The sequence below is a fragment of the Glycine max genome, chromosome 2 (genome assembly GCF_000004515.6).
Source record: "Glycine max cultivar Williams 82 chromosome 2, Glycine_max_v4.0, whole genome shotgun sequence".
NCBI lineage: Eukaryota > Viridiplantae > Streptophyta > Magnoliopsida > Fabales > Fabaceae > Glycine > Glycine max.
Genome location: NC_016089.4, coordinates 29,071,624 through 29,140,227, shown reverse-complemented (window position 1 = coordinate 29,140,227; position 68,604 = coordinate 29,071,624). Strand labels below are relative to the sequence as shown.

At 31.8% G+C, this 68,604-nt stretch overlaps 2 protein-coding genes, 1 long non-coding RNA gene and 2 pseudogenes across 3 annotated transcripts in view; 1 reads left to right on the top strand and 4 right to left on the bottom strand.

Moving 5' to 3' along the window:
* Positions 1-10,805: 10,805 nt before the first annotated feature.
* On the bottom strand, positions 10,806-13,275 carry LOC100785031 (probable L-type lectin-domain containing receptor kinase S.5). Its single transcript, XM_003518002.5, has one exon. It carries the CDS (start codon positions 13,135-13,137, stop codon positions 11,131-11,133), a length of 2,007 nt encoding a protein of 668 aa, XP_003518050.1. The 5' UTR covers positions 13,138-13,275; the 3' UTR covers positions 10,806-11,130.
* Positions 13,276-26,203: 12,928 nt separating this feature from the next.
* LOC100784505 (purine permease 21-like) lies at positions 26,204-38,552 on the bottom strand (annotated as a pseudogene).
* Positions 38,553-40,012: 1,460 nt separating this feature from the next.
* LOC100783974 (cysteine protease XCP2-like) lies at positions 40,013-40,604 on the top strand (annotated as a pseudogene).
* Positions 40,605-51,803: 11,199 nt separating this feature from the next.
* On the bottom strand, positions 51,804-54,703 carry LOC102659370 (uncharacterized). The gene is made up of 4 exons (XM_006575143.4): positions 54,086-54,703; positions 53,735-53,790; positions 53,120-53,190; positions 51,804-52,643 (listed from the first exon to the last, which is right to left on the bottom strand). Exons 1-4 carry the CDS (start codon positions 54,359-54,361, stop codon positions 51,964-51,966), a joined length of 1,083 nt encoding a protein of 360 aa, XP_006575206.1. The 5' UTR covers positions 54,362-54,703; the 3' UTR covers positions 51,804-51,963.
* A 13,182-nt stretch (positions 54,704-67,885) lies between these two features.
* Positions 67,886-68,604, bottom strand: part of LOC102670483 (uncharacterized) — a 4,524-nt gene continuing 3,805 nt past the window's right edge. The window contains exon 2 of the long non-coding RNA XR_413179.3: positions 67,886-68,186. This is a non-coding gene — a long non-coding RNA (uncharacterized lncRNA). The remainder of the gene's footprint in view (positions 68,187-68,604) is intronic.

Here is a 68,604-nt window from a genome sequence, read left to right as displayed (position 1 = left end):
TTATTGATGATTACAAGTAAAAATTAGGGCGTCGCGCTAAGCCTCGAGTCTCCACACTTTGTTGTAGTATATTAAACTGTTGATGTTCAAATTGTGGCTGAGAAGGGGGAGCATCTTCATGTGCCTCAAGTATCTTATCCTCTTCGTCAGACAAAAGAGTGATCTTCTCGATACATGGTAGTAAATCATCAAAAGTACAAATCTTTCTCCCAACAGGCGACACCATAAAATGTAGTGTTTCGGCGATTTCACCCTGCATAAAAAATAAAGGAATAATTATTAAAATAATCTTCAATAAGCGCAACATTCTTTTCTAAATTATAATGAACAATGTATATCAATAGTCCTCTTCTTGCATGTTTTGGGTCGACATAAACTTTTGTTTTACGCCTGTACCACCTCATATATTTAGAGTTCAGACTAAGGGTCCCTGTTTGTGGCGGCATTTGCTCTACTCTCCTTTCATAGTGACTATTCCATTCATTAAGCGCGGGTTGCATTAGTCGCATCCAATTTTTTCCTTCCTTTCCCTTTAATGTCAAGTCATGTATGTTGTTGGGTTGCATTACTGGGCCCGGAATAGGTTGTTGCATTCCAAATTGTCTCATGACTCTATCCGGCTGGTGCCATTTCGCTTTTTGAAAACAAATAAGTGGTATGATACATGTCCATAATACAGACCCAAAAAAATAAACTTGACTCAAATTCATTTCCACATGTTCAGAATAAGGGACCCAGAAAAATTGCATATAAAAATTAAATTTAATAAATTATTAAGAATTACAACATTATTTAATAAACAAACGTCAAAATTGTTACCTCGTCGCATTTCATGACATCTAATTTACGACGAAACTCAAGTAAATTATCATTGCCTATGTGATGCAATTCACCTCCTAACCATCTTCACAAAAAATTAAATAACAAAATAAAATGTTACATAGAATAATGATTAACATCAACCAAACACGTTTATTAATTATCAATTCAAAATAGTAAAGGAAAGTATACCTGTAAGCAAGTGGCGCGTTTTGTTGTTGTGGAGGAATAACTGACGGGGCTAACGTTGGGCATCGTTCTCATGCCCATAATTGAATCAAGAGAGTGAAACCGCCTATTGATTTAGCATTATAGTCTGTTGCAATGCACATTTCTCTATAAAGGTTACCCAAAACAGCAGCTCCCCATGCATAACTGCTGCACTCTCTAAGGTCTCTCAAAAATTGCAAATATCTCATTGGCACCCTTTTGCTGCTTTTGTCAACAAACATTACCCCTCCTATGAATCGTAAGATCCAAGCACGAGCAAATCTTTCAAGCCCTTCTTGGTTACCTGTAAAATCATGAATATTTGCAAAATGAGAAGTCAGCCAACTCAATAAAAGTGAGTTCCCATCAACTGCAGCATCGTCAGGCATGACACCCAATAATTCATGACACAACTCAAACCAGTCAATATTTGTATTTCCAATTAAAGGTCTTCCATCCACAGGAATACCAAGTAGCACAGAAACATCTTGAAGTGTAATAGTTGCCTCCCCACACTTCAAATGAAATGTATACGTTTTTGGCCTCCACCTTTCAATAAAAGCATTAACTAATGCTCCATTTACTTTCAACTGCGCCAATTTCATTATCAGGTACAAACTCGAAACTTGTAATAGAGGAATAATTTCGTCGGGCGGTGCTTCTCTACACACACACACACACACACACACACACACACACACACACACACACACACAAGAAAACATATATATATATATATATATATATATATATAATTTCTTCACATTGAGGAATTTTTTTTCTTAATTTTAAATTTTTATTTTAAAAGTTATTAATTATAATTTAGAGTTTGATTTAAATTTTAAACTATTGATATATTGTATCAAACTCAATATGCCTTTCTTTTTTAAATACGCCCAATAACAATATTACAGTAATATTTATTATCAATCTTAATTAAAATTATATTCTAAAAATTAAACAACCGTAAAAAAAATAAACAATTTGTTACATAATTAATAAAAAATAACTAAAATGATAAACAAATTAAACTAACAGCAAAAATATATAAGGATAAAGAAAATAAACTTGTTGTGAGTGAATACAATTTTGTTGTACAGAAAATGACTACCTGCAAAAAAAAAAAACATACAAATAATAAAATATAACAATTTATAAAAAATAAATAAATTTGAAACAATACAAAAAATTAACATTCCAAGTCACAAAGAATACTGCTGGGGGAAGGGGAACAAACAATGGAGTGGCTAGGAGGGGGGGACAAGGCTCAGGGACCAGCTGAGGAACAAGTGGGGAGCAGGTGGGCTTGGGGGAGAAGGAGGGAGTGGGGGCGGACCAGCTGCCCTTTAATGGAGCTGGATGCGCTTAGCTGCCCTGCGCTAGCAGGGGCGCCTGCAACAGGGGCGCTAGCAGTCACACCAGGTCCCTAGGCGCTAGCAGAGACGCCCGTGTCAGGGGCGCGAACCAGGGCGCCCTCGTGTGCAACGCTTCCAGTCATCCAGTGCCACGTGTCGCTGTGTCGCGGGATGCGCCTGTCGGGGTACCACTTTGTAATAAAAAAAACAGACCCCCAAGGTAAATAATTACAAAAGGGACCCTATTTGGTAATAAATTTCTAAAAGGGGCCTTATTTGGTGATTTTGCCTTTGGTTTCGTGGTTTTTTCAATCCATTGATAGTACTCTCAACTTTGACCAACAACAACACCCTGGTCAAAGCCTCATATGCCTCTACTACCGTGACCAGGAACAATGGTTGCGCTAGGCCTCTTCACTTCACTCAAGAAACAACAAGGGTTCTTTCTCATCTCTTTACTATTCATCGTCGTTCCGTCGAGGTAAAAACATCTACACCTCCACATTATCAATATTAAAGCATGTGATGACACCGACTTCACCCATTGACTCCCAAATACAAATCCTCGGAAATGTTATCCTAACTTTGTTAAGTTTTGTTCTTTTGATTGTGGGCAAGCTTGCCGCTGTTAAGGATCCCCTCATTGCAACCTCAAGTGGATTCCAGGAACTAGGTCGACGGGTGCGAAATGTGGCATGCTCCTTGGCCTTGTCCTTATCATTATTAACATCAATCACTTTCTTATCCACGATGTTCACCTCATGTTCTACCTCCCCTTCCTAATCATCTTCTTCTTTGTCCTCGTCCTGGTTGTGTTGGGAGGAAGGATCCGGGTTCGTGCATAGGCACGACGAGCTTCAGATAACATGGACCTATTTGACAACTTCGTGATGGTGGTAATCCTCGTCATCCAAATCGGGACTTTAGGGTTATCTGTGTTTGGAGGTTGTGTTGAAGATGGAGTCATTATCTTTGAGGTTGGTTCGAAGGGTGCAGTAATTGACGAAGTTGTCATTGTGGGCTACATCGACGAAGCCATGCTAGTGATGGATTGGAGGACGTTGTTATGGACCGTCATGATTCTGACGCCTTCTTGGTCGTGGTAGCAGAGGCATGAGGCTTCGACGAGGGTGGTGTTGTTGGTCAACGTTGAGAGTAACTATTAATGGATGGAATAATTTAAATTGTGATATATAACCATTTTGTAATTGTAACTATAATTACAATTTCTTAAGAAAAACTAATGAAATTTAATTTAGGTTTATAGAGAAAAGAGTGAAAGAGATGGACACTTAAAAAATCAAGTATATAAATAAAGATAAAATGAGGATGATTGAAAAGGAAATATTTTAGCTAATTGTAAGAAAAATATATGAAATGCACATTCAAAATAAATAAGAGAGACTATTAATAAAATTTAATTAGAATAATTATAATTATAATTATATACACCATCGTGTCATTGGTTTGAGTGATACCAAACTCATTTTCCTTGAGTGTGTTTGGATGAGAAATTTTAAAATTCTGAGAAATTTTAAGGGGTGTTTGATTTGGCTATTTTATGTTTTCATTTTCACTGGAAATAGAAAATGGTGATGAAAATGCGTTTAGTTGGATTTTTGAAAACATTTTCAGTGAAAATATTTTCTCAAACGAACCAAAATCTGGAAACAATAAAATCCTGTTTTCAGTTGAAATTCTGAACCTCATTTTGGGTAAAATGAAAATGTGATGGCAAGGAATGTAATTTTAAGCAAATATAAAAATACATTTCCTTTTGAAAATACATTTTCAGTGTTTTTATTTCTTGAAAGCAAAAAACAAGAAGTCAAACTAAACATATTTTCAGAATTCTAATATTTTGAAAATGAAAACAATTTTCAGAAAATGAAAACAGGAAATGAAAATGTAAACCAAACACACCCTTAAATTCTAAGAATTTCAAATACTTCAAGTGAAATTCTTTTATTTTCAAAATTTTGTGTTTGGATAAAAATAAATTAAAATTGTGAGGGTAAAAGAAAATAAATGCAAAGAGAAGAGAATATATGGTTGGTGTGCTTCTAAAGAGAAGAGTATTGATACGGCATGGGGAGTCGTAGGGGAACTGGGACATAACGACGTATACCACTATACCCGATCACAACATTCAGTTAACAGCACAAGGCATGGCCCAGACCCTCCGCGCCGTCGAGCACCTCTACGGCGTGATAGGCAACGATGGCTGCTCTCCTGACTGTCGGGTGGCATTCTACGTATCCCCCTGTGTCCACACCCGATCGACGCTTCGTGAGCTCAGACAGTGTTTCTTGAAGTAGAGGATCATCGGTGTGAGGGAAGAGTCACGAGTTCGAGAACGGGATTTTGAGAATTTTTAGGTGAAAGAGAGGATGAAGCTTATAAAGGAAACACACGAACGTTTTGGAAGGTTCTTTTATCAAGAAGAGAATTTTAATTTCTCACCTTTTAGAAGGAAATTAAAATTCCACATTTTTAATTGTTTAAAATTCTGTTTTAAAATTCCAAAATTTTAAATTCTTCATAAAAAAATCCAAACAATAAATTTTAGATTAAAGAAATTTAAATTTTCAGATAAATTACTTTCATCAGTTAAAATTCTCTATCCAGACGCACTCTAGAGGAGTCTTGAATTTGGCTTTGTGATAACCCTAAAAATATATAATTATCAAATTTATCTTTATCATATGGTTATTATTATTGGTTTTAGGGAATTGCTTCCTACATCCCATAAATTACTTCTTGTATCTTCCTAAATTCTAACATTCCAACGCTACCCTTTCCATTTTACAAGTTCTTGTTTGGTTTTTCTTCTCCCTTCATTGTAGATCACAAGTCGTTCTTTTCTACGTGTTTTGAAGTATGGTTTGTTTTTTTTTTTTTTGGTATTTTGTTATTTTTCAAAATGCTGAATTCATTACACATAATCTAGAATTAGTTTTTGTTAATTCCAAAAACTATTTTTGGATTTGCGAATTTTGAAAAGGTTCAGCAATGTTTATGTATTATGGATTTGACATTCCGTGACTTATGTTTTCTGGATTACTTCAATCCAGAATATAAAGAAAATGTTCTGGAATTGCGTTTCCGAAAATCTACATTAATCATATGCATTAGGGGATGATTTATCCATACACATTTCCTTCAATCTGTATAGATCCATCAATAAGGAAAATTGCTAAAGGCGCATTAAAAGTGCAAAACGCCGACAAAGAAAACACTACATATTCATTGTTCAATCAATATTTGAGATTTCTATGTGTTCACTGTTTACCAGACTTTTAATTACAATGATCATTACTTGCTCTTTTCCATAGTAGCAACAAAAATCGTGTGTCTTGGTGGCGGTCGTCACGCTCTTCTCCGTAGTAGGAAGCATCTCAAGGTAGGAATGTTTTATGATACCGTTTGATTTGACTTTTAGAAAAAAAAAATCATTAGATTTGACTTTTAGACAAAAAAATCATCCAAATCAAACATAAAATAAAAATCATTGAGTCAAATATAAAATCAAAGTAGAGATGTTTATATGTGCTATATTAATTTATAAATGAATTTTATTTTTATAAAATTTTGTTTAACATATTTTAGTTAAAAATTATTATTTTCACTTCTATTTAGAATTGAGATAAAATATTATTACCAACTCTTTATGTAACATAATAGTAATTTATACATCACTTGATATTTAATAATATTACTACATTATTTTTTAACACATGAAAGTAAAATATACATTATAAAGCAAAAAGCAAAAGAAAAGTAATAAATTAGTTAGTACTTATTGTTAATTATGACAATGAAAAATAATATACTTATAATATGCGATTTGTTCGTTTTATTCCATTTTTTTTGTAATAAGATACGAAAACCGAACCAAACTCCAAAAATTATGTAATTTTTTAGAACAAAAATCAAAATTAGCCTCATTCAAAGATGATTTTTCATAAAAATCATCTTTAAATACTCAAAAATGACAACGGTTTTTAAGAAAATTGTGATTGTTTTGCGATTTCAACGACGTTTTCGCAGAACCGTTGTTGAAATGTTTTTTATATTTACAAAAATGACACCACTTTAAAATTGACAACGGTTTTGGAAGAACTATTGTTTATCGTGCGTCGTAAAAATCAATTTTTTTTAGTAGAGTATAAATTTGATTTGCCTTTTCACCTTGTTGCAATCTCAACAACAACTTTCTAAATTTTTCAAGGACCTTGGGGGCAAGGTTTAGTTTGAAGGGGATGACAATATTAGGATGGGCCTAAGAAGATCTAAATATACTTTCGAAGTTAAATGACTAAAAAATTATATAAGATGAAGTTGAATATTTGTATTATAATTTTTATTTTAAACAATAAGATGTTGACATCAATTAGTCTATACTAATGTAGTCCTCTTTTTAGGGAAAGAGATCAATGAATGAAATCTGAATTTTATTTTATTCTGTTTAGTTTTTATTTTTAGTTTTATGTTATTTTCTTAGAAGCAGTGATAGAGGAGAATCAACACTCTATTTCCTCCTCTATGTAAATTTTGGTGAAAAAAAAATTCATGTATAGCCTTTTTCTAGAACTTAGTCTCGGAAGCTCTTATTTGCCGTAGTCCAATTTTGCAGCCTTCGTTGTACTCACTTCAATTGTACAAACTCCATCTCATCTGCCACTACGATTTCCATTGTTTACTCACACTTCGTGCTAGAAATTAAGAATGCTCAAGATTTGAGTATTTAGGTGACTATAATCATAATTAATAAATAATTATATTATAAGTAAGTATGACAGCTATAATCATAATTAATTTTATATAATTAGTTATAATTTGATATAACATGTTATTGTTTTTAAAATGAATAAAAATAAAGTATTTAAAATAATGACTTTAAAATTGGTTATAGTTTTATAATTATTTTTATATAATTAGTTATAGTTATTTTTTTAAAACTGATCTTTTTTAACAGTCCTACTAGAAATTTCTTTCTAATCCAACTTCCAAACTCAGACTCAACCATTTGATTAATAACAGGAAAATAAAATCGTTGTCCGTTGAATTGAACACTAACCACCTTTCTCTCTCGGTTCAGCTTGCGGGATACACAAAGCAACAAAATTTCCATTGAAATTTTAGATCAACAATCAATTTAAATGACCTAATAACAACATTAGCGCAAGCAATCTCAACCATTGCCAATCAAATATAAAACAGAAAAATTTCCAGCCAAAACACTAAATTAACTCATCCCACTCAAAAAATAATACCCGAAATTTCCCAGCATCACAACCAAAACGAACGCACACAACAAGGAAAATCTTAAAACAAATCAAATGGATTCAAACAAAATACAATTACGAGATTGAAGTTACCACTTGAAGCCTTAAAACTTCCTTGTTCCTCCCAATTTAACAAATGGAAACAGAATCTTCGTTTCTCCCTTCCAAGATCCTCTTACTCTCAGTCTCTCACCACTGATCAAACTAATCTAACGGCTGGAAAACTTCAACATCCAGGGGCCCACTTAACAGCATTCACATGCTTTGGGCTTCAAACTTTCGTCAGAAGAGAAAAAGAGAAGCACTAATGGAGCTTTGTTTGATCAAATACTAGCCCAGTAGTCAGTAGAGGAGAGTGAGAATGCATTCATTTTTCTTGGACGGCCAAACGTGAACCAAAAGAACAGCCAGACAGAAAGAAAAACATAAAATGGGCATGGACGTTTTTTGTCAATATAGAATTTTTAATACATGATTGATTATTGTAGAGTTGAAATGTATATTTTTTTTACACAAAACAAGATTGGTTGTATCCAAATTTATGATTATAATTTTCTAAATCGGTGATACATAAATCAATGTAAATGTCATTTATTTTTACATCATTTATTTTTACATCATTCATGCATATAATGCATCTAAACAAGTTATATGCGTAGATTACGTAAACAAGTTATATCAAGTTATATTCTTAGGTTTAAATATTTCAACCTTACTTCAAACATAAAAATAACATTTTAATTTTATGAGGATAAAAAAACACATTAAAATTTTTGCTGGGATAAAAAGTTTATATTTCCAATTTTATGAGAATGAAAAACAAGTTTAAGAAAAAAAAAACCACTATAAAATAAAATATTCAAATATTATAAAATATAGTTTAGGAATAAACTAATTCGAAATACATTATTAAAATCGAGAATCATGCCTGGAGTTGAATTAAGGATTTTATTTTCTTTTGACTAATAAAAATGCTATTTATAAAGGATAGTAATTATATATATATATATATAATAAAAATAATTATTGAGATAAGTCTGTTTATTAAAGATTAATCTAACAGGGTAAAGAACGAGGTGCTAGGTAGACCACTTTTATAGTATTTGATTTATCTAAAGTTTGACATGTATAATCATTGAGATAATAATAAAATATTAAAGTTAGATTATAAAAATGAGGAAAAAAGGTTATGCACCAATAGTGTGAAAAGTTTTATATAGTCATTTAATCATAATTGTTATATATGATAATTAAGTTTATTAACTTTTAAAATAATTATCTTAAAGTAATTCAAATAATAATTTGTTTGTAATTGAATAACAATGCAAAATTATGCATAAACATTAAACTCTATAAAAATTTAATATATAAAAAAACCATATTAAAAAATGTAATTTTATACAAAAATGCTCTTAAACTAACTTAATTAATCCTCATCTAATAATTGATTATAGTTTAAAAAGTAATTTTATATATCATGTGAACTAAAAGAATAATATAGCCTTAGAATCTTTCTAAAGTGACTTATAATTATTTGGTTAAGTTTTATTGACTCTAGATCCTACTATTATTGAGGTGGAACAGGACTCATAAATAAATTTGACTTCATAGTTAAAGGAGAAAAAGACATGAAAGAAATATGGTGAATTTGAAATTCTATCACTAATAAAAATTAACATCTAATATTTATCATTAAAAAAATCATTAAGGTTGAACTGCTTCATCTTATTTTCAAGTACAAATCTAGAAAACCATTAAGAAGTCAAAAGTGAATAAATTTTGGAAGCAAAACATCAATTAGTGAGATATAAATATTATCAATTAATTTAATTTTTCATATCATAGCAATTATTAATTTGGTTGGCTACAAATAAAAAAATAATTTGGTTGACTTTATTTAATTTTTAACATTATGGTTTATAAAGTCAATTTCATCTTTGACTTTAGTATGAGCTAAGAATCACATTGACTAACAATTGTCAAAAGTTTGAAAATAGATTTTTTCTATCTGTAATATTTAGAACATTTACCGATTGTTATAAGTTGTTATAAATCAAGTAAGATAACTAATAATTATTTTTTCTCTAAATATTTTAACTCAATCAAGAGAACCTGTGTTCAATTTCTTTTGTGTGCAAAAATTCTCTTGGACCAACAGTAGTCATGCGCTGCAAACGATATTAATCTCTGATCTAGTGGATTGGAAGACGCCCGCAGTCTCTAACCTATGACCAAAAAAATATAGAAGACTCGAACTTGAGATTACTCGTTGAGCTAAAATAACTAATGTCAATTGATCCACTTGACCAATGATACAAATTGTCCTAATTTGAATTACCATGTTAGTTAAGGATTGTCAAGGATAAAGACTAAATTTTCTCCTTTTCTTTTCTTTTTGATGTGAATCTCCTTTTTTCTTTTGTTAATATCAAAGTTGCATTTCACATACTTTTTCCACAATTACGCAAGAAATATCTCCTTCAATCATGTCAAACTACCCTTCATATGTATATATATATATATATATATATATATATATATATATATATATATATATATATATATATATATATATATATATATATATATATGAACTTTTGATAATCGTTAATCAATGGAAATATTAAAAAGGGGGGACATGACATTATCGACATTTGACACTATTCACTTTTAAGAGACATATTCCTACTTTAGTTAATGTCATCCGGCTCCATAGAATAAAAATGTATTTTTAAAATTTGAGGGACTAAAATGATTGATTTTTCAATTTGAGAAACCAAAAACATATTTTTCCCAAACTAAAGTCATATTTAAGCCTACAATATAATATTTAAATTTAAATAATTCATGCATGCATCCCATGAGATTAAACACTACTTTTTTTAACTTAACCCTACAAAGCTCACTTGTAATGTGAGAGTTATCCTCCACTTACATATTTCAATTTAGTCACATCACAAGTCAACGTAGGATCCCAAACACACACCTTTCACATAGAGATCTTGAACATTGTAGAATTTTTTATATCTATGGGTGGTTCGATAATGACATAATCAATTTATAAGATGAAAGTTATTCTCACTTATATACTCTAATTTAATCATAGCACTACTTGACATGAGATATCCACAGCTTTTGAACGATTCAAGGAAATGTTATAATACATCAAGATAATACAAATAATGTAAAAAAAAAAAAGTCTTTCTAATACATGGTAGATATCATTTACATCTAGCTGCAAAAGGATCTATACATGCAAAGATTGAATGACATAAAATTTAAACAATGTTGTGTGCATATATATATCAAGCTACAACACATAATTATCAACTATGCACACGCATTTAAATAGAAAAAGCTAAAATCAATGAATGCAAGAATGATTCGAAATCTCCAACTACAACCAGGACAATCTTGATTAGTTCCTAGCTTTGGTCAACACAACACAAACAATTTCATCATCTGCCAGTGATTTCAGTGAACGGGGCGAGTGTTCCCTGGACGAGGGAAGAATCTTCAGCTTCTTTGAAAGATGGAGGCATAGCAGGCCACATGAAAACTGGTCTTTCCTTAGGCACCTCAGGTGGGGTTGCTTCCCCATTCAGAACCTGAAGAACAGTTCTCATGGATGGTCTATGGTGTGGGTTTGGATGGCAACATGCCAAGCCCAGAACAAGAACACACTCCACTTCTTCCTCCTTAATCTCCTCCTTCTTCAACTTTGCATCCACAGCACCAACTACTTTCCCCTTCCCATATAAGTCCCACACCCAATACACAATGCTGTTCTTGTAGTCATCTTGTGCGTACACACTCCCTGGCCTCCTTCCACACACAACCTCCAAAACAAGAACCCCAAATGCATACACATCTGTTTCCACTGTTGCTCTTCCTGTGAGAAAGGTCTCTGGAGCCATGTACCCTGGTGTGCCTGCAATCTCCTTTGTAGAGTGGTGTGTTTCATTTCTCTGCTGAATGGTTCTGGCCAAGCCAAAGTCTCCCAACTTGGCATTGTAATCTGAGTCCAACATTATGTTGCTGGCCTTGATGTCTCTATGAAGCACCCTCTTTTCACACCCATTGTGGAGATAGTCTAATGCTTGAGCCACACCATGAATCACACTGTGCCTTGTTTCCCAATTCAGTGTTAAAGAATACCCCTCTTCAAGGGTGTTATTACCAAAATTTTTGTCACCAAAGAGGTACTTGTCTAGGCTTCCCTTTGGCATGAACTCATACACAAGGAGAAGCTCTCTTTTCTCATAGCACCAGCCAGTGAGTTTCACCAAATTCCTGTGGTGAAGGCTTCCAATTGTTGTCACTTCTGCCACAAATTCTTGCTTCCCTTGGCGTGAGTTCTTGGAGACTCTCTTCACAGCCACCTCCTTGTTTTCCAATAGGCCCTTATACACAGTTCCAAACCCACCCTCTCCAAGCTTGTTTTGAGGGCTGAATCCACCGGTTGCTTTTGTTATTTCCCTTAGCTTAAACTTCTTTGGAGCCATAGAGGAATACTGAATCTGATCCTCTATCCTTGGATATGCATCTTCTGGCCTCTCCATATGGCGCTTCCTTTGCCAACACAATAAAAAGATCACCATCCCTCCTATGATAACAATAACTATCACTATTGGAACAGTGATGTAAACCCACAAGAGACTTTTATTATCATCATCTGCAATGTCAACACCACTGAATTCCCATGATCTCACACAGTTCAGCTCCGTGTAGTTACTTGTTGAGGCTGAGAAACCAAGGTAAACCACTTCATGGAGATAGGAAGATAGATTAAGAGGTGGAGATACCAAAAGGGTCTCCATAGATTCTTCGAAACCAGTCATCGAACCAAAAACCGTTATTGTGTCATTCAAGTACTGAATTTTGAATGTTACATTTATACCTGATGAAACATTGACCCCTGTGTTGATTAGTGGAACCTGTTGGATGGAGTTGATGCTGTTTATGTTGACGCCAACATGGTTGTCAGGGCCATCTTGTGAGAAACTCTTTCTTGTGTCAAACTCCACTGCTAGAATTCCAGCTTGTGAGGTTCCATTGGAAGTAGCATTTACAATACCAAGCCACTCTCCTGAACTGTTTTGTGGGAGAGTGGTATCTGAAGTTAAGATAAAAGCCAAGCCTTCTCCGCCAGGGGTTGTTTCAGGCTTGATGTTGAGCACAAAAGTGGTGTTGAAGGAAGCAATTTGGTTCTTCTTTTTATTCCAAAGTTTGTATGGCTTTTTGTAGAAAGCGCGTCCAGAATAATCTTGTATAGGACCACGAATATCTGGGGTCACTTGGATGGCATCGAAGTATATTTGTGAATTCTTGCTCAGCAATAACTCAGATTCATTGTCTTTTTGGAAGGTAGGGAAATTGAAATAAAAGCAGGTAACTTTGGTAAGGGTAATGATAATGAAGATGGTTGATGCTAATTGATATTTGACTAACCAAGGGAGGTGCATATTTCTGTTGGTGAAATGACCAAGATTATGGCCCTGATCTAGAGGGTTGGTATGGTGATAATTTCAGACAAGCTCAAGGATCACCAACAAGGGATAAATTGAAGGCCAATTCTGAGCTATGAAATGTTTAGGATGCATCATTAACTCCTATGTTTTTATAACCATATATTATACTGTGGAGTAGGGTCGATTAATTCAAGGTATTTTAATGTCAGTTTAAATTAACTAAAATATCCTTGTCTCTTTAGCTTTATCTTTTCTGGGGGAAAACTCTTGTCTCGTTTTTGAGGAATGAAATTTTTTCTTAACTTACCATTAAAATAATATTAGAACACTTACAAAGCCGGCAAAGTAGATTTCTTAAACGATTCTGACCATTTAGCTAGCTATGCATAAAGTAAGAACGCATTGAAATTGTAAAAGTTTTTATTTATTTATGTGAAAAAGTTTTATTAGGAAAGATAAAGTCTTAGTCTCTAATGGTGGATTACAAAATATTTATTTATGTGATAGGCATTTCTTGTACAGTTTTAACGACTTTTCTAAGTTCTGCTACTAATCGCTTCGGCTGATAGCACCAAGTCAAAATCGATGTGTGCTACCGAACCTACCTAATACTAACATGGCATTATTCTATTAAGAACCAAGCTAATCATTTAAATAATTAAGTCTTAATGGAGGTGAGAAAGAATAACTTAGTACTCCCTAGCCTCACTTTGTGACAAGTTAGTAGTAGTTTCCATAGGGACTCAGGTGGGAATTGGACCTATGAGGCGGCATCTTCTTGATCCAAGTTGCTTGAGTTTCCATAGGGACCACTAGACCTTAGTGTTGATTGATCATTTTTCTGCACCTGTTTCAAGTTAATAGGGCCATAGACATTATCCTGCTTTGACAAAGATAGATAAACACACACCCTATGAGCTTTCTTTGGTTGGTGAGACATGTATCACTCTCAAAATCCCAACCAGGAATATTGTTGTTCATGGTTCAGCTGCACGAGTTGTCTGTTTGAACAAGAGAGGAGAGAACTTTAGACTTGGAGCGGACTTTACAAGCAGAGTAAAATAAAAAAATCTGCATAGTTCAGCTAATTGAGTAATAAAATAAGAATATCAGAATCCTCACTGTACAAGACAAAATAAAAAGACAATTAGAAAAGTAAATAGAACTTGAAAAGCAATAGTTTGTGTAGAGAACTGGTGTGGCAAATTTCCCCAGATGGGGTACTTTTATAAACTAATTCCCTAGATGGGGTAATTTTGAAACAATTTTCGCAAGGGGACTGTTTTTCACGTAGTCTGCATGCATGTACGACGCAAACCGCCAGTGGAACTGGCGAGTTTGGTGTTTGGGAAGGAATCGCCAGTGCCAATGGCGATATCGCCATGCAAGGGGAACCGCCAGTCAAACTAGCGAGTTCCAAGTTGCAGAAGGCAGGCTTGCTTTTTTCAAGTGGTAGGCTTGCTTTTTCAATGGTAGGCTCGCTTTTTCAGAGATGGCAAGCCAAAGGAAAGTTGCAATTGCCATTGGCGAGTTAAGGGCAAGTTGCAACTCCCATTGGCGAGTTAGGGCAGAAGGAATAGCCATTTCGGATGGCGATTTAGGGCCTTTATATACGCGAGAATTGCTTCAATGTTGCTGTGTGTTCACAAGTAGATTTGAGTTTTCAAAACTGTGAGTGTTTAGGGTTTAAATTTATCCGCATAAGGTTTCAAATTTGCTTCTTGAGGCTTAAATATCTGAATCAGGTTCGTAGTTTCCAAATTAATAATTTGTATTATAATTTTTTAAAGTAATTTTTTATAGCAGTTTGAATGTATAATTTTTATTAATTTTTTTAATTAAATTAGTTTTATATTTTATTTCGTAGTTTCCAGCAAAATAATTTGTATTATAATTTTTTTAAGTAATTTTTTGTAGCAGTTTGAATGTATAGTTTTTATGAAATTTTTAATTAAATTAGTTTTATATTATATATGGTTGTTTGTGTGTATAAAATAGAAGAAATTTGTCATCAAATTTTTAATTAAATTACTTCAGTGTTGGTGTGTATTCAAAACTAGATTTCAACCTTTAGTGTTGGTGTGTGTTCAAAACTAGATTTCAACTTTCAAAAACTGTGAGCGTTCTTGAGATTTAAATTTGTCCGCATAAGGTTTGAAGTTTGCTTCTTGAGGCTTAAATTTCTGAATCAGGTTCGTAATTTTCAGTCAAATAATTTGTATTATAAAATATTTTTTAAGTAATTTTTTAGAGCAGTTTGAATTTATAGTTTTTAATAATTTTTTAATTAAATTAGTTTTATATTTTATATGCTTGTTTGTGTGTATAAAATAGAAGAAATTTGTCATGATATTTATTTAAAGAAAATATTTGAGTCCCAAAAAAATTTGGTAAATATGATATTTTTAGTATATTTTTAATTAGATTAGATTGGTGTTGATACTTTGTTAGTGTGTTAAAAATTGATCAAGCGTGTATTGTCAAAAGTGTGTGAAAGTAAAAAAATTTGTAACATCATAATTATTTGAAGTAAGTATTTTGAGTGTGGAAATTTATTTTAGTATAAAGTTATAGTAATTTTTTAATTAGATAAGGTTGATGTTCATGATTTGTTGGTGTGTGTTAAAAATTTATGAGCATTCAACTTGAATAGTATTTAAAATTAATTTTTTTCCATTATATTTATTTGAAGTACGTATGTTGAAGTTATTATTGTGAAAATGAATTATTTATAAATAATACTAACTTTGTTTATGGTTTATTTGGGCTTTAAAATTACTACCTTGGAATCGTTTATTTTTTTAAGTGTTTACCATAAAAAATATTTAAAGTTAATAATTTATTTATAGAATAAAGTTTTAATGTCAAATTGTGTTAAAGAGACTTTTTGTGATTACATTTTACTATTTTTAATTTATTATGATTAATTAATTAAAATATTGTTTTTGTAGGTACACGATGAATTCGGTTATAATAGTGTTGTATTTCAATGGAAGGGTATATGAAGATAATGATGGTGTAATATTAGAAGGCAGTAAAAAAGCGATTCAGATTAAACGTGAAATTAGTTTCAATGCTTTGAAGAAAAAAATTGGAGATAAGGTAAAGTTACAAAATAATGAAATTATTTCTGCTATCAGTTGTAGATTTTTAGTGTCAGGAAAATATATTGCCTTGCAAATTTGTGATGACGAAGACGTTGAAACGATGCTGAAAAGTTTTAAACAACAAGAACAAATGTCAGTTCTAGAATTGTACGTAGAAAAGGATGTGGCTGATGGTTCAATGTTTCATTCTACAAATTCGCTTACATCATGTGAAAATTATTTATCTAATGATGAGACACAACCGCCAACAAATATGAGCAATTTACATGTTGACGAAGATGATGATGATGATTATCTTGTGTCTAACTCATACGTTGAAGAGTCTTTAGACGAAGATGACAGTGTTGACAGTATATCTGATACAGACGATGAAGTCACCGACATGATTCAACCAGTAAAAATTGTTCACCCAGCAAAAGGTATAATTTCCTCTTAAAAAATACGTCAATACATTTATTATTTGACGACAATTGTATTTAATGCTAAATAAGTATGATTTGAATTTTTTTTGGACTATTAGGTGTACAAGGAATTCAAAATCCATTTTGGAATGATGCTTTGCATTATAATAATATCAACTGGAGTCATCCTGATGAGGAGAACATTTGTGGTTTGGAGATGCCATCCAGTTTTAATGTTGGCCAAGAATTATATGTTGGCATGGATTTTGATAGTAAAGATGCGGTCAAGAATGCAGTCAAACAATATGTTATGAAGGTGCATCAAAGTTTCAAAGTGGTTGAAAGCAAATGGAACAAGTATGTCGTTTGTTGCTTGAATAAAAATGCAGATTGTCCTTGCCCTTTCTATATGAGAGCAATTCTATCTAAAAAAACTTATTCATGGAAAGTCACTCAATGGGGTGGACCACACATATGTCTCAATATGACCATGACCCAAGATCACGAGAAGCTTGATTCAGATTTAATTGCCACTTGTGTAGTAGGTACGTATTTTATGTTCATATTATGTTATTGTTTAGCCTTAATTGTCATTTAAATTTTGTTATTCTATTGACAGGCATGATCAAAGAAGATCCATCAATAAAAGTTTCATTGATTCAAGAGAGAATTAACAGTGAATTTGCGTACAAGGTGTCGTACAAAAAAGCTTGGTTGGCGAAACAGAAAGCCATTGCAATTGAATATGGCGATTGGGATGAGTCATATGCGAAACTTTCGTCGTGGCTAACACACATGCAAAATCATTTTCCTGGATCATATTTTCAAATACTACATGACGATTTTATCGTTGGGAATACGGTTAGTTGCAAACACCGTCAGTTTCATAGAGTTTTTTGGACTTTTGGCCAATGTAAAGAGGCTTTCAAGTACTGTAAGCCAATCATACAATTTGACGACACACATTTGTACGACAAATATTGTGGGACCCTCTTAATGGCCACATCACAAGATGGAAATGGTGGTGTCCTTCCTTTAGCATTCGCGGAGGTCGAAGGTGAGACGTTGACAGCGTGGTCATGGTTTTTGGCACACTTGCGTGAACACGTCACAGATAAAAATGATATTTGTCTGATATCTAATTGACACATGAGTATAAAGTCCGCTGTCGCTAACGAAGCACTTGGTTGGCAACCTCCCCACGGTTATCATGTCTACTGCGTGCGACACATAGCAAGCAACTTCAATCGGAAATTCAATAATGCCAAACAAAAAGAAATGTTGAAGAAATTGGGTAAGATTTCATATTTGATGGTCACGTTTATTTAACTTTCATATATAGTTAAAATTGTTATTCATAACTAATTTTATGCAGCCTACATTCCTTGCAAGCACATTTTTTTAATCAAAATTTAGAAAAATTTGGTCAACTGAGTCTAGCCCTAGCAACATGGATTGATTGCATTTCAAAGGAAAAATGGACGATGACTTATGATAGAGAAGGACGTCGATATGTCCACATGACAACCAACCTCTCAGAATGTATCAATAAGGTTTTAAAGGATTATCGCAACATTCCCATAACAACATTGGTCAAATCAACGTACAGTAGGTGTCGAAAGTACTTTGTTGAGCGTGGCCGCCAAGCCTAAAGATAGTTAAATGAAGGACAAGTCTATTGTTCAAAGCTTGTTAAAGAACTTAGGAAAAATCAAGAACAAGCTTGAACACACATTGTTCGCGTGTATGATATCCACTCCACAAGGTTTGAAGTAGAGGAGACCTTCAACCCTATAACGCAACGTGGTGGACAAAAGTGGGCAGTTAACATGAATGGTCATCATTGTCAATGCGGAAGGTATTCTGCGCTTCACTATCCATGTTCACACATTATTGCAGCTTGTGGTTACGTGAGCATGAACTACTACCAATATATAGATGTTGTTTACACAAATGAGCACATCTTAAAAGCTTACTCCGCACAATGGTGGCCTCTTGGGAATGAAGCGGTTATTCCTCCTTCTAATGACGCATGGACACTTATCCCTGACCTAACTACAATTCGTGCGAAAGGTCGGCCAAAATCAATAAGGATAAGGAATGAGATGGATTGGATCAAACCATTTGAGCACCGACAAAAATGTAGTAGATGTGGAGCCGAAGGGCATAACATGCATCGCTGTCCAATGCAATCTGAGCGTGTGAGTTGTTCAAATCATTGATTTATGTATGTTAGTCGAGTGGCTTGTATTTGTTTAAGTTCTCTTCAATGTATTGAATTTGTGGGGTTGAATGAATTCGTTAGTTAATAACATTTTGGTTTGTGTACATTAGTTATTTGTGGGGTTCAATGAATTCGTTAGTTAAAAACATAAACCCTAACCCTAAACCCTAAATCTTAAACCCTAAACCCTAAGCCCTAAACCCTAAACCATAAACCCTAAGCCATAGCCCGTAGTCTTAAACCCTAAACCCTAAACCCTAAACCTTACACCATGAACCCTAAACCATAACCCAAAACCCAAAACCCTAAACCCAAAAGCCTAAGCCTTAAACCCTAAACCATAAACCCTAAGCCCTAAACCTAAAACCAAAGCCTTAAACCCTAAACCATAAACCCTAAGCCCTAAACCTAAAACCAAAGCCTTAAACACTAAACCATAAACCCTAAGCCCTAAACCATAAACCCTAAACCCTAAACCTAAAACATAACCCAAACCCTAAGCCTTAAACCCTAAACCATAAACCATAAGCCTTAAACCCTATACCCTAAGCCCTACACCATAAACCCTAAACCTAAAACCTAACTGAAAACCCTAAGCCCTAAGCCTTAAACCCTAAGCCCTAAACTAAACTATAACCCTAAACCGTCAACCTCAAACCCTAAACCCTAAACTATAACCATAAACCTCAAATCCTAAAACCAAAACACTAAACTCTAAGCCCTAAATCGTTTAAATCTATGCAACTTCTGATGATGAACCTTATAATTTGAGCAAATAGGTTGGTGGAAAAACTCCAGACTGATGCATGTAATGAAATAAAATTACATTTAGAAGTTGAAATTGGTGTTTGTCGTTAGTTAGTACCATTACTTATTTTCATTTGTCTACTTTAATTTTTCTTTATAACTTTATTTATTATTCTAGTTTGATGCGCGACATAAAAATAGTCATTACGGTGTTCGTGATGGTGATTCCATAACAAATAGTCATTGAAAACGAAATTCCATAACAAGTAGTATGAGATACCATAAATTAAGTGTGAAATTCAAATTACAAAGATACAACAAAAATTTTAAATAGAGACATCAAAATCAGCCATTATGGTGTTCGTGATGGTGTGAGGATGTGCCACATGGTCGATCCCACCTTCGGGCTTGACGATCAGGATTTCTTCTTGCGTGCTGTCTCCGCCCTTGTTGCTCAGTCTCAGTAGAAAACTCGTGACGCAAATCAACACCTAATAAGTCACCCATATCAGGTATTGCTCCGGGTACATTCCATTGCGGAGCTAATGGGGAATTAGGTGTTTCCATTGAGGCATCATGTTGCTGCGAAAAGGTCATAGTTGGCCATGAAAAATGAGGATGTGTCTCCGCAACACCACCAAACGAATGTTCACTTGCAGACATATCAGTGTCATGACCTTCGAAAGGATATTGATACATCTGCGAAGGATATTGAGAAAATGTTGGTGACCTTCGAAAGGATATTGATTCATCTTGTTTGCCTTTCAGTGTTAGCCCATGGATATTCTGTGGTTGCGAAGGAAACTCGGGAATAGGTTGTTGCATTCCAAATTGTCGCAACACTCTATCCGGTTGGTACCACTCAACAACATGGAAACAAATGAATGGCACCACTGCGCACCACGCTACACTACCAACCAAACAAATTGGAGGCAACATCGACATAACGGTTGCTGTGTAAGGCTCACACAGAAACTGCATACAATAACACAAATGTTAATTTTGACTTAAACATGACATTTTTTATTTATTATGTAACGAATACATAACGATGTTCTTACCTCATGTCATTTCATGATATCCAATCTGCGACGAGAAACTATGAGATCATCATTGCCAATATGCTGGTTTCCACGTCGCAGCCACCTACAAAAAAAAATATGAAATAATTAGTGGCGACGCGTTACATTATTAATTATTTTCAAATGAAATCTTATTTTTAAAACAACTAAGCTGTGTCCGAGTGGTTTATTTTCTATTACAGGAGGAGTCCTCTTTGGAGCCAAAGTCGTGCAGCGTTCCCATGCCCACATTTGGATTAAGATGCACATACCTCCGATTGATTTAATTTTATAATCGGTGGCCCTGCACATCTCTCTATATAAATAAGCAAGCACGGCAGGTCCCCATGCATACGTGCTGCACTGTTCAAAGTCACGTAAAAATTGGAGGTACCTTAGGGAAACTTTACTACTGCTTTTGTCAACAAATAGAACACCTTCTATGAATCTGAGGATCCATGCACGGGTAAACCTCTGTAGATGTTCTACGTTACCGTCATGAATATTTATTTGTGAAAAATGTTGTACCAACCAACTTAATTTGACTACACTGCCTTGAAGTTCACCTTCCTGTGGTCTGACGCCCAACAATTCTTCACACAATTCAGTCCAATCAAGATTAGTCTAACCAATTAATGGTGCCCCATCAACACGCATGCCTAATAATACAGAGACGTCTTGAAGAGTAATCGTACACTCTCCGCATCTCATGTGAAATGTATGGGTTTCAAGCCTCCATCTTTCAATCAAGGCAGTAATTAATGATGAATTTATTTTGAGGTAGCCCATCTTCATTATCCAATAAAACCCAGATTGTCGAAGCAGAGGAATAATTTCCTTTGGTATTTCTTCTTGACCTTGATAAATCGGGACAGCTCGTCTGATGTGCAATTTTCTGTCTGGTTTCCCATTCCAAACATGTTCTGAAACATGTTTAGGTTGCATCCATAAAACGTCTACATCTATTGGACCAGACTTAATTTGTATACTATGAAGATGACGACGAAGATGTCATTGATATTGTAAAATAAAATATAATACAAAAAATTGACAACAAAAATTTAACATAAAAAAATTAATTTCACTTACAACAAATTAATTAAAATCTCAATAAATAACAAAATACATAAGTTTGAACAACAAAATACTATACAAATAACAAAATTATAAATTAAATTACATAAAAAACATAAAATACTAACTAAAATACTATACAAATAACAAAATTAAAAATTTAAATACATACATAAATTTAAATAAATTACCAATTTTTTTCCGATTAATAAAATTTAAATTAAATTACATATATTACACAAATAAATTAAAATAAATCCAAAAAATAATAAAAATTAAAAATAAGAAAACTAAATAATATTAACATTCTAACAAAATTATAAATTATATTACATAAAAAACATAAAATACTAACTAAAATACTATACAAATAACAAAATTAAAAATTTAAATACGTACAGAAATTTAAATAAATTACCAATTTTTTTCCGATTAATAAAATTTAAATTAAATTACATATATTACACAAATAAATTAAAATAAATCCAAAAAATACTATAGAAACAAAAATTTAAACAATATATATATATATATATATATATAATTAACAACGTATCATATATTCCAATAAAAAAAATAAGTAAACTAAATAATATTAACATTCTAATTAAACCTAATATACCATATATATAACATAAATAATACCATACAAATCTAACAAATCTAAACCAAATAATAATAACATACCAATTTAAAAAACTTCAACAAATTCATATTAACAAATTAACTACAACTAATGTACCGTATAACACAAATAATTAGATACCAACTAAAATTATAACATACACATATAACACAAATAATACCATACTAATTTACAAAATCTAAACAAAATAATATTATCAAAAACTAACCAAAAGCACAATTAATACTAACTTGACATATGTATACTAACCTAACTAATATTCTTAAAATAATATTTATAAGTCAACTAAAACTAACCTAACATATATATATAACACAACTAATAATTTACAACTTACAAAAACCTAACCTAACCTAAATAATATTAATATGTCAACTGAAATTAATTTAACACATATATATATATATATATATATATATATATATATATATATATATATATATATATATAACACAAAAGTATAGGGCAAACAGGATAAAAAAAATTAACTTACCCAAAGCGCGTATTAAGAATAACAACCAAACAGTGTAGGACAGGGCAAATAGGATTAAAAACTTCACCTAAAACACATAAAAAATTTCTCAATTAAAATTAATATATCAATTAAACTTAACTTAACATATATATAACAAAAAAATTTAAATTTTCAGTTAACAAAATACTTACCTAGAACACGTAGTAGCAAGAGAAGAAAGAATGCAATGGAAGCAGGAATCAAGAGAAGAAACGAATGCAGTGAAGGGGATACAAACAGAAGAAAGGAATGCATGCATACGAGAGCCTCGCGTTGCGCTTTATACGCTGAAATTTTTTTGAACTTCAACTCGCCAGTCAAACTGGCGAGTTCTTCCTGCAACCCGCCAGCGCCAATGGCGATTCCTGCGTCCCTGCAACGTTCACCTGCACCCCCCTGCGACGTAGTCCTGCAACGTAGCCTGGCCCTTTGCCCTCTCCTGCCAGGAACTCGCTAGTTTGACTGACGGTTCCCCCATGCATGATGAAATCGCCAATGGGGATGGTGGGTTCTTCACTGCCAGCGAACTTGCCAGTCTGACTGATGGTTTGCTTAGGGCATGCATGCAATTTACGTGCAAAATAGCCCCTTGGCGAAAAATGTTTGCAAATGACCCCATCTGGGGAAAAAGTTTTTGAAAGTGCCCCAAAGGGGGCAATTTGCCGAATTGGTGTCATGTACATTGTTCCTTAAGAAATACCTAGAGCTCAAATATGCACCCCCCCAAGGAAAAGTATAGTCCTTAATAGGACTTGAATTGTTCAAAGAGTTTAATGCATGCATCAACACCCATTTAATATGAAATTGATATATAAATACAAAATAATGTTACATCACAAGTTTGTTTCTAATATAATCTAGCTTTTTTTAAAATCTATATTAAAAATGAATTTCAATAATTTTTTACAAAAATTTATCAATAATTAAAAATAATGTTACATCACAATTTAAGTTTTTTTACATAATTTAAATGAGTGGATTTGTGAAATCACAACTATTATGTTGAAGTTGTTATAATAATATCAGTCAAACAATTAAAAAATGTCTGCTACTAAAAATAGATAAGCAGCCCTCAGCACTATAAACTACTAATTTCATGATTGTTTAATCTTCAGCCCAAATAATTATGTGCCAAAGACCTTTTTAAATAACTTTATTATAAATCCAAGGTTCAACTATCACAAGTTATGATGTGATTAATAGCAGTGAGTTCATCATTGACGTCCTGCATATAACAAATTATGATCAAGATCCAACCTAAAAAAAAATGTGCCCATAATATGACAATAGTTTTGGAAATTGGAACTTGCTTTCACAAAAGAGTTGTTGTTGGATAAAAACTATATCAACTAAAGAATTTAAAAGAAAAAGTCACCATGCACCTGAGATCCAGCTTTCCCCGGAAGAGATTGCAAGGCTTCCTCACCAAATCCTAATGTGCATCTGAGAAATATTATCATGTAAGAAGCTTGGAAACAGACTAGTACTAGACATATCTTTATCTATAATTGGATATCTAAAGAGGCTTTATATGGTGCGAGACCATATACAGACTATCGCATAAAAGTATCGGTAATATTCTTCTTTTTTACATTAAAGCATTTATCATCAATCTAATCTTATTATTCAGAGTATCATTTGTATCTATTATCTTTTTATCTACTCAAACCTATTTATAACCCATATTATTGGGGAGGATACTTGCACTTTTCCAAATCTCCCTCTAAAAATCAGGTCTATTATTTGAACCATAGTGCTTAATAGAATCAACACTAATTACTAATGAATAATGATCTAATGCAGGTTTATAGGCCATATATGGCTAATTCTTTTATGTGTTATGTGTGGTTGAGGCTCAGAATCACTAAAAGTTGGATTGAAATTGCATAGCCTGGATCAAATGCTTGAGCACCAAGGAGGATACCATTTACCTGTAGTTCACAATTAACAAGCTATATCCAAGGGAAGAAAGATAAGCAAATGGCTTTGAAAAGCTTGACAATGAGAGAGAGTGCGGTCTCCCATGAAGAACTACAATTAGTGGATCAAGTGCATCACTTTTATTAGTTTTTTATGACACAAATATAACTTCATATGGTTGACTATTGTTGAGACTTTGGCAAGTGCACTAAATTGTCACAAGTAGTAAAGTGCTCGGAAGTCCGAGTGTCGAATTCACAGGGACTTTGTTTGTACCTAGACTAATGCAAACCCAATTTACAAGCAAGAGATAATAAATTTAAAATAAAAAATAGAAAAAGATAGAAGATAAGAAAAGATAAAATTAGAAGATAAAGGAAAAGATAAAAGAATTAAAGATAAAGAAAAAGGTAGAAGATTAGAAAAGTGAAAGATAAGAAAGATAAAAGATTTAGATAAAAAAAGATAAATTCAAGATGAGATAATGTTGGGAACTGACTTGCCTAGCCTGCCTAGGATGTATGAGTTTATGGTTTTTTCTTTACCAATTCAGGTGATTCTATCCCACTCACATCTATTCATTTACTTGCCCCTGATGCCTCACGATGACAAGCCTATTTTACCTATTTATCCCCCAAATGCCTTTGCAAAGACTCAATAGATAAAATGCATGAAGTTCTAATTCTAGATGTTTGCTTTGACGCATGGGCATAATGCAATCACTCTATGCCTAACAATGATTTTATTATGATATCTTTTCTTGCTCTATTAGAAGTTATCCTTTCTCGAGCGTCTAACCCCTAAAACTAATGCATGCATATCTTCTTTAAATCTTATTTAGAAGTTACCCTCTCTCGAGCATCTAACCCCTAACAGAATACAAAGATGAGTATGCAAGATAAAAACAGAAAAGAAAATAGGAAAGAAAAACCTGGTATTGCATTGATAAATAGTGAAGAGTACATCATACATCGCATTGGCTTCTAGGCCTGCCAGGCCCTAACTAAGGGTTTAGCCACTCATGGTCATGAGAGATTTACAATGAGAGGAGGGGTGAAAGAAAGAAAGGGAATAAATGAAACCCCTAGGAGAAGGGGTTTTGTGGTGGTGTATTCTTTCCTTTGGACTGACTCTCTATTTATAGCTGTTGAACTGGGCATTGGGCCTCCGTAGGCGCGCTCAGCGCGACACACCCTTGCTCAGCGCGTGTAGATTGCGGGCATAGCGCGCGTGTTGCAGGCTTAGCGCGTTCTTTTGTTGGATCGCAGGCTTAGCACGCGTGTTGCAGGCTTAGCGCATTCTTCTGTTGGATCGCAGGCTTAGCGCGTGCTTCTGTTGGATCACGGGCTTAGCGCGTGATGCGCGCTCAGCGCGCGTATTGGGCTGGACCTGCTTCAATTTTTCTGGCCTTTTTGCTTGTTACACCTCCAGTTTTATATCTGCAGCCAAAATTCAACAAAACATCAATTATTTAATATTTAAGCGCAAATAACTGCTAAATAATTATTTTTAAAGACAATTTTGCCTTATTTTCTATTATCAAAATACAATTATTTAGCAGTTATCAACTATTACCTGAAATTAAAGTTGAGATAATAATAATAATAATAGTTGATGAAAAATGTATAGACTTGATCATCATGCTTTGCATAAAGGTTTACACAAACATAACAAAAATACCTTCTATTGTCATAACTACCTCAACACATTGATGGAAAGTAAAACTTGACTGTTATGCCAGATAGATGCTATAACCAAAGTGTAGCCATCAGAAAGCCATGGATCACCAAGGATAGTTGAACAGTAAAGCCAGGGAAGCCACCATCCTTAGCAAACAACTCAACTGAAATCTTAAAAAATTGATACAAAATGAAAACCAAAATTTTTAGTGTAAGTTTGGGAGAAGATAAAAGAACAATATGATGTAGTCAATTGTGTAAATTTGATTTGGAAAATATAGCAATGAGTTCATAGGTTGGGTCTTGATGCTGCCTCAGCCAAATAAGAAGCTGAAAAATGATCTTTCTGGAACAGTCGTGAACTGGTATTTGGTTTTTTAAAACATTGCTAACAACTACAATTCCTAGAGGCCAGTACAAACACTCTCATTAACTTGATACTAGACATAGGTCTATGGAAGTACGATATCCATCCCATTTAATATCTTATATGGAAATTGAAGCCAGGATTCGTAAACAACAACAAGAAAGAAAATTAAGTTATACAACACTGTATAAAATAACCACAGAGATCTGTAGGATGTTGTAGTCACTAAATTTATAGGAATACTTATGTGTGTACCTGACAAGTAGTAGAAATCCTTGTACCAAAAGCAAATGTTTGAATTCTATCTTCATTGATAAAACTTGCTTCCTGCCAAATAAATAAGAAGTCTGCTATAATCAGACCAAAAACAACTGCTAAATTAAGGATAAATTTCGTGGTTAATTCTAAAGCAAAACATATTTATCAATTTCTATCATTTTAAGGGGACAGGGGTCAATACAAAAAGTTTCTAAAATTGAAAAGGTGAACTAGCTAGCATTAGCATAAAACTAAATTACCTTAATGGGTCTCACTTTCTATTGTGATTCTCTGATGTTGTACTTTTTCTAATTGATTATGCCGATAATAGCAAATGCAGTATAGTTAGCTTCACGGAGAATTATGATTTTTAAACAACTTGATTTAGACACAGAAAATAAAATTCCACATTGAAAATGAAATTGAAACAATGATCCATTTTTACTGATATAAGTAGTAACTTTTAGAGATGAAGGCAGTTAAAAATGAATCATTCAAAGTAAAATGCATTCAGGGGTCAAGAGAAACACATATCTGACATAAGTGAGGCAGATAAAAATAAATAAATCTAATGTAAGTGAGAAGCTCTAACAATGACCAAAAAGATTCATTCAGAGTATAGGAAGTTAAAAAATGAATTACTTTCACCTAAATACAACTCCATGAACAAAGAGTAAAAATCATTTACAAAGAGTAAAATTCATTCAGAGTATATAGAAAGATAAAAAAATGAATGATTCATAGTAAAATGCGTTGAGGGTCAAGAGAAACATAAATATCTAACATAATTCAGAACCTCTAACAATTTTTAGAAAGATTCATTGAGAGTTTAGAAATACAACTCCATAAACAAAGTGTAGAAAGTTAACATCTCTTGCTTCTATTCACACTTCCACGCACAAGGAATTTGGACTGAGTTCCACTATCTTTTTCTGTGGATCTGATTCCACTCCATGGTTTCATTGCGTAATCCTTTTCAGTCTTTAGATCCCCCACGCCAACATCATTTAGTGGATCTTCCACTTCAACCCACTTTTGTGTTCTTGTTTGATACTCACATCCAATTTCAATGTGACTTGATGACAAAATTTTCCTACTTTGGAAGTGGTAGGTAGACAGACAATGATTAAGAAATTTGCCGAATCAAGTTACAAACCGAAAAATCAAGATAAAAAAGATTTGATAGAAACTAAAAAAATAAACAAATTTATTCACCGAGAAAGAGGAGAGAAAGGGATTCGAACCCTCGATAGTTCTTTGTTCCGAACTATACCGGTTTTCAAGATCGGGGCTATCAACCACTCAGCCATCTCTCCAAAAGCTAATTTCTATTTTATCTTTATTCCACTGAATAGAACATGAGCCAAAGTCTTTTTTTTTTTTAAAGAGAAGAATCAACATTCTTGGCACCTTCGAAGAGAAGCTCTTCCTGATCTTGATCTTTCTTCCGATCTTGATCCTTAAATTGATTCTTACAAAAACCTATCCACCTTCAATAACCCACCTACCACATAAGTACCAGATGGGAGGCAAGCCCCCAAACCCCAAAAGGAGAACACTCCCAATACGAACCAAAGCTGGAGAGGATTAAGTCGAGAATGGATAGAGGAGCATGATTGCAAAACCATTTCATCTTAAGGGCTCTAGAGAGCTCTAAGACCACAATTAGAGGATTGCTAACACTCGGACATTACAGAGACTTTAAACAGGTCTGAAGTAGGAGTAAAGATTGGCAATGAGGACGAATTAGATAACTGCTTAACAAAGAAGAAAGCAAGACCAAGCCAAACTCTCTGGTAAGTAACCCAACTCTTGGATAAACCGCTTCTTCGCCTAAAAGAATACATCGGAGAAGAGCATGCTGATTGAAAGTGGAATAAAGTATATTAAATAAAATTAAGAAAGAAGGCCAGAGAGAACAAATCCATACAGTGCAGTGTTCTTTGATGAAGATAGGAAGGCTTCAAATCCTTTTAATGCATTCCCACATTGTCCAGGATCCTACAGTAAGTGACTTGTCTCCATAGCATACACCTATGATAAGGGGAAAAAGGATCAACAACGACTCGCTATAAATCACACCAAAAGTACATCACTACATGCTGAATTAAGCATAGACTACTAAGCAGAGACGCTAACATCATGGACGAGTTCACCGTACCCTTTTGCCCTAAAACAAAACATTGTGTTATAGGTTTAATAACCACAAAAAAAAAATCAATTCAACCAGAGAGTAACAAAAATAAAGGGTTATTACCTTTCGATTCCATGTTTGAGAGATGGATAGTATCAGCGAGTCTGCAAAAGTTATTACCTTTTGTGCGGTGTCGTTTTGTTCACGCTCATCTCAACCACCCAGACAAGGAAACCTCACTTCACTGGCAGCGGCGGTGCGCGACAGAGACAACCTCATCAAAACCCCAAAACCCAAATATGGTTGGCCTAGGCGACGCTCGATGGTGTGAACACCCTCACTCACCATCAATGCTGAAGTCGAGTACAACAACGACAGAAAGTGTGAGAGTGACGGTGAGCGAGACCACGAGATCGATGGTGAGGGAGACCGCGAGAGGGACAATGAGGGACACCGCAAGAGTGACAAGGAGGGACTAGGTCAAGTTGAAAGTAATGAGGGTGTGAGTGAGAGGGAAAAAACCTAAGATGAGTGATTGAGAGTCATTTAATTGATAACGCATACCAGGACGGTGTCTCCAAAAATGTCGTGGATTTCTCATTTTTACAACGGTCATAATAGGAACCGACGTTGTATGATTCATTTGAAGACGAGTTTTGTTCCACCGTCCTTGTTTACACATGTCATAATTACAAAAATGCCACCATGTATTCTTCTAAAACGGTTTCAAAGGATCGATGTGGAAAGTGCATCATAAAAACCTCTTTTTCTAGTAGTGCTTGATGCCCTAAAGAAAATAATTATTAACGTCATCAAATGTTACAAAATTTTACTTGATCTTTATTTACCGTCAACCAATTTACGTTGATGATGGTTGTAGGGAAAATGTTTTTCATCTTTGGTGATGGTTGTGGGGAAAATGTTTTTCATCTTTGGTGATGTTGTAGAAAAATCTAAAGTTGAATCATGATTCTGTTGCCAACCATAACCTAGAAAAAAATTTAGCATAAGGTTAGGGAAGGGATGTGTTGTGTGAAGAAGGAAGAAAAGAAGGGTTGGGGAGGAGGAGTAGGTTAGGGAAAGAGAAGGGAAGAGTTTGTTGGGATTGGGGAGGAGAAGGGAAGATTGGGGGTAGGGTACGGTTGGGCTTTGTAAGGAGAAGGAGGAAGGAGAAAGAGAAGGAATTTTGAGGAAGAAAGAAGGAGAAAGGGAAAGGGGGGTGCTAGGAAGAGTTGCAAGTAGGGTTGAGGGAGAAGAGGAAGGGATTAGAAATTTGAAATGGGGATAGGATGGACTTTTCCCCTCTAGGTAGGGGCCAAGAATAATCCTAATAGGGGTAAATAGTAATACCCTTACAACTATGCAAGGTTGGGCTTAAGCCACTATTAGCTGAATTGGGCTTTCAAACTGAGTTCGGTTTGGATCCATACCTGCAGAATCAGATTTAGGCTCAAGTTTATACTTGTTGAATGGGGCTGACTCATGCCACACAGCTGATATATATATTCTTAAATATGAAATGATGGGTGCATGAATGACCCCTACCTTGAGAGTTAGCTTTTAAGAAGTAGGGAAGATTATGAAAAAAGGAGCTAAATAGAGAATTTTACAATTTTTTCGCAACTTATGCATCATAGGTTGTTTTTTTTTTTTTTTTTGGATTTGTCCATCATAACTTTTCTAATTGTTTATTCAACTATTGACTTGGTAGACAAGGTTTGGACAGCAATAATAATAATAATAATAATAAGCTTATCTTTCAGATGTAAGCACAATTTTAATCATGAAAGCACAAGGTTGTATCTCATTGTGATACGTACGTAACTATTTATTCACGAGAGACAAAGCAGAATAATGCTATTCTAGACCAAGTGATCATATGAACAGTAAGTTTAGCGTTAGCACTCTAATACGTGTTGTATTCAATGCACAAGAACCTTTCGGGTAATTTTCCTTATTTAACATATTGCAATCAGAAAGGCTTGCTAATTAATCTTTAAGCATTAGTATTCACCAAACAAAATTCTTTAAGCATTAGACTAAAAACTTCACTTTGTTAACCATGTTATAGATCTCTAAACAACACATAGAATTACAATGGTTGACTCGATCGAGTCATTCATTATTTTAAAGCACTTTTACATTTAAAATTTTAGTTCATATGTTCTTTCCTATCTACATATATTGCATTCACTGTGTCAGAAAAGCATTTTAATTAACATTTCTTCTTTATAACCTTTGTAAACCTGTGTTGATATGCTCGCTTTGCCCTTGTTTGACACCGTCTTTTTTGGCAATAGTGACGGTGGCTGCTTCGTCGGACACATTTTTTTCTTGGCCATGCCCTTCACTGTTGTTTGCTTGAGTAATTTGTCGGTGTCTATAACGAAACCCTAAATGCCATTATTGCTTTACAAAAAATTTGAACTTGATAGAGTAAGAGTAAACTAAACTGTGTGAGATTAGATTGAGACTTTTGTTCTGTTTCTTGAACTCTACGGTGGTTATTATTCTTGCAATTTGAAGAACGTGTATGGCGATGTCTTGTGTGTGGACCGCACAACGTTTAATGTAGAAGTTTTGGAAGCTAACGCCTAACTACTGTCCTATCTTTTGAATTTAGTTTACAAAGAACATTCGAACATGTGAAATAGCAAAAATGTTTGTTTTTATATAATTAAAATACATTATAAGTATATATATTTGCAACGTATGAAAAATATTTATTTAAATATCTAAATTGCATTTTGAATTTATAAAATAATTTAAATTCTGATAAAAAGTTATTTTAACTAAATTTCTTTTAAAAATTATTAAAATTTAATTTAAAGATAGAAATAATAGATGGTAGAACAAAAATCATAAACGAATAAGAAGATAAATATAATTTGAGACATCTAAGAGAATTTTTTTGACTAATGATAGTGTAGTGCATGCGTGAAATACTCCTCCAAAAAAAGAGAAGAATGAATATTAAGAAATGTTTAATTGAGAGTGAGATATTCATTCTCCAACTTGTGTGTTCAAATTTATAATATAAAAGTAAATTACTTTTGAATTATTTTTTCTGTCTCCTCATTTTTTTTCGATTATCCATAAATAACATTAAATACATTTTGAAGATAATTTAATTCATAATGAAAAAATCATGTGGTTTTAAAAGATGTTATATTATCGGCAATTAGGTTTTTTTAACAAATTAAATGGTAATTATATTACATTGTTAAATATATCATTTCCTCTACTCTTGTTATAAGGTTGAATTAACAAATTCATTAGGATTAAATTTTTTTGTTGATTTAGTTTAAAACATTATGAAGAATTAAGAGATTTGCTTAATTTAGTTTAGAATATTAAATTTATCATAAATTAATATTTTTTCAAAACTATTTCTTTGAATAAAATTAACCAACATTAATGAATTATTTATGTTTCTCTCTATATCATATTATTTTAAAACTGACTTTAATAAATGATATTTTTGTGAAAAAATAAAAGATTAAATTACAATTTTAATTTGAACCTTTTAATAAGAATTGAGATGATATTTGATTTAATCTATCATATAATGTCATTATATATTTAATTAATTAGTACAATATGGTCTGAGGTTAGACTTCATTCATGAACATCAACTAGTATTTTGATGGATTCAATTATCAATTTGGTTTTGAGAACATTTATTGTTGCAACAGGTTAAGCTTAATTTCAGTTAATATCACCAATGGAAAACGTTGAAAAGAAAATGATAAAAGGCTAGGGGATGTGGAACCAATCACGACCCGACATTACTACACATGATAAAGATAAGTTCGATTTTAGAATATTTTGCTCAAAAGAAGATAGAATCTCCACACAAGGACCCTATCGTTTTCCACTTTATTCATCCACATCCTTTGGAATGCACCACTCCACCATATCCATTGGAAATGTCTCAGCTGCTTTTAGTTCAAGCTAAGTGTTACCCCTGATAAGGACTATTCTTGTGTAAAAAACTGTAGCTTTTTTCTTCACTATGAGAGATACATGAATATGATGATTTTTTTTTTCTCGTGTATTCTCAACAGAGACAATCCTGTTTGAGAATTGAGACACTTGTCTCTTTTTTTAAGAGATTCGAATTTTAGTTCACTACATGATTATGATGATGCCCATGATCACTCATCACCCGCACATTCAAGATTCTATATAGTACTTATTTTACCACCTGAAACCAAGGTTCACTCAAGTCAATTGCATGGGCTGTGGGAAGACAACGTCACTCATGGGGCTCCTGCTAGTACTGTTCTACCTGAATGCAACATCTATTACTAAGGGGGTCTAACTCGGTGGAATAGAGTATGTGAGTTGTTGTAAATTCTCTATTATTTGTCTTTGATTCCTGCACACGAAAAAAAAAATGCAGCATCTATTATATTGTCACACTTCCTGTCTGGCACAGCCTCTTTCCCTTATAATTACCACACAGAAGATGTTACATAAATATGGTGTACTTAAAATCAAACTTGAATTATCATCATGTACCATGTGACATATATATGTTGTGACTTGTGCAACAAACACAGTTGCACTTGCAAATAGGTGGCTCTAAATGATGCGGTTGAGAACTTTGAAGGATCTATCTTTCCATGGCCATAATCAAACTCCTTTATATCAGTATTACAACTATAAGAACCCAAGTGGATCATATAAGGTTTGAGAACTCAGAACATGGGTTTGGTGGCACAGCAAATTGGTGGGGGGCATCATAGGTTAAGATTTTGAGAGTGTGTTGGGGTATATAATTGATTGTACAGTGCAAGGAAAAAGCAAAACAAAGGCATTTTACTAAAAACAGAACCTTAGTTCTGTCGACAGTGCAGCTGATTCAGAGAAAAAAAACACCTCTTAAGGATAGATTGTTTCCACCCCATGATGACACAACTCGACTATGAAAAGTTGGTATAACCAGAAAGGTTGGTTGGTGCAGTTAAAGGTGTTAAGATGGTTAGTTGAAATTGGTTGCTTAGTTAGTTTGTTCAATGTTAGTTACCACTTCTAATATGCTTTATAAATAGAGCATGTAAATACTTTCATTAGTATATCATTCAATAAATTACACAATGGTTTTCTGCTGTATTTCTCTTCTTTACTTTGACCTTTATAGTATATATGGCCACACCATGTTGGTGTTACATATATATATCCTAGAAGTTCTGCTAAAAGGAACAAGTAGAGACGGCCAATAGTTTCACGGTAGAGAGAAATCTGGGCTTGATTTTTGTAAAAATCATAAAATCTTAAGCTATAGTTAATTGGTCATGTTACAATTGATTGTCGTACAAAGGGCACGACAGAATAAGCTGAATGCATTATATAACTTTGAAAGGACGGCATAAGTCATAACAGTGGTTTTGGGGAATAATTAAAGCCTAAAAGTTATTGATTTAAATTCCTAACTAATATGCCAAAGTTAGACTCCGCAAGTTTATTGGTCCCTACAAATATAATTTCTCTGGATAGAGCTATATAGGAATGACTTCATCTGATTCTATTTCCCCGCGCTATTTAATTTAAAAAAAGAAAGAAAGAAAGAAAGAAATTCATTATGGACATTCTCACACCTTTGTAATTAAAATGAGTATTTTATGAATATATAAGGAGTTAATCACAATAACTATTATATTTTTATCTAATTTTTGCGAATGGTCAATAGTGAAAAACACCATGCAAACCGTGTTCCTTGTAAATTTCTGCACGACACTAGCTACATGGTTTTCAGGTCAGAGAAAGTTACTACCTCTCTACCTTTAGCACATGCAAGTGGAAGGAGATAAGTATTTTACCTATAGAAAAATAAAACATGAAAATTGAGGATAAAGTGATTTGCGAATTTCATAAGAACAAATAGATGTTTACTAGACACTATACTTTTGTTTACAATTTTTTACTATTCCGGCGTAAACATTAATTAAGAATTATATGTTGTAGTTGAATAGGTACATAAATAGAGAGATATTCTCCTCTTTCTCAATTGTTTTTTTGTTACTGGGTAATAGACCGGGCTTAAGTTGTTTCTTATTGTCATTGATATGATTATTGTTCTAGTGGGTTTAAGATGCCGTTATTACCTATTGTCAATCCACATAAATAAATAAAAAATAGCTATTGTGAATTTACTGCTATTAATGGAGGTGTGAAAATAATTTTCTCAGCCACTCGAGCAGATGCCACCGTAATATACATAATGTCAACGCACAAACTCAATTCTTTTTGTCTTTTCTATGTTGGTCATAATACAAAATTCAGGTCAGGTAAATATGCTAGCAGATTTATCACCATCAATTTTTTTTTACAATGTACTTATATATTCCTTTCTCTGGGTTCTCCAACCGTTTTAGAATGTTGCATATTCTAAAATGATTTTGGGGACACAACCGTCTAGACAAATGTAGCAAATTCTGAACATAGCTTTTGAAACTTTAAACATTTGGACAACAAGGAAAACTGAACAACATCACCATGAACTCCAGAATAAGTACTAACAACAAACTAAATAACATAGACCAATTTCACATACCTTCTCAAGAAGATATCTACTTCCCTTAACTTAAATTATGAGGTCATTAGAAACTTCAGAAGAGACTCACTTGTATACAAAAAAAAAGATATATTATAGTCATTAACTAGAAGAAAAATAATATACACAACCTAAGAAGAAAGAATCAAATAGATGAGTTTGTTAATGTCTCACCTTACTGCTTCTGCGGTGTAGAATGTATGAGGACGAGATCCTACTTTTATGAACTTCATGGCTTTCAGTTTCTTATGATCAAAATGATGCACTAATTATGACTAGCCAATTGCATACACTACTAGAAAAGTGTTATTTTACGACGAACATTCTAAGATGGTTATACGGAACCGTCTTAGAAAGTCACACGGTGACATTTTTGCAATTAGGGAAAACAAATATTTTTTTACGACGCACATTCTAAAATGGTTTTTCTGAACCATCTTAGAATGTACGAATGTGGCAATTGTGTGATTAACATGAACGTAAATGGCGACGTTTTGTGTAAAGAAACAACGTCATTTTCGCAATCCCAAATTATCTCCTTCGAAATTAGGTTATTCTCGCAAGTCCCTCACCTCGCTCAAACACTCTGACCCACTTGTGCCCTCATGCTCACCCAGTTTTCCTGCCTTCATTGAGTTCGTCTCTGGTGTGCTGACTCTGTTCATCTACTCATCGACCATCGAAGCTGTACAGGTCTTTGTCGCACTGACATCGTGTGTAGCCATCGTCACACAGGTAACTACTAGTGAGTGTCGGAATTTTATTTGGTTCTTCTTGTCTTTATCTAGAGCTGGTAGGTTAGGGATTTTGTTGGCAGTGTGTAATGAATGTCGTTTTGATCGTGATTTGATCATTTAGAGCTGCAAAAACTCATCATAAGTCCCTTAAACTAGGTACTATGTATGGCCACTGGTAGCTCTGCTTCATCACATAAGTCATATTTTTAAGTGCTTCGTGGCAGGTCCTTCTCTGTTGCCTCAAAAGCAACATTTTTCTTGAGCAATTTTGTTGAACTCTTATCCTTCTTAGTTGTCTTTTGTTTTTGCCCATCATTCTTGACATTACAAGGTTGTAAAATAAGAGCATGGTTGTCCAAAACTGTCCCTTGAATTAAAAAAAATAGAAGTAGAATTAGGATCTCAAAATGCAAATAACATGTAAATACCTGTAAATCTTTGCGAACATTTGTAGCAATTTCAGGGGCGTCAAACTCAACAAATCCAAGCCCCATAGAAACATTTTTCCCATTTTTCAAATGCTTCTTCACCTATTTGTGAAAGCAACAAAACCAAAATAAGAGAAGCAACAAAACAAAAATATGAAATATAGCTAAGTCATAAAGAGTTAGAAATAAAACCAATACCTTAACACTCAAAATGCTTCTCTCTTTCATGTGTTTAGTTAAAAGTTTCCTCAAACTTTCATCCATAGTCTTGAAATTTAGGTTCTTAACAAACAGGGACCGGGCTTGAAGCATGACAGATTAGTTAATAATTAATAATGAAGAACGAGCAATATGGATTATTTAGAAGCAACTAATTTCAACAATTTAAAAAATATAGATAGATGACAAATTTCATTATTGGAAAGAACAAACTTGATAGCTTGAATTTCCTATAGGAATATACTTACTTGGTGTAATTTTTATTTTCTTTTAGCTAAACTGTAAGTCTAAACTATAGTTAGTAGTTAGACTATGGTTAGTTAGTTTAACAGTTAGGACAACTATGTGACACCTGTCACTAACTAACTCAGGTTAGTTGACAATTACATAGCTTATATCATCCAAGTATTGTTGATACACATGATACAATGCCCCAAATAGCTAGCACTATAGAAATACCCTTAATGTCATCCATTTTGTCATGAAAGAACAACACTGCCAACATTGGAACAATAGGCACTCCCAAAGCGCTTATGGCATTAGAGAAGAATGAAAAAACCTCACGAATAAGCCCCAAGCAACCAATAGTGAAGCCTTTCCCAACTCATACTCCTTCATTTCATCCTTCAAACCACTCCACTCTCCACTAGCAAAAAGTCCTATTAAGGTAACAAGGGTAGCTACAAGGGAAGGGTGTAATATCATATCCAAGACCACTTTGAAAGTTTATCTTTTTGTGACCTTCTTGAACACAAGCAGTGTGATGGAAAGCCATAGTCCATACCATGTAGATGCACCAACAGTGCATATGAATCCAATCACATACTTTTTCTTTGAGATTTTTGTGGAATTTGAATCATCATGATCATCTGATGATGACTCATTTTTAAACACAATGAGGGTTAAGGAAATGGTGAGAAGGACTAGAGAGTTGATTATATAAGGTGTGAACTTGAGTGAGTTGAGAAAGTAGGAGAAGAAAGCATTGAAAGCCAATTAGGATGAGAAAATTGGTGAATAGGTAGAGACAGGAAGGTACCATAGTCCAAGTCATGAATATAAATAACAATCTAATGCCACAAGTAGGCCAATTGAGACATAGATAAATGATAGCATTGAAATTGATGGTTGTTTTGGATGAATGCTATTATTTTTGGTGAGATTTTTGGGTGCTAAAAAGAAGTAAACAAGAAGCTGAATTGGGAAACCAAGAAGTTGAACAAGTGTTCCCATCCATTTCTTTTTCCACCTTTTCATAGTACAAGTGAAGAATGGATGGCTACTCTGAGCCAACGGTAGTGTCTTTTTTTCTTACTCATTGTTGACTCATTCATGAACACCAAAACTATTGTCCTCCAAGGAATTTTTTTCTTTGGCTCCGTTAGGTTTTGCAAAAAAAAAAAAACAAAAATAACAAATGATTGATGATTATATCAACTTATAAATAATATGTCATTGATTGGACAAAGTTGTTATGTATACTTTCTGATATGTTTCAAAAGAACTCACTTGCTTGGAAGTAGAGTTATGTTTTCCTTTTATATGCAACTCATTTTCCTCTTATATTATTATTGTTGTTGTTGTTGTTTAGAAGTATCAGGGTGCTTGGGTTTGATGCTTCACCAGTTCACATTCACAAGAAGTGTGTCTTGACATTCCCATAATGGTAAACTAGAGATATAATAATATAATTGGAAGTCTTGCAACTCTATCCTGAAGCTAAGAGTCTCTTTATTACTATTAGAAAAAAAAATTATTTTTTGTATTCATGGATAATTACAAAATTATTACTTTTTCCTGTTATGAAAGATTTGGGGTACAATAAAAAAGGTGGGGATAGAATTGCATATAGTAATAATTTATAAATAAAAAATTGAAACCAAGCAGTCCTTATCGTATAATCAAAACTAAAAGTCACACCAATCAAGTGTAATTGGGTTAATGGAAATGTGGGTGTACGTCAAGACAAAATTGGGTTTACTTTGGTTCACCTTCAAAAGGTTGGTTACAAGAACAAGCCTTTCATCATGGCAACACAAGCCAAACAAGTGTTTTATGTCGAAGATCCGAGCGACTCAAGACGGTCAGTTGTTCTACAGGAAAAAACAAGTGGTATCACTTACGATATTGATGGTTCAACACTTGATGTTAACGACATGCCCATCTTCTCCCCACACATGCCTTCCATAAATGGTGAAAATGAGGAGGATGATGTACATGCAACTCGTAATGATCATGATGAAGGTTTATGGGAGAATATGCGTATGTAACTGCAGTATACCCAAGTAATGTTTAATATATGAAATCAAGTATATTACATTTTACATTTGTGGATATTTATAATTTCATGCTTATATGTTGTTCTAATTGGTTGTGTTTATTGATTTTGTCTTTATACTTTTTGCAGGACCCATGTCAACACCCTTAAGAGGTCCCCTCCACCTTCAGATGCTCCTTCGCCAACTACGTTAAGGAAGACTAGACAAACTACCTGGCTAAGAAGGTTGACTACCAGAAGCTTAGATCAGCCACAACCTATTATTAATTTTAAATGATAATATTACTATTATAACATGTCTTAGCTAGTATTATTCCAATATTGAACGACCCACACATATTACAAACTTCATTCTAACCATTAATATTGATTGTTGCAGGTAGCTACTGGGCATTTTCCATTGTTACAGTAGTTGAGGGAATAAACTAGATAGTTACGGGAAATTTGACATCACTGTCTGAGCAAGAGCTGATTGACTATGACAGAACGTACAACAATGGTTGCAATGGGGGTCTCATGGACTATGCATTCTCCTTTATAGTGGAAAATGGTGAACTCCATAAAGAGGAAGACTATCCATACATTATGGAGGAAGGTACTTGCGAGATGACTAAGGTAAGCTAAAAAATATTAAATCTAATATCTTTGTCAGATACTTCCAATCTAATAATAGCATAGAAACTAAAATTTTTTCACTAGTTCCATTGACAGGAATAAACCCAAGTTGTGACCATTAGCGGGTATCATGATGTGCCACAAAACAATGAACATAGTCTATTGAAGGCACTTGCAAACCAAACCCTCAGTGTGGCCATGGAGGCTTCGGGCAGGGATTTCCAATTTTATAGTGGGGTATGTTTAATTATGAACTTAGTGTTATGATATGCCAAATATGGTTAGCTTTTATAGTAATATTGATTGGATTACCTACCATATGTAGGGTGTTTTCGATGGGCATTGCAGAAATGACTTGGATCACAGTGTGGTAGCTGTTGGATACGGAACTGCAAAATGGGTGGATTATATCATAGTGAAAAATTCATAGGGATCCAAGTGGGGAGAGAAAGGACACATAAGAATGAGGAAAATATTTTTTAGCATTGTTTAAAAGCTGCTACCTGATCTGAAGCCTAAATGTTTCAGCAACAAGCCAAAGAGAGGATATTTATCTAAACATCTGATTGCACTTCTGAGCTTTGGAGGAGTTCCAAATGAATTCTTCATGGATTGACTTTGGAGAGTAACATGGCAGATGCAAACCATGTCTACTCCAACAGACGTTCTGCACTCAGATGTAGTTGACCAACATTAATGCTTATTTTGGTAATTTTTCATCAAAATTTGTTCTTTACTTGGACACTGATGTATTTGTTGTGCTACTCAAAATCTACTTGTTTTTGAATTTGTTTGGTTAACTCACAACATCCATCAAGGAACGTTGATTGCAAACAACAATGGCATATGATGAAGGAACAAAAAGGAAAAGGTAACTCACAAAGTTAAAAATGTTCATTTTATAGAGTTGATCTGTCATTTCCGTGACTCAAGAGATACCTAAATTTGTTGGAATAAGAATACAACATGATAGAGGACTTCTTGGAATTAAGGGAAAGTTATTGAAAACAAAACAATTACATTTTTTGATAAAGATAGACAATGTTGTCGTAAACCACAAGTCACGGGGGATGGTATTGCTATGATAAAGGACTTCTTTGAATTAAAGGGAAAGTTATTGAAAACAAAATGATTCCATATTTTTAGGATACAATGAAATTGTAAATCACAAGTCAGGGAAGATGGTACCGTTATGATATTATGAAGTTGTATAATTTTAGATATCAAGGGAGGGATTCTATATTGAGGAAGAAAAATGTGATAAAAGATATATAAATGCTGAATTGATATTAATTCAAATATTAGCTAATAAGGAAAACAATTCATGATAAGATAAATAAAGATGGTGGCTAAAGGATATGATAAGATATTTTCATATATCTAGTTAAGTACCATTAATCCTAGGAATTTTGCTGATAATGTACATACAACTATTAAAGTGTGATTGCAATGTAGTGGTCAATATATGTGATTCATTGAAAATCATTATATTCGATTTGTGCATCCATAATGTATGATGGTAATTGATTATTATTTTTACTTTCTAGCTATACAGTATAGTTGCCTCAATCAGAGATCCCACATTGACTACTGGTATGACTAAAATGAAGTATTTATGTGGGGGCATCCCTCACCTCTTGATCTTTCTTTGGGGTTATTTTAGGTCTAAATCATAATTCTAAGATAGTATTATAGCCTATCCTAACTATTTCTTTTGAGCCTATTGGACCACCCATTGTTGGATCACCTGTCAATGTCTAGTTCTGTAAATTTCACGCTCGAGATGTCTAGTACAAAACATGACAAAGGTGTGATGTTGATCCCACATTGATAGTAAATAATGTAGTACAAACAAAACAATATAAGGGACAAAGAAGAATAAAGCATGAGTCTTTTGAGAGTAATAAGAAGCAACCTGGCCCCAACATGTTTACTTTGTCCCATTGGGCCAAGCTTTTTCTATTATATAATTTATTATTGCTTGAGGATATGCCGATGTGAGCTATGGAAAATAACTATGAAAGAAATGTTTATTGATATATTGGTTTGCTTCCACACTTGTCATTTTCCCCTTCAACATTGAATACTTTCTACTTTATCTATTTTCCTTGTTCTTCATGTCATTTTTGGATTTGTACCAATTGTTTTGTGTCTGAATATTTTTTTATGGGTTGCTTTTCATATCATAAATATGACAAGTTTTAAATTATAATTCACGTGTTTGATAGAATGAACTACAGACTAAGTGGGAAGATGAAAAGGTACGACTAGAGAAGTCTAGGAATGATGCTAAGAAGAAATACAATGAAATCAATGAATAGGTGATTGAGAATATGTTTCTTGACTATTTTTTATGTGCTTAAGTACAAAAGGAAATCTTTTGCAGTCAACTGTTAATTATGTATTAGTGATGCTTACATATCAGGTTTATTATGTTAATATAATATTGAATGAATGCTACATGATTGTTTCCTTACTATCAAAATTTTTGTTCTCTAATTTGATTCATCTGGGAAATGAGTTATTAATATTGTTAATGTTATTATTAATGTACAACTAGTATAGGTATTGTTTGAGTTTGTCTGGGATTAGACAATGTTGCTCCCTTTATGTCTTTTCATTTTCATTTTCTTATGTTAATTTCCTCTTCTCTTTTTGGAGGATTCCTAATCCATATGTTGATTTCCTGTCATAATTTTACTTTTGTCTCGTCTGTTCAATTGCACTTGTTTTGGTGAGATAGGTGTATATTTTTGGAAATTTTGCCAAGGAGGGAGATGCATTAATGATTTGTATGTTGATGGTTTTATTGCATAGAAGTCAGAACTGCATATGACATCATGTTTGCTTGCAGTGATTTCCTATACATATTATTGTACCATACTAGTTGCTATCATTCTATTTCATAATTTTTGTTTACATTTTTTAGAATAAAATACTACATAGTCAACTTGAGGCTTTTCATATTCAATGGGTTGAGAAGGAGCATAACACTACTGGTGTTTCATCTGGAAGTAGTAGTGTAGATGCCTTTGGTGACACTGGTCTTCAAAACGTGATTAATTTTCTGAGACGCTCCAAAGAAATTGTACATATCTGTGTCTTATTGAATTCCCTTCTATTTGTATGTTCATGAGATTTCATGTTACATTCATGGATATACTAATTGTAAAAGAGTTTGTATATATATTGTATTTCAATTTTCATGATTCAATTGTTCTGGATGATGTTCATTTCATAAAAAAGAAAAATTAAAAAAAATAATTCTATGACGGTTACGATGGTTATGTCGTAAAAATCCTCTTAGAATGTGTTTATATTCTAAGACAATTTTTATGACATAACCGTCTTAGAATGTAACTCATTCTAAGATGGTTTAAAAGCCAAAACCGACTTAGAAAGTGTCACATTCTAAGACGGTTATGTCATAAAAGTCATCTTAGAATGTAATCCATTTTAAGACAATTTTTATGACATAAATGTCTTAGAATGTGATATATTTTAAGTCGGTTTTGACTTTTAAACCGTCATAGAATGAATTATATTCTAAGACGATTTTATTGTCAAAACCGTCTTAAAATTTGATACAATCTAAGACGGTTGTCAGAACCGTCATCATAGAGGCTTCACATTCTACGACATGCTCTACGAAGACGGTCAATAACCAATGTAAAAGGATGTTTTCAATCGACATAGAAGACATTTTTCTTAGTAGTGATAATAATTTGCTTGCTAACATAGAAGAAGTGCAACAAACAGATAGTCAAATAAGTTGTAAACAACTACCAAAGCAAAGAACAAATTTTGTTGTTGAGTTATACACTAAATGGTATACATGGACAATTATAAGTTGTGTTGAAAATTTGTAACAAAAACGAATATATAATAAAAGAAAAATATTAAGGGTCATACTTAAAATGTCTTTAGGTCAATCATTCAGGGAAGAAACAAATACATAAACAAATTTGTAACTAGTGTATGCATAAGATCATGACATATGTTATTTATTAGCATGGTCTCTCTTCAAGAACACAAATGCTTAAATGGAAACAGAATGACATAATCAATATAAAAATACAAATACCCACCATTTGTTTTACTACTAGGCAATAATAGTGCTATTGTACATGTTGACTTGGACTGCATGTAGGAGAATTAACTCCACTGGAGGAGTTAAGGCTTGATGAATACAGCTGTGTACTTAAATGTACTTAAATTAATCTCAGTTTATACATTTTGCATTAAAATCTATGCTACAGTGAATGAAATTGACTTAGAGATGTAACCAAAAGAGTAATTGAAGGCCAACGCATGGCCAGTGGGAACTGGGAATGAACCAATTCTTGAGTCTTTTAATGGGACACAAACAAATTGCTACATGACAACGCTACTAGAACCACCATGTTATTGGCGTTTGCCTTATCCAGTTAGAAAAGGCTACAATTTGTTGGAGCATAACAATTAATAACACTAACATGCAATTTTAATTTGTGCATAAATAAAATTCTAGTATTATCCAATGTCTAGATAAATTAGTTTGGATAAATTAATTACAAGCCATCCACAGCATTTCATGCCGCCCAATATATAATTTTTTATCCATTTAACAAATCACACACTGCCATTTATTTTACATATAACACTATGTACTAGACAATTATTCTATAGTAACGTTGTTCAATTGCGTTTAGCTGTGGCAACACCAAGCACTAAGCTGAAAGATTAGTAATGCCTTGGATTAACGAAGGACACTGCAGGAGATTATCAGATAATATGTGCACGAAAAGTCAATAGACCAAAGTTCCTGCTATTGCTTATTTATTTTCATAGTTTTATGCTAGAAATTACGGTCATAATAATGATTTAAAAATTTTCACAATCACAATGGCGGTTGTAATTTGTTCTCGAATATATTATGGTCCAAGAAACACCCAATGACTTGTTCTCATTAAAAGTAAGAGTAAAGTCAAATGAGAACTTCCAAATTAAGAGTAGCACACCACCATTTAAGGACTAGCACACTCTCATGAGACTGCGAGGTACATGATTATTTTCTCCTTAATTGATTAATGCTGAACATATTTGTATGTAAACTTTTGTAACTTCATATCACAACTACCATATCCACAATGCAAAATCATTGTGGGGTGGGGAATGAAAATACTTGCATAGTTGTAGAGGTGTAGGTGCACCTAGCTAAACTCATTTTTTTCCCAAACGGGTAATGTATATAATCCAGGTGTAATTTTGATCCACACATTATAAACTCTCTACACTTACTCAACAAATTCATATATCGGCACATCCAACAAGAGTTTGCCATTTTATTTCTTAGTCAAATTCTACTAATGATATGCTAAGATATGATTGAGTAATATAATCAGGTTGGTTTACACACTAACAATAATGGTATTCTAAATGTATAGCATTATTCTTATTTGTCGGCAAAGTTATATATCATGACTCGTGAGGGTCTACAAATCTTCATGTACAGCCGTTACTGATCAGCATATCCACCCTACATGAGGACATACATGATTGACAAAAATGCAATGTCTACGCGAGTGATTGATTAATTGCTACAATGGTGCTTAACCCAAGCTAAAAAGCAGAACAAATGAAGCTACAAGTTAATCATCGATCATTCTGAGTAACAATCCAAGACGGCCGGTCATTTAATTCAGCTACATGGCATCTCCATCAAGGTCCAGCTAGCTATATATACTATGGTCCCCTCTCCCCATATGTGTTTTGTTCTCACTAGAGTATGTGATCTAGTTTTCCAATAATAATTTGAATGCAGATCAGAAATTAATGATTATGCAAAGGGTCACATGCTTAGCCTTACTTCTTATTGTTATCATCATTTACCACAATCAATATTCTTTCTTCTGTGTATTAGAAATTAGAAATCAAAGATCAACAATTATAGCACACTTTCTGATAATAAAAAAAATTGTTTATATGCCATTGTAAAATCAGAGTTATATAGATCCCATGATAGACCTAGCTAAGACTAAGAGCCAACAAGCCCCACCATTTCTCAAATTTTCCTATTCTCCCATATGAAGCACCGAGTGCTGAGACAACCACTTCTCACTGTATAAATAAACTTGGAAACCATAAAGGGATACATCAATTAATTCTGTTGGTATATAGTACAACCTTTTTGAGAGTCAGCGGGTCCACTAGCTCCTGGCAGAATACGAATCAATTTTCAAATGATTTGTGATTTCCATGATTAAAGAGCAAGAATTTAATCCCCATATAACCAATTTCTAGCACCAAATGCGTTGATCAACTTGTTCAAACTCAATCAATAATCTCGAATTCAAATATTGAATATATAATTACGTAAACTATGAGGACCAGGCCCAGGAGAGAGTGTTTGTTGCCTACGAATTTTACTTATGTCGAACAAAATTATTTCTGATAGATGATAACTGTGTTATACTAAATTAAAAAAAGAAAAAAAGATATACCCAATTGTTTTTATTGTGGCTTTGAGCTATACGCACCAGCCTGGCTATGAGCACTACAATTTCTACTGTTTGTTTGTAACTATTTGTGCTGGACGGTTGCTTTTGCCTTTAATGGAATAACACTATTTTTATTTTTATTTTTTACGTGAATATTTAGACGAATGAGGAATTGGAAAGATGCTTTGGTGTAAAACACACTTGAGCATTATAAATTAACCCAGTGCCACATAACATTGACCTTTCTGCGGTGAACTGTGTAGTAACATACATATAATAGATTGGTGTCGCATTGGTGGGCCTCTTGGCCACATGCCATTGAATATCTTATCTCACTGGGGTAAGGGAAAGGAAAGGGATGCTATTGCCAATACTTGCTTTGCTGTTTGGGTCCCCCAAAAACTTTTAGGCATGTTTGCAATTTCTTTGCTGACAAGTGGCCTTGATGAACCATTGAAAAGACCCCTTTAACCCATCTTTCACCAATGGCAATTAACAAACATGTTTCTGCGTCTGAATTGCGATAGATCGATGATCCCTTAATGCCGGAGCCATTGTTTTAAATTGAATATTTTTGGGTATATATATATATATATATATATATATATATATATATATATATATATATATATATATATATATAAATTATCTGTTGCTGATATTTCTTTTTTTATTAGAGAATCAGACTGAATACTTCCAGTATATTTCATCCTTTATTTATATCTTAAAAAAATTATAAATTTAAATGACATGTTAGTAAAATTGAAGTTTGGTTGTGATTAGCAGTGACCAGCAAAATTATGGATAAAGATGGATATAATGTAGCCGCAATTACCATTATAATATAATTGTGGAGACTTTAAAAAATTGCAATTTTGCGTGGTGGGAAAGAAACTCACTTGCAGCCTCACATTAATTCAAAAGGAGCATTATTAACCAAGGGGGCTATGTTTATTTAAAGAGGTTAATTCCCGCAAATTGACAAATCACAATTTGCAATCTTTATTGAGAAAAATATTTAATTTGTATTTGATAGAATTATTAATACTCGTGAAAGATATATGTAAAAAGATATTATCAACCAATTAAAAATTAAAAATAATAATATTTATTTTTTACTAATGCACCGAACTCTTTAACTAATGCGATACTTGTTAGAGAGTAATACTTAAAAAGACACTAAATAAATTTGAATAAATTAGAAGTCTACAAAATTTACATTTTGGTAGAACACATGCAATGCAAGTTTTTACAACTTTAGTTTAAGAATCAGTTCTTATTCAGATTTAACAATATTATTGAAGGAGATTAACATGGCTTTCAGATAAAAGAAAACGGGTTCTAGTTAAACAAGCAATCAATTCTTATGATTAAGAAAATATATTTTGTTAGATAATATATAGAACTTTCATTTTAAGTTTTAAAATGGATGCACCGGAGGCCAGGAAAATTGTTAAAGTTCAAGTAGGTATGATAGGACGACTTAAGGTGAGCTAAGAATGTTAACCTTAATTGCACAAACAAAAATATATATACTCTTTAAGACTATGTTTGGATTGGTGGTAAAGAATAAAGCGCAATGGATTAGAATAGAATGAATTAAAAATATCCCTTGTTTGGGTAATTTATAAAAAGATGGAACACAAAATTTTTCATTCCTGTTTGAAAAGAGAATGAAACAGAATAAATTATAACGTTTCATTTTCTATATTATTCTTTTAAAGTGACTTTATGAGATAGCTAGGTTAGGTTAAGCTTTTAAGACAATTATTTATTTTCTTTTTTTTTCTAATATTTAATATCAAAGTTTTTTTTTATCATCATGTGGTTAAACAATGCAAGCTTCTATGTAGGATAAATAACTTCAAAAAGATTTTTCTTTTTAAGGTTGTCCTAGTAAGTACTGGAACTGTGAGAAAGCAACCAAACTATGAAGGTATAATCAATGTTCTCTCTCTATGTTCTCCTTGTGATTTTGTGATTTTTTTCATCTGTCTAGTCTTGGTTGTGGCTACCCAAGAAATTGGGTGGAGCTCATGGCTCTTGTGGAATGGTGCTGGCAGTCTCCATCCAAAACCGTCTCCATCCTGAAGAATCTCTGTCACATTTAATGGCTCAGCCTCAGAAAAAAAAAAAAACCATATATGATGATATTTTCCTACTCAAAGAAAATAAATTGAATGATGAGAGGTAACTTTACACAACTGATTTTTCGTTTTCAAAGAAGATATTCTTATTTTTATTAAAAGAAAAAGGTTAAATATTTGTACACTATAATAGTTTTAAATGTCATTTTTAATGGATGGTGCAAATTAATCTGAGCAATGTCCTATCTTTAATCACTTATTTACTTTTTTTCTATATACATATTCTTACGTTTAAGCTCCAAAAATAGAAAAAAACAAATAAATAGCTAACTACAATCCTGACATTTAAGCATTAAAACATCTAGGCCATAATTTTGATTGCACCGTATACATTTTGAACCTCATCCACTCTACAAAGTGAGAGCTATATCCTATAAAGTACATGCAATTCACGGATACAACTTCTCTTGCACCTCATAAACGCACGACCCGACACAAAACTTAATCCATAGGATAGGAAGTTTGATGCCACAAAATTAAATTAGAGGGCTATATAAATGCCTGAAAGCAATGCAAGCAAACCTACTAAGCTAACTAGCTATGTGCTTCGTTTGAGTGAATCCAAGATATCTTTCAACTGAGTTAGATATTACTATTTCTTCGAGTTATTGAGATCCATAGTTGAGCTTCCTAGTTAGACAATTAAATTAACTTGGATTTTGTTCTGCTCTACGAACATGGAATACACGAGTATACTGTATACATACCAATTAACCACTGAAAAGAAAAATGAAATACTCATCAGCTGTCTTGAAAAGAAAAAATCAGCCCCATCAACTCCATCGCCTTTAATATCCTTGAAAGGTTCCACTTATTCCAAGACAACCATTTGAAAGAGATGGAACTACACCAAAGTTTTCCAACGGCACCAAACAAATGCAGGGACTTTTACCAGGTCAAAAACATACTTGTATAAATTACATTTGTTTAATTCATGAAACTTTCTTGGAAATTAAGGTCCGCAAGAAAATCAAATTAAGAAACTTAAGGCTTAATTGCGTTTATTGTCTTCAACCTAATATTAGAATTTTAACTCGATTACTAATATTAATTGGAAACAGCAATAAAAATATTGACCTTAAATTTTGTACAAAATAAAAAAAAATCTTATATTATATTGAATATTAAATTAATTGAACTACATATAGTGCTCCAATGTTGTGTCATTTATAACATTGACCAAACAAAACTTTATTGATCTAGCCAGATATGCTGAAATTCTACCGTCTTTGTACAACAGAGAAATTGTTATTGTACTATCAGGCACTGCTAAAGTGCTCCCTTTAGGGGTCTACCTTAATTATTCATATATTGACCCATTTCAAGTCATCACTTCCTCAACTTTTTTTTTCCCCTAGAAATTAAATTACAGCGGAAGCACGGATATAACTAGTTTATTCTTAATTAACAAAAAGTATATAGAGTTAAACATGTTTAATTTATTTAATCATTGATCGACATCATCTATTCATACCATGGGGTCTACATCATCATACTTTTCATTAATTTACAATTTTTACCTCCGATGACGGGAAATTTTTTAAGGCATATTTTTAATGTGTATATATTAAAAAGATAAATAAATGTTTTATATCTGTTAGTACAATAGAGATATATAATTGTATATAATTTATCTGTTATAATTTTTAATATTCAAATAGTGGAATTATATGCATCCAACCGTTTTAATTTTTAAAATATCAAGTGCATTTCATCTTTTTAAAAAAATCTAATTGTTTTTTTAATAAAAAAACTAATTGTTTTCTTTGACAACCTGTAGGCTTAGCATAAAATGATAAAAAAAATAGCAAAAGTCCCATGAGAAAATTATTTAATATGATATCATTTTGTTACGTCCCGATGGCTTTCTATTTCTCTACCGTTGACTAAACATATCTTTTGCCTTCGAAGTTGATGGCAACACAATAGCATAAATTTCAAAACACGTTGGTTAAGGAGAAATATCCTTCTTATAGACATTTATTTTGGATGCCGAATTAAACGTCTGAAGGCTATGTCGTGGAAAAGAAAAAGGGAAAAAAAGTTGGCAACTATTCCATTCAATATGAACCAAAAGCTGAACTCTGGAAATAAATTGTTTCTCTTGCAGCAACTGAGGAGAATTTATTACAACTTCAATATCATAAGGTATATGCTAATAAAAATTGAGGATTAATTGTAATATTAACCAAAATTTAAATTTTTGTTTTCAATTGCTTTGTCTAAATTTTTTCAAATTTCTATTGATATACGGAAAAAAAAAAAAACATGCAAAAACAAGTCTCAAATGAATATGGAAAAAGTCATGCATGCTTTTTTTGAAAGGAAAAAGTCATGCATGCTATTAAATAGTTTATCAATTCTTTAATAATAGTACCACTCAACCATAGATATTGTTCGGCTTCCACTACTTAGGTCTACCTCATATGATCCCCATTATAGATTCCAAGTTGCAACAAATATGCGAGAATAAATGCATCAGATATGAGATTGTGGTATATATGAAAGCACTGAAATAGCAAATACTATACAAATTTGCGTTTAAATAACGTTGATAAAACTTTAATGCAAATTAAAATCCATTAAAGACCACTATTTTCTTCAATTTATCATCGACCTATATGTATGTAAATCCTGTATTATATTAATGAAAGTGTACGCAATTGTTGAGACCAAGTGTGCATGGAAGACATATCGATCGAACCATTCAATTAATCACCCAAATGTTAATGAATTGTTTATTCTCCTCCAATCTTGTTAACAACACTTCATCACGTGAGAGTTCAAGATGTATGGTTGGTCAAAGAAGACTCGGTGACCATGATCGAGTATCCACCGGGGAAGTATATACTCCATTAGATAATTTAATCAAGTGGGTGTATAAATATTGCATTCAACTGCAACATCAGATCTGCCCAGTCCAATATACATAAATAATAATTTCATGATCACAGGCTAGAAAATAGAGAAAAGTAAGTTTTTTTATATAAAAAAAGCTCCACAAAATAATTAAAGCTTCACAAAAATATGAAGAAAACGATAACATATAAAACACATGGAAGCAAGGAATCAAAGCATCTCCCATGCTAGTTTGTTAGGAAGAAGTTGCACCCATGTAGGTATAAGACAACAAGGTCCATATTATTAAAAATATTTTTCAAGCAAAAGTTATACATGAAATAATAGCAGCACTTAGTGTTTTTTTTTTTTTTTTTGCCTTACTTGGCTATTTGTTATCATTATCCTCGGCTATGGAAACAATTTCAGTGTTGGTTTGGCCCAGCAAGCTGCTTATGGATCGAGCTTTCACCATTCCAAGCTTCATCCTCCTCTTTGTGACAATCACTGGCTTCTTCTCATCATTGTTTTCAGCATCATTTCCCAAAGGGTACTCTTCAGTGACACTACTACTAGACTTTGTTGTTTGCTTTCCGAATGAATGCTCGGATTGAGGCACAATATTGTTCTTTGGTGCAACACTTGTTGTCCCAATGGACTTGTTTCTCACACTTGTCATGCTTCTCAACCTTCCTTTCCCTAAGTGATGCTCGCAAAGAGAGTAACCCACCAAGGTTTGTTGAAAACACCTCCATCCTCTTCCGTTTACACGACTGCACCTTGAACCTTCCATTAGTGCACTACCCCTTACCCTCTTCTTACCAACGTTTGCTTGTTCGGGTTTCGTTTCCTTTGTTGCCGCCTCTTCTTGGTTCTCTACCTCTTCTTCATTGCTATCGTCTTGCCTCGAACTCTTGTTCATCTTCCTCTTCATTCTCTTCGTCTTGGTCTTCGAATTCTTCTTATCGTTGTTATCATCATTGACGTTGATATCTTCGGTTGCATTCTCGAAGGCCCCTCTTCGCTTCTTGGGTGGAAAAGCTTTATCTCCCTCGCACCATCTCCCATCTGTGTGTGTATGAGAATTGAAAAGCTATGTTTTGACACTCTTGAGGGTATTTATATATATACACCATTTCGAAGGAAGAAAGATAAAAGAATGGAAAATTGTGCATGCATACCAATTTGTTACAAGATAGCTACAAATAAATTGAGAAGAAACAATATAGATATACTAGATGATATGATATGATAAAAAATAAAAGAGATAACTGGTAAAGAGTATCATTTAGGTGTATACACTTCAAGTATTCATGTGTGCATGTGATATATGATATAATGAAGAGTGATATAGAAGAGTTTATTATAATAGAATACATGCGATATATGTTGTAATGAAGAGAGATAGAAGAGTTTAAAGTGGGTGTAAAAATGGTGTATGAAAAAAATCAAGGTTGCATGTGTTTAAACATTTCCCAACCAATCTTAAGACTAGCAAGTGGTAAATTCATGCATTGTTCAAACTCATTATGCATCTTTGTTACCTTGTTTAGGAGGGCTTGTTGGAGATGAAAATGTTTCAGCCAGCTTTTCTGAACATGAGATGCTTCCTCTCCTATAAACAAAAGAAGACCCAGTAAAGACCAATTAACAACCGCATATGTATGCACTCTACACACAAAATTTACAGCCAAAAAGGGAAAGGATGAAAACTAAAAAAGAAGGAATGTAATGTTTTCAAAAGGGTGAGAGATATGATGTAGCTGGGGACCAGCATTTGGTTCTACTACCCGCTTGTGCACCTCAAGGGCAAACGGTAGTTTAACCAATTTGGAGAAAAAAACGATTGCATTTCACAAGAGGGGGTATGGTGGCTACACAAAGCTCTTATTTAAAACACTTTCATTCAACAGTATTTCCACTAACAGTATTTTTATTTTTCTTTTCTAAATAAATCATGTTATAAACAATAAATAATTCTTTAAAAAAAATCTTTTTTCGTACTGGTTAAAAAATCGAGTTATGGGTCTCCATGTTTTCACCTTTTTTACTACAAGATTTCATGAACGAGAATAAGAGAGGAAATAATTTCATGTCTTTATCTCTATTTTAATTCATGTCTAGCTAGCTAGCTAAATTGGTTTCTTCATAATTCTTACCTGGCACCATTACCCTTATGTCCCTCTCCCTCTTCTTTCCTTCTCCCATCTTTCACCTGCAAATCACACAAAAAAAAGAAAAAAAAATGGAAAATATTCAAGATACATGGGATCCACTAATACAAGGTTGGTTATTAGTTAATGGTTACCCCTAAATGTACCCTTTTGTGAGTAGTGTAAAATAAAAATTAAAAACAACAACACAACAATAATAATTTTAATTTAATTACACCAACCCCTTGTTAAAGGTTGGACAAAAGTGCACTAATTCACAAAACCAACACCCCCCACCCAAGAAAAAGGAGGAAAAAATTAAGGTGATTCATGTGAAACAATAATATTTCCACTAACCGAAGACTCTTCTTCTTGCTTCTTTTGCCCTTCTCCGGAGGACTCATCAGAGCCGTTGGTGGGCTTCCCAATCAGTGGGAGAGGCTGATCGGACGGCTGAGGACAATCCAAGAGGGGTGAGGGTGCAGTGGTGGTTGAACCATGATGATGAGTGCAAGAAGAAGCTTTGGTGGCATCGTTGAGTTGCACCATCACCGGTGACCGGTTGATCAGGTTGGGATCTGAGTAAGTCGCCGGCAAGAGAGGGAAAGGCACTTGTCTCTTACGGATCCTCATAGGTGCAAGATTAATGGACTTGTTCTATATCTCTCAAACTAGATTCACCTCTTCAAAACACTTGAAAAAAAAAAGAAATCTCAAATACCCCACAAGAGATCTTAGCTAGTCTAGATTTCGGGGGAAATAAGGATTTTGGAGAAAAAAAAAAGAGAAGAAAAAAAAAACTCAAAAGGGTATAATCTACTACAACTACTACTTCATGGTCTCAAAGACCCAGAAGAAGAAAAATCATATGGTTTTGTGAGTTTATTTGTGAAGCTCTCTCGTCAACACAAACACACTCTTTCTCTCTCCATATATGCTTTTGCTGCTCTGGGTTCCCTGTCTCGCTTTTTATTTGTTGCACCAGGCAAAGGAGGGTGTTGTATGGTTGAGGTTAGCACGTGTTGGTGGAGTCACGCACGTGTGGAGGGTGACCGGCTGAGGCAATAGCCGGTGGAGGAGAGAGAAAGAGGAAAGGGACAGAGTACGGACGAAGTGCCAGAGTGGACGAGGGAGAATTGGCAAATAGAAAATTAGAGAAATGAAAAATTGATAAGAGAATAAAAAGGGGAAAGAAAAAACTGAAAATTAAAAATTAAATTTGATAAGAGAATATGAGAGAGAGAGAGGAGTGGGTGATTCTATGGCTGATACTTTTGAGAAGGGACGGTGGGGCCCGCAACCGTGACTCTCCTTAACAAGGACCCATATGTTCTCTAATAGTCATACTCTTTTTCTATAATGTAATGTAGGATGAATTGATAATTCAAAATTATTATTACACACATCATAAATGTATTATGCGGGGGCTTTGAAGATTTTTTTTATGCTTTTCGATTATTATAGTAATGAAAATAATATGTCAAAAAATACCTAAATAAATTATAGTATTTTATTTTAGGATAAGTTTAAGACTTATCAATTTTGTGTTTTAGTTTAAGACTTAAATTTTAAAGTTAATATAACATATATTTTATTAAAATGATAGGATAAGTTACATTGTTATATGATATTTATTAAAATTGAGATAAAATTATATAAAAAATCTATATTTTAATTAATATATGTTTTCCATATATTTATATATAGTAAGTTTGACATAAAAATGTCAATTCAACATTTAATTCGGCTACATTTAATATTTATACAAATATATAAATATATTTATTTCTTTCTTATATAGTATGAGACACTTCTTATTAATTTTTACTTGAAATAAACTATCATAAATTATTTATAATTAAAAATATTTATGTCCAGTTATATTTTATAAAATTTCATAGCGTAAAGAGTTACAATCCTCATTCTTATACAAAATGAGAAATACGCAAATTATATATAAAAAAAAAGTATAGTCTGTAATGAAGAATTTAAAAAATTGACTCAATAATTATAATTTTTAATATAATTCATTCTTTCAATCATAAATATTATTTAATAAATACACATATTATTTAAAAATATAATTATAATATTGCTATCAATTCAACAATAAAGTGGTCAACAATTTTTAATGGTATTAATAAAGTTTTTATATAAATATAATTAAATTTTTTCCTTACATAGCATTAATTTTTGTGTTCTATATAATCAAATTTAATAATACTATTAAATATGGTATTCTATCATGCACAAAAAAATGGTATCCATTAAATATAATATAATATTTAAACTTTATAAAAAATATTTTAAAAACTAAAAACTCAAGTCAACATCTATATATATGAATAAATTAAACATGAAGAAAAAAATTGGTAATAAAATTTCCTTAAATAGCATAATTTTTTGTATTTTATATAATCGAATTTAATAATGCTACTAAATATGGTATTTATTTAATATAATCAAATATTTAATTTTCGTAAAAGATATTTGAAAAACTAAAAATTTATATATATATATATATATATATATATATATATATATATATATTAAGATAAAAATTCATATATATGTATATCTGAAATTTTTTAATAAAAAATTTAATGCTACAAATATATTATTTAAAAAATACATAAATATAGAGATTTTCTTTCCTAAATAGTATAATATAACTTTGTTATTTAATTAATATTTTTATAAAAATATTTTATATAACATATTTTAAAAATAACAATTGAAACATAAAGATTAATTATGTTTTTGATCCCTAAACATTTTTTAAATTTTATTTTTAGTCTTTAAACAAAACTTTAGTATTTTGGGTCCTTATATTGTGTCTCTTTTAATAATTTTAGTCCTTAATGTCAACTAATAATATTAACTTATGATGTAGCAATCACATTTGCAATCAAGTAACTTGTCACATCATTAAAGAAAAGAATTTGATGTAGCAATCACATGTAGTTTTTATGTAAATTATATTTTTAATTTCTCATCAAGTAGTCTGATGTCATCTACATATATAAACAAATGAAAAATTAAAAATACAATTTACTAAAAATATTTCACTTGATTATCCCTAATAGACTCTTTAATAACATTGCAAGTAAGTGGACTACCAATGGGATTGTTACAAAATCTTATAGTGTTCTTACTTAATAGAAGAGATAAAAACCGTTAATAGATTAAAGTTATATGAAGCAAAAGCACTAAAAGATTTGTTTAAGAACTAAAACCAAATTTTACAAAAAAATTGGGTACCAAAACCATAACTATTCAAAATTTTGTTGTTTTTTGTCTAGACCACATGTATCTTCTACCGAAGAAAATTCTAATTTTGTCATTTAATTAATTTTTTAAGAAAATTCAAGCACTTATAAATATAATATATAGAACTTTATATATATGTGTGTGTTACAAAAATTATATTAAAAAGTTAGTAAAAAATAAAGTATTTAATACATTTCATTCTCTTAATCATAATCTTATCTAAAAATACACACTTTATTTTCAAAATATAATATATGTTATGAATAATCTTTTTGAGGATGTCCATTTGTTTCTTTCTCTTTTATTATTTATTTTTATTTTTATTTATCTTTTATAACTTCCTAATTATCTACAAATAAGTTTGAAATGATTTATATTATATTTAATATGTTATTGGCATGATTGTCTTTCTTCCATCCGTCATCCACAATTGGTGTTGCAATTTGCAAAAAAAGTCTTGTAAAGATTTGATTGGAGAAAGTGGTTCTTTTGAATTCATTAATTTCAAAGTTAGATTTTTTTCTATCTTTAATTACATTATTCTCACTATGTATTCCATAATATATATTTTTTTAGAGGATTTGGTAAAATATTTGTGTAATTATTTAATTGATCATTTGAGAGTCCTGAAGACTCTTAACAAAGAAGGAAATTTTTAGACAATTTGTGGAATGTATCTTAAAGAGACTATATTAAATAAAGAAATTCAAAAGATATTTTGTAAAAGGTCCCAAAGAACTTATCAAAGAAAGAAATTTGAAGAATATTTTCTCTCTCACTATAAGTGGGAAAACAATACACAAGGTGAAAAGAAAATATTATTTCTTTCTCAATGGAAGTGAGAAAATAATACAAAAAAAATAAAGAATAATATTTCTCATCGGAAGTGAGAAATATTACAAAAAGTGAAAAAAATCATTCTTAAATAATGTGAATAGAAAAGACTATTTCTCTCTGACGGAAGTATGAAATTTAGTTCAAGGGTGAGAAATTTAGTTCAATTAATTTTTTCTCATCCAAAGTGAGAAAATAGTGTCGTAATGGTTGAATTTTACATACATATGCTATTTTGAAAATAATCAATTCCAGCGATTCGTAGTGGTTTAGTGTTTTTGTGCGATTAATTTTTCAAAGGCATTATATTTGGCTTTAAAGACCAGTGGTCTATGTTAATTTCTTAGTGCTCTTAGATTTACTAACAGTGTATACCATTGTTGAATTCTTTTATATTATTAGTATAAACATGGATAAATTCATAGATTGGATCAGGGGTTAATTTTTTCATGTTTTCATTGATTGATTTCTTTGCACACAATAAAGGAAATATCTTTATCATATATTTTATAATAAGACAATGGTAATCAATCAATTCTTGTAAATGACATAAAGTTTTTAGTTATTATATTGTTATAATTGTGTATAATTATGGAATTGTTGCATTTGGTAGCTTATGCTCTTAGCCCCAATTTGATATTTTATTTTTAATAAATTTGAATATTATTACAAATTAGATACATCATGGTATTGCATTTTATTTCACTTGCAACAATTTTATATGAATCTAAAATGGTGACTTCTTATTTTTAATTGCTCGCGTGATTTCATTTATTATTCTGTTTCAATAATTGAAATTGCCAGTGCTATAAGATGCAATTGATATTAAAACTTTAAAATCCTTATGTATGAAACAAAACTCGAAAAAGTGTGTTTAGTTTGTGTGTGAAAATTTATTAGCTTGCAAGTTTTGTATTGAAAGCAAAAGAAAAAGAAATCATTACTTGATTGAAAAGCTTAAATACTATATATTATAGTTTAATTGATTTCAACACTTCAAATAGATGGTGCCTTTAAGAAATTGAAATTTATAGCTTTTGATTAGAGTTTACTTCAATTGTGTAACATTCTGAGACATCTCTACATTTTTTTATCATTGTTTGTGATTCTCACATTAGCTTGTTGTAATTAAATGCATTTATATTTACAAGTTTTTAAAATTATGAGTATAATTCTATGACATTTAGAATACTTATCAAATGAGACTATGTGGAGAATATTACCAATAAGTTTATGCTAAAAAAAATAATGATAATTCTTCATTTTTCATACATATTATATGTTCTTGCAATAGCAATATCAAAAAAATGATTTGAGAAATAATTTGACTTATGTTTTTGTGTCTCCTTATAAGTAAACAAAAATAATAAATTTTGATGAAAAAATATAAGACTTATTTGATTGACATTGCTCTCTTCCATGAAGTGAATGTAACAACATATTTATCTATATATGAGTACTAATCATTGTTGTCAATGTGAATGTTACTGTTTTTTATTAGATATCATTAACATGAATTCTTTGTGGTTTGAATGTTTCAAATTAATTTAAGATTACATTTCAATAATTATTAAACTGTAAACGATTTCAATTTCAAGTTGATTACAATTTAATTAGATTTCTCACATTGATTATTTATACTCCATTTTTCTATGAAGAATAATAAAATTTTATCTTATTTAATAAAATGTGAAAAGCCAATGTTAATACTATTCTTGGTACTCCAAATATAATTGAAGACTCTCGAAAAGCTAATATTGTTATCTAGAGAAACAATTAAACATTAAAATGCAATTTGTTCTCTTAAGTCTCTTAGAAACATGTTAAGTTTCAAGGATATTTATCTAAATAGATACCATACTAAAACAAACAATGAGAGAAATATGAAATATCTTTATATTATGAGACTTAAACTGTGTATTGAAAAAAATTACATGTTTTTTTTCTTATGGTTACTTTGTACTACACGAATATAATTAATACAACTATAAATTTGTTGAACATGTCATAAACCAGAAGTTTATGAATCAAAATAAATTTGTTGTTTGGCATGACCAATTAGGCTATTTTGAGTCTATTATGATGCGAAAAATATTTGAAAATTTCATGTGGACACCCATTGAAAAGCCATAAGATTCTCCAATCCAATGATTTCTCATATATTATATGTTCCCAAAGGAAACTCATAATTAAACCATCACCAAGAAAAAAACGGGAATGAATCCATTTCATTTTTAGAACAAATATAGTGTGATATTTGTGGATCAATACACCTACCATGTGAATCATTTAGATATTTCATGGTTTTAATTGATGCATCAACTAAATGGTCACATGTTTCCTTGTTGCCAACTTGCAATCAGACATTTGTATATTGTTGCCTCAATTGATCCAAGTTATAACTCATTTTCAAATTATCCAACTAAGAGAATCTGTCTTGATAATGGTGATAAAGTTACATGTCATGCTTTTAGTGGGTATTGTACTATTGGAAATTATGTTGAACATCATGTAGAACATGTTCAAATACTCATGAAATCAAAGCTTTTAATGTTTTTTTTTTTGGGACATGCAATCTTGCATGTTGTAATATTGATTTGCATCATGCTAACAAGTTATAGTTAGTTCTTCCCTCTTGAAATTGATTTTGGTTAACAACCTTATATTTCCAATTTAATTTTTTTTTCTTCATATTTGTTGTGTATGTTAAATATGAGTTTAATTGTTCGATCACAACACACTGAGATGAGTCCTCAAGGAGGTTGAAGAATATATGTTGGGTATGAATCTCCATATGTTGAACCATTAACAATAGATTTATTTAGACCCAGTTTGTCAATTGTTTTTTTGAATTAGTTTTCCAAACATGAGGGAGAGATAGTAAGCAGTTGAAAAAAGGAGATTAGTTTGAATGAATTATATTATATTATTCCTCGTACAAAAAAATTTGAATTGGAAGTTCAAAAGATAATTCATTTACAAAGTTTAGTAAAAAGAAGTGGCTAAATCACATATATCAACTGCTAATGTTCCAATAAAATATGATGCCCCTATTGGACAATATTGCAAAATGAGTCTCAGACATGCATGAAACGTGCTAGACACATTGGTTCAAAAAGATAAAAATCCTCAATTAAGAAAATGAGTTAAAAGGTAAGATGGCCAAATTGAGATTATGAGAATGCTAAAAGATTCCTTTGACATAATTATATATTTTAGTTCTAGAAGAATTCAGGTCCCTGAAATTAGTGAAGATAAGGAGATCTCATATTATGCCATGAATGGAATATGATGGAACCGAAATAAAGTTAACATTAACCATGCATTTGCATATAATGTAGCATTAAATGTAATATATGATAATGGTAATGAAGATCAATAATAAGTTTATAAAGGATTGTAGACAAAGAAATGATTGACCAAAATATATAGACTCAATTGAGGCAAAATTAGACTCACTTCCTAAAGTAAATGATTTTTGGACTTGTAGTCTATACACCTGAAGATGTAAAAAAATAATTATGTTTTTGAACATGTAGTTCATTCACCTGAAAATGAAAAACTAGTTAGATTTTTGAACATGTAATACGTATACTTGAAGACATAAAATTAGTTAGGTTTTTGGACTTGCAGTACATATACTTGAAGATGTAAAATCTATTACATTTTTGGACTTGTTGGTTATACACTTGAAGATGTTAAACTAGTTGGATTCAAATAGATTTTTGTGCAAAAACAAACTAAGAACGGTAAAATTGAGAGATAGGAAATATGACTTGACATTAATTTTGAAGACACATATTCACTTGTAGTGGATGTGTGTACTTTTGATACTTAATCACTCTAGTAGCACATGAAAGGTTTAGTGTACTTCTAATGGATGTTGTTACAACTTAATTATATGAATCTCTTGATAATGAAATATGCATGAAACTTCCTGAAGGATATAATTTTCCCAATAATGCATATTCTCAAGAAGAATACTTTCTATGGACTAAAGCAATCAAGTCAAATATGGTATAAATGACTTAGTAAATAATTGCTAAAGGAAGGATATAAAAATGATCCAATTTGTCCATGTATTTTCATGAAAATTTGAAAATGGATTTTGCATAATTGTTGTTTATGTAAATAACATAAATATCAATGGAACTCCTAAAGAGTTTTCAAAAACTATAGATTGCTTAAAGAAAAAGTTTAAGATGAAATACTTATGAAGGATAAAATTTTGCTTGAGATTATAAAGATACTTAAAAGGTTTTATATGGATAAATCGCATCTGTTGCATACTCCAATGATTCTAAGGTCTTTAGATCTAGACAGAAATCCTTTTAGACCTGAAGAAAAGGATGAAGAGCTACTTGGTCCTGAAGTAACATTTCTTAGCATTATAAGAGCAATATTGTATCTTGCTAATTATGCATTACTTGATATAGAATTTGTTGTCAATTCATTAGCAAGATGTAGTTCTTCACCCATACAAATATATTAAAATGGAGTGAAACATATACTTTGTTATCTTAGATGAATAATGAATATTGACTTATTTTAGTCAAAATTTTCATGTCAGGTCTAATTTGTTATGCATATGCAGGTTATTTTTAGATCCTCACAATGATATATCACATACATGATATTTGTTTACATGTGGTGGTACAACCATTTCATGGTGCTATGTGAAACAAACCATAACCGCAACATCATGTAATCATGCAAAAATTTTAGCTTTACATGAGGCAAGTCACAATTCATTTGGTTGAGATCTGTAATTCAACATGTGTGACAAACTTGTGGTTTATCTTAAGGAAAAATGACACCGACGATCATATATGAAGACAATGTTGCATGTATCTCTCAATTGAAAGATGATACATTAAAGGAGATAGAACAAAGCATATTCTACCAAAATTCTTTTTCACTCATGATCTTCAAAAAATGGTGTCATATATGTTTAACAAGTTTGTTTGTGTGAGATTGAGCATATCTCTTTACAAAGTCATTACCAAGGAAGAATTTTGAGCAATTCATTCAATAGATTAGATTTTGTCGTCTTAAAGATGATTGTCAGCATGAGGGGGGGAGAAATAAACACATTTTGTACTCTTTTTCCCTTTGTCATGGTTTTGTTACATTGAGTTTTCTTGATAAGGTTTTTAATGAGGCAGGTGATAACATATTGAATAATGATGTATTCTTTTTCATTAACTAGATTTTTATCACACAGGGCTTTTCCTAGTAAGATTTTAACGAGACACATTCTTGAATAATGAACATTAAAGGGAGAGTATTATGAATAATCTTTTTGTGGATGTCATGTCTTCCTTTATCTTTTATTATTTATCTTTATTTGTATTTATCTTTTGTAACTTCCCATTTACCTTTTGTATCTATATATAGCTACTCCTTTTGGAATGAATATATATAATTATCATTTTCTCTAAACTCTCTTCTTCTCTACTTTCTTTTGATTGTTCTCCTCCAAGTTATATTATATTTAACCCTACGCACATGCACGCACACACAGACACATATATATATTCCAAAACATTTATTTGATACTATTAAACATTGCATTCACCAATAAAACATAACATATAAAGTTTATAAAATTATTTTAAAAAATAAAAATTCAAATTTAAACCTACACATAAGGCTTAAATATCTTTTAGATCCTTGTTGAATTTTTAGTTTTTGTTCTTAGTTCATGATAAATATTTTCATTATTTCGAATCCTTGATAATTTTTTTTTTGCTTTAAGTCTATGCTATTAAGTACTTACATGTCTGATAATTTTTAAATTATTTGATGGGTTCTCATTTTCTGTCACTTAAAAACTATCAAAAAATTACTTTTTAGTATGAAAAATAAACTGAAAAACAAACTGCAAATCCAACAAAAATTGCTTACGAGCATCGAATCATGGTGTTTTAGAAGGTGTTGTGTTCGGTGGAAGAAATATATATATATATATATATATATATATATATATATATATATATATATATATATATATATATATATATATATATATATATATATATATATATATATATATATATATATATATATATATATTATATATATATATTTAGGAGACTATGGTTTTTTAAAATATAATAAATGAGAGATATAATAATTAATTATGTGTTAGGTAAGATAATAATTTAAATAACCACTATGAAATAATATTTTAATCAATACAAATTAAGTAAGAGTTCTTAGTTACAACAAGTTTTTTATCCTAGCTATGTCAAGGTAAACAATTTCTTTGTGTTTTTATGGAGTTTATTTTGTATTAAATAATATTTGTATAATCAAAAAATATTTTTATTTAGTATTTTTTTTATTGAATTATTTTTTTACATATAATAAGTAAAAAATTTCAATATTAAGTGAATTTAATAAAAGTAAGATAACTTGTATTATTGTTAATAAAACATGTATTGCTCATTAATAACAAACAGTTTGTTTAGTAAATGTCTATAAATTATTGAAATAGATTCATAATTATTCAATTATTTGTCACATGTCTAAAACACCTTATCAAAGAAAAAAAATCAGTATAGTGAAGTTGATTATAAACTATTGATGAATTAAGTTAAAAGAATTATATTTTGTTTATTACAATTATACATGTAAAACATGTTAAATAATATTGACATTAAGATAATGTAGAAATAAAACCTTATATATGCTAGAATATGTGATAAACTATATTCTGAAATATAAGAAAATCTAAACTTTTACCGGAGTATGTTTCTGATAACAAAAATGTTTAAGTCTAAATGTTATGTTGTATTTTTTTGTCAATTTGAAACCACATATCAATATTAAAGGCTACCCAAATAAAGAAATAAAAAATAGTATATTAATAAATATTGTAAAATTAGATAAGAAATATATGATAGAAAATAATATAGATAATAGCTTATTCAAATTTTAAACATATATAGTGGTGGTTTTCCAGTTAGATACCACATTTCAAAAAAATTTGATGGATGCGTAAACTCTCAATAGTCGACCACTAATGATAGAGACTCAATGTAAACAAAAAATATTATCAAGGATTCAAACAAATAAAAACATTTATCACAAACTTAGAATATATATTCAAAATCGGACCTAAACACACACGTGTATGTATGTGGATTATATATATATATATATATATATATATATATATATATATATATATATATATATATATATATATACTCAATTTAAATACATATATTTATACTGTTGAAAAAAATTATAAATTAATATAGATTATAATATTTTTCATTATAATTAAAAATATTTATTCTCAATTTTTTATATAAAATTACATAACATAAAAAGTTACAGTTCACATTATTACACAAAATATGAAATATGCAAATTATATTAAAAATACAGTTTACACCAAAAAAAAAATAATTTACTTCAATAAATTATAATATTTAGTATACATATTTATTTTTTAAAAAATATTATATTTATTTATTCTAATATTTAATATTAAATTTATATAATTGATTATTTGCTAAAAAGAAAAGAAAATTCATGTCCAAAAATCATGAATTGTGAATGTATGAATACATGATTTTGATGATGTCAAAGAAGAATCAAATAAGGTTGCTTCAAAGGATAAGTATTGCTTCAAGATTAATACAAAGTTGCTTCAACAAGCAAAGCCTTGCTTCAAGATTAACTAAAGATCAAGCATTGCCTCAAAACAAAGTGTTTCCAAGACATCCAATGATGCAATCCTCCCTAGGAAGGGACCAGTCACTAGAGCCATGAGCAAGAGGCTCCAAGAGGATTGAGCTAGAGCTGTTGAAGAAGGCCCTAGGGTTCCCATGAACCTCATGGTAGATTTCTGAGCCCATGTGCCAAGGTTGGGTCCAATTATCTTTGTACATATTAGATTAGGATGTCATTATATTTGGTCTTTAGGGCTCCATAATGTAGGTAGGGTACCCTAGAAATATAGGAATTTTCAGCCCCTGTATTTTAGGGCACCTAGAATAGTTTTTGTATTAGGGGTAGTTTTGTAATTTCACATGCACTAAGTGAATATTTGATGTGTGTGTTGGGAAATAAATTTAATTGAATTGGCAGAAGCCCAATCCAATTAAATTTTAGAAGGGGAGGTGAGCATTTGCTTACTACACCCCATTGTCACATCCTATAGTCACACTTTGTGCATGTCCTTCATGCTTTACATGCCTCATGACACCTAAACACACTTAGTAGAGAATCTTGGACTTGACCTTGGATTAGTGGGCTGAACCATAACTGAAATTCACTAATCATAATTAGTGAAATTTTGGCTCCACAAATTCAATTTCAAATTCAAGTGAAATTTGAATTGAAATTCAAAATTTCCTCCAATTTTGTATGACACTTAGGCTATAAATAGAGGTCATGTGTATGCATTTTTTTTTCAACTTTGATCATTTGAAAATTAAACTTCAGATTTTAGAGCTCTTTTAGAGCACAAAATTTTGTGCTCTTCTCTTCCTCTCCCATCATTTATCTTCTTCTTCCTCCAAGCTCTTATCCATGGCCTCCTATGGTGGTGAGCTTTTTCTAGACTCATCTTCTCCTTGAAGTGGCGTGTCCTCTCTCTCTTCCTTCTCCATTCCACTGCCATTCATCTTCCAAGAAGCAAAGAAATCCATTGATGAAGAAGATCCTAGGCCCACAAGCTCCAATGGAGCTTACATCATCTAAGGCTCTGGTAATCGATTACCAGACAATGTAATCAATTACCAGAAGACAATTTTAAAAAATAGTTATTAAAAAGGGTTTAGGATTTGAATTTTGAACCTGTAATCGATTACCAGATGTTTGTAATCGATTACCAGCAACAGAACTCTTGAAATTCAAATTCAAAAGTCATGATCCTTCAAAATATAACTATGTAATCAATTACCATAAACCTATAATTGATTACTAGTGAAAAAATTAAAAAAAAGCTTTTTTTGAAAAGACATATCTTTAAACCATTTTGAAAAGGCACGATGGGCCTATATATATGTGTGTTTGATTTCAAAAAGAGAGAGATATTCCAAGAGAACTTCATTGTCAAATGCTCTCTCAACAACTCTTGGGCAAACACTTGCAAATCTATTGAGACTTCATTCAGGAACTTCAAATTGTATTATCCACTCTAAAAGAGAGAAATCTTTCTGTTCTTCTCAGAAAGTCAATTGCAATCAAGAGACTGGTTGTCTCTTGAATTGTGAGTTTCCTGAACACAAGGGAAAGGGATTCCTTGGGTGTTCAGAAGTTGTAAAAAGGATTTTTACAAAGATAGTGAAAAATCTCAAGTGGGTTGCTTGAGATGGATGTAAGGCACGGGAAGTGGCCGAACCAGTATAAATTGAGTTTGCATTTCTCTCTTCCCTTATTTCATTTATGTTATGGCAATCAATTATGTCTTGCATGTTTTAAAGAAAATTATTAAATTGATTGCTGCTTCGTCTTCTGCATTTTGAGCCTATCATTTAGTAGAAGGGGGTTAAAAGTTTGTTAGTGGAAAATTTTGAAACTTAATTCACCCCCTCTTAAGTTATTGATGCCACATGTCTAACATGAATCTTATTAATCATGATTCTTCAAAATACTTAAATCTATTTATTCGATCATAAATATTTAAGAATATTTATAGAGTATATAAGTTCTTAGAAATAATAAATAAGTAAAGTAGTATTTTTCTCAGAAATTTTAATTATTTGTCACATTAAATGATCTAATAATAATCGAAGTAATATTTTTGTAACGCCCCAATTTATTATACTGAAAAATTGTATAAACTTTTTTTTAAAGAAAACTCAATCTATAAATATCGTTTTCTAAATCATATATACATTTTCATCTTTCTCTAAACATGCCATCACTTAAAACCTTGTAAGTTTATTCTTAATAAAAACTCGTATGTCCTTTGTAAGGAAACTTCCATTAACTAAATATTATTAATTGAGAAACAATTTCATTTATCAAATACTCTATTTTCAAGGAATCATTAAAACATAGTAACTCTAAATGAACCTTCTCAAATCCTCCTTTAACAAATATATTTCCAAAATACATAAATTTCAAAACCATTAGAATTACAACAAATCTCAATTGAACATCCTCAATTACATCATTAAATAGTTTTATTCTAGAAACAAATATTGTTTTAGATCTCTAAAATCAACTTGCACAATATGTTTGGGTTGCATACAAGAGACTAACACACCATAAAATGAAAGCCTAGTTTACTCTCTTTCATATACAAGAAAAGGCTAGGGCTCAGAGTACTAACCCACAAAACATAACCGGTGCTTGACATAATCAATCCATTTCCTCCTCGATAATCAAACTGCATCATCGAGTCCATTAGAAAAAATATGGGGCATATGGGTGAATCTATTCTCTCATGAACAAGCAAGCAAATATGACCCGAAGGTCTAACAATCTATTCCAAAATATCAAAACTATAATGACCCACTGCCACTACATGAAATAGTGAACTATCTCAATTGGAAGACTTTATTTTAATTTCTTTAAAACCCTTTAATTAATTTAATTATGAAAATACCTGTAAACTTTTCACATTTCAGAGACCAAAAGCTAAAATGCAAGATATCAAGATAAAACATCATGTGATATATATACACAACTAAAAATACCATGAGCCCTATGACACTCTAACATAACATGAACTTATACAAGTTGATAGAGACTCAAATCTCCTCAAAACAAGCATATAGACATGACAACCCAATGAAGATAAACTT

Bases quoted from the DNA above. Each gene is read 5' to 3' on its own strand.
- LOC100785031 (XM_003518002.5), bottom strand. From the start codon at position 13,137: ATGCACCTCCCTTGGTTAGTCAAATATCAATTAGCATCAACCATCTTC.
- LOC102659370 (XM_006575143.4), bottom strand. From the start codon at position 54,361: ATGAGGATCCGTAAGAGACAAGTGCCTTTCCCTCTCTTGCCGGCGACT. The intron at 53,791-54,085 runs GTTAGTGGAAAT...TGTGATTTGCAG, and splicing joins AGCAAGAAGAAGAGTCTTCG to GTGAAAGATGGGAGAAGGAA. The intron at 52,644-53,119 runs GTAACAAAGATG...ATACACACACAG, and splicing joins AACAAGCCCTCCTAAACAAG to ATGGGAGATGGTGCGAGGGA.